Source organism: Staurois parvus, unplaced genomic scaffold, assembly GCF_062004578.1.
Source record: "Staurois parvus isolate SC_StPar_1 unplaced genomic scaffold, SC_StPar_1.0 ptg002753l, whole genome shotgun sequence".
NCBI classification, from domain to species: Eukaryota; Metazoa; Chordata; class Amphibia; order Anura; family Ranidae; genus Staurois; species Staurois parvus.
The window spans coordinates 872607-944695 of NW_028320549.1; the positions used below are offsets into that span (position 1 = coordinate 872607).

Below are 72089 nucleotides of genomic sequence, written 5' to 3' on the forward strand. Positions count from 1 at the left end.
CCAACTCATGACATCACTGGTTGTCAGGACGCTAGTGGCTAGAAGGTTGTAATCATGCACAACGAAAACCTGTGGCTTTGGGTAACTAAAAGCCTGGCTTGATCCATTCATAGTTTGTTTACAATTTTTAGGCATTTTCCCAATGCACCCCTGGAGAAACTTAAAGGCATCCTGGTTGAAAAAGGCAGATCTAAGGGGTGTATTTATTAAAACTGCATTTAAAATTTGTTCATGTGCAAAGGGGGAAAATTGAAAGTTCTCAAGGTACATTTTCTACAGCTCAAATGTGTGAATGGGTAAAATACTGTATTATGGCCACTAGATGGAGCTGATAAACATACTTATTTCCTATTATACTCAGCACCATCTAATGGCCATAATGTGGTATTTTCTCCATTCAGGCACTAGATCTGTAGGGAATATAGCCTGAGAACATTCAATTTTTCCCCATTTACATTTAACTATTAGTAGTATAAGACTACTTTTTATACTTAAAAATATATCCCAAAAATTGGGGGTCGTCTTATACACGGTGTATAAAATGTGAACCTTGAGTTTGTTTGGGTCAAGCTGGCTGGATGTGCAGTAATGAGCCAAGCTGGCTCAAAACAAATGTCCCTATGACAGATTAATCTGTCAGCCCGCTGGATGTGCGGTATATACAGTATACTGCGCTGAGCCAAGCGGTTTCAAAACGTACCGGTACGTCCCTACTGTAATCAGCCCGCTGGATGCGTGTATATACAGTAGCTGCGGCTACACACAGTATACACTGGGCCAATCACGGCGAGTGATGTATTCTACTAATGAATACAAAGACCGCTCGGATTGGCTGAGTCAGAGAGGTGGGCGGATGATGTCACAACCTCAGCCAATCCGAGCAGGCTTTGTATTCATTAGTAGAATACATCGCTCGCCGTGATTGGCCCAGCATATACTGTATGCTACCGTACATACACACATCCAGCGGTCTGGTTACCGTAGGGACGTACCGGTTTGTTTTGAAACAGCTTGGCTCAGTATACTGTATATACCGCACATCCAGCGGGCTGACATATTAATCTGTCATAGGGACATTTGTTTTGAGCCAGCTTGGCTCAGCGTGGTATACTGTATGTACATTACTGCACATCCAGTGGGCTGTATATATACTGTATGCTGTATGTAGCCGAAGCTACCGTATTACCGCACATCCAGCGGTAACTATCTGATTTGGAATTTGATCCATATGATGACTGTCTTACAAATGTATCACAAGATGTCATTCATGAACTTATGATGTCAGAGGATGAACATGAGGATTTTGAAGGATTTTGAAGGATTTTAAGTACCGGTAAGTCATAACCATTTTAATTAAAAAATCTGATGTTTTTAAATGGTGTTGCCTCAGAAGGGGGGTAGTCTTATACGGTGAGTATAGCCCAAAACCTATGTTTTAACTGGAAAATTAGGGGGTCGTCTTATACACCCAGTTGCCTTATACGCCGGAAAATACGGGTATATGTAAATTATTTATGAGTAAGAGCTATGCATTTCTTATAAATACACCCCCAAGTGTCTAAGATGACAAGAATAAGGTCCAATATAAATAGTGAACAGGAGGGGAGGAGGGGGGTGTCCATTACTTTTTGTTACTGCCAAGAGTTCCATTTTAAATGCACTTATCACAACATGTATTTCCCATGCTGAATTGATAAAGCTAAGAATAGTTCTAATAGAGATCACTTACTATTTCTGAAAAAGATCGTCTTCAGACCTACTTTATGGGTTACAACTAAGGCTTTTTTCAACCTATTGTATTTTTGCTGTAAATTTTTTGTAGTCGTTTCAATAAAGAGAAAGATTTTAGCGCAGTGGCGGTCCTGCAGATCTTTTTTTCCTATTCGTCCTCAGACCTAGCCTGAAGAATGATCCCCAATCAGACCTAGGCTGTGCTAATACAGAATTAATCGGCTCAGCCTAGGAAAAAAAAATTTTTTTTTAAATAGTATAAAACTGTCATTGTACTTCAGAAAAAAAAAATCACAATATGTAATAAACACGAGACAAAATCATTCTATCCAACAAGATAAAACTTTTATTGCTAAAAAAACATGTTGGTGTGCCATTTTACACCACAAAAGTCAAATTTCATCCAACTTAACTGACGGTTCTATATAGGTTCTATTAGAGCCTTTTTACACCTTTGTGTGCATTGAGGTGCGTTGTGTATAGGCATTGATGAAGGCTTTCAATGCCCCTCAAGGCACGAGAGAACACGCTCTTTTTGGCAAGGCACATCAGTGAGTTGTAGTGCAGAATAGCGCGGTATAGCGCAGATCTATTTGGTTCTACAGTATATGAACAGAATGATTGGCAGCACACTGCAGTAAACTCATACCGTGTGTTAAAGCTTTAAGATGAAAGTTCAGTCATGATCTAACAAAGGCTAAACCTACTCCCACCCCATCTAAAACTATTCCATCTAACCCTGTAAAGAAAAGATCTGTATACTAATCTAGTCTGAAGTTGCTCTGGTCCCATGGTCAGCTGTCAGCGGCGGCAGCAGTGTAGAGGAGGGATAGCGGACAACGGATACCCCATAGTAAGTCTATGGGTGATGTCATCTCCCAGGCATTTTCGGCCATTGACGATGATCTCTCCTTTACACTGAAGCCACCGCTGGAGAGATCACATGACCGGACCAGAGCTGCTTCAGAAGAGGTAAGTATACAGATCTTTTTTTTTTTCAGGGTTAGAGAGAATAGGCTTAGAATGGGGGTGGGAGTGGGTTTAGCCTTAGTTAGATTTTGACCGAATTTCCACTTTAAAGCATGCTACCATAGTACCATAGGGAAAAAGTGCAAAACTACACCAAATCATCAATAAGTACAAACATAACGCTGAACATTAAACCTGAAAGAGAAAAATACAAACAAAACATAACGAGTAATCACTAGATGTGATAAAATCTGGGGCCCAGGCAAGCAGCCCTCCCTGCCTAAATATCTACTTTGCCAAAATGTTATTCACACATCCTGGCTAGTGGGAAGACGCCGCTCCCTTTGCAGGGCTGCAGTGTTCTAAGTCATCTGCATGCTGTTTGGACTACAACTTCATGGCTTAGATCCTCCCTGTTCTTCCTTCATCCTGTAGGCCTGTTTCATGCCGCCTTTAGCTTGTATAAGAGAAACGTGAACAGAAAGCCTTGACAAAGCTTTCAGCAAGCTTTATTGAAGCCTTTAAAGGACCATTCGGCTCCAGTTTGTAAATATTGAACATAGATCCTAATGGGAGTGCTGATTGCCACTTTAGGAAAGCAGCTAGCAGGCTTCAGCGGGGTTTCAACAAGGCTTGTTTAAAGTGGCCATCAGTAGTCCCAATAGGATGTGTGTTCAACATTTACAAACTGCCAGCCGAGTGGTCCTTTAAAAGCTTCACCAAAGCTTGCTGAAAGCTCTGCAAATGCTTTGTCAAAGCTTGCTGTTCACACTGCTCTTATACAAGCTGAAGCCCGTGTGTAACAGGCCTACTGGATGAAGGATGCTGACACACCTCCCTGCAGCACCCAGTGCCTGAAACATGGTACAGTGACAGCACCATGCGATGCAGTTGAGCCTGATTAGCTCACAGTAAAAAATCAGCTATGTGAAGACACCACTGCTAATAGTATGAACTATTACAGGGATATTACAGGACTGGTGGGCAGGGGAAAAAGTGGGCAAATTGGTCTCCCATACAGAAAATGAGTGACATTGAGCCCTGTAAATGCTGCATTCAAAGATAGATTGATCAATGGCATCAGCTGGAAAAAGACTATTTGTTAAATGTCAGAACTGACATTTCTAACATTGACTTGAGATTTCTTCCCGGAGTTCAACTTTAAACTATTTTTGGTTTGGATTTGAATACTTCACTTCTTAATACTGCTAAACGAACTTCTATTGCTAAAAAACAGATGCAACACATGATGTCCAGAACATTAGAAATCTGACTCTTTGTTTGATGTCTCGCTTATCTCCATCACAGTCAAGCGACTCTGGTCATCTGCTGAGCTTGAAGCTACAATACAAATACATCCGGGTTATAAAGGGTGAATTACACCTTCATATTCTACTCCATGTAACATTAGCATTTCTCCCAAATATTAAAAAAGTATTTGTGAGGTCAAAATCTACAAAAAACTATTCAGTACATATCTACAATAAATTTTTCCATATTCTTTTCATAAACTCTGCAAGTACGGTTGATCCTGCCAGAAATGCATTCAGCTGCTAACTTCCTGTAGACAACACTGCCACTGCTGCACTGAAAGTAGACCTACAGTTACAGTGAGGAACAGAAGTATTTGAACACCCTGCGATTTTGCAAGTTCCCCCACATAGAAATCATGGAGGGGTCTGAAATTCACATTGTAGGTGTATTCCCACTCTGAGAGACAGAATTTAAAAAAAAAATTCAGGAAATCACATTGTATGATTTTTAAAGAATTTATTTGTCTTGCACTGCTGAACATAAGTATTTGAACACCTGAGAAAATCAGTGTTAATATTTGGTACAGAAGCCTTTGTTTGCAATTACAGAGGTCAAACGTTTCCTGTAGTTCTTGACCAGGTTTGCACACACTGCAACAGGGATTTTGGCCCCCTCCTCCACACAGATCTCCTCTAGATCTGTCAGGTTTTGGGGCTGTGGCTGAGCAACACGGAGTTTCCGCTCCCTCCAAAGATGTTCTATTGGATTTATGTCTGGAGACTGGCTAGGCCACTCCAGAACCTTGATATGCTTCTTACGGAGCCACTCCTTGGTTATCCTGGCTGTGTGCTTCGGGTCGTTGTCATGTTGGAAGACCAAGCCATGACCCATCTTCAATGCTCTGACTGAGGGAAGGAGGTTGTTGCTCAAAATCTCACAATAAATGGCCCCTTTCATCCTCTCCTTTATACAGTGCAGTCGTCCTGTCCCCTTCGCAGAAAACCACCCCCAAAGCATGATGTTACCACCCCCATGCTTCACAGTAGGGATGGTGTTCTTGGGATGCAACTCATCCTTCTTTTTCTCCAAACACGATGAGTAAAGTTTAGACCAAAATGTTCCACTTTGGTCTCATCTGACCACATGACTTTCTCCCATGCCTCCTCTGGATCATCCAGATGGTCATTGGCAAACTTCAGACGGGCCTGGACATGTGATGACTTGAGCAGGGGAACCTTCCGTGCAATGCATGATTTGAAACCATGACGGCGTAGTGTTCTACCGACAGTGACCTTTGAAACTGTGGTCCCAGCTCTCTTCATGTCATTGACCAGCTCCTCCCTTGTAGTTCTGGGCTGATTCCTCACCTTTCTTACCATCAGTGATACCCCACGAGGTGAGATCTTGCATGGAGCCCCAGTCCGAGGGAGACTGACAGTCGTCTTTAGCCTCTTCCATTTTCTAACAATTGCTCCAACAGTTGATCTATTTTCACCAAGCTGCTTGGCAATTGCCCCGTAGCCCTTTCCAGCCTTGTGGAGGTCCACAATTTTGTCTCTGGTGTCTTTTGACAGCTCTCTGGTCTTGCCCATCGTCTAAAGAAACCTGTCCACCCCACAGTCAGTCAAAGAACTCACACAGGTGCTACTAAGTTAGATTAATGAGTGGAGTAGAGGTGGACTTTTTAAAGGCACAGTAACAGGTCTTTGAGAGCCAGAATTCTTGCTGTTTCTAAGGTGTTGAAATACTTATGTTCAGCAGTGCAAGACAAATAAATTCTTTAAAAATCATACAATGTGATTTCCTGATTTTTTTTTTAATTCTGTCTCTCAGAGTGGGAATGCACCTACAATGTGAATTTTAGACCCCTCCATGATTTCTAAGTGGGAGAACTTGCAAAATTGCAGGGTGTTCAGATACTTATGTTCCTCATTGTAGGTCCATATATACAGTATTTGGACACAGGCACAATTTTAGTTTTTTTTTTCAGGTATTTACCAAAACACATTCAAGCTATAGTTATATAATGGATATGAGTTGAGCATGCATGCATTTCACAAGGCAAGGCAGAAAGACCCACAAAACAAAGAACTGAAGACAGCTGTAGTTAGAGCCTGGCAAAGCATCAGAAAGGAGGAAACCCAGTCTTTGGTAATGTCCATGGGTTCCAGACTTCAGGCAGTCATTGCCAGTAAAGGATTCTCAACAAAATATTAAATCATACTATTTATGATAATATTCAATTGTCCAATTACTTTTGGTCCCTTGAAAAAGGGGGGATGGTTACTCTTAAGAGCTGTAATTCCTAAACTCTTCCTCCAATTTGGATGTCTATCTATCTATCTATCTATCCATTGAGTCATATTCGACCCTTGGCGATTACATGGATCGTCACTCGTAAGCGACTTTTTCCATGAATTCTCTTAGCAATTATTTTACAGGGTAGGTTGCCAGGTCTTTCCCCAACCCCTACCATGCAGGAAATCCTGCGTGGCCAGGGATGAAACTAGGACAATTTAGACAGAAGCCAATTAACCTACCAGCATGTTTTTGGAGTGTGGGAGGAAACCAGAGTACTCGGAGGAAACCCACGCGAACACAGGGAGAACATGCAAACTCCATGCAGGAGGCGCCATGGTTGGAAATTGAACCCATGACCCAATTACTGCAAGGCAGAAGTGCTAACCACTAAGCCACTGTGCCGCCCCCCAATTTGGATGTTCATACCCTGAAATTAAACCTAAGAGTGTGCACTTTCAGCCCATATCCATTATATAACTACAGCTTGAATATGTTTTGGTCAATACCTGAAAAAATTTTAATTGTGCCTGTGTCCAAATATTTATGGACCTAACTGTATAGGCAAAACTTTTTTCTTCATTTTGGATGGAGTAAGGGAGGGTTATAACTTATGTCAGTTTTTTTTTTTGCATCTGTGTCCCATTGGGGAGATTTCCCTTCACTTCCTGCCCCATAGCCAAACAGGGAGTGAGAGGAAATCCATGCAAATTAAGAGGCCCCCCAAGTCACTAGGACTAGTGCCTACATTGTGAGATTTTTCCTCAATTACTTTTCTGGGGACAACCCAAAATTTGGAATTTTCTTTTACTTTCACTCTCAGTGATAACAGTAAACAGGACAAACAGAGAGGGTGAGTCTCCAGAACGAGGGCACAGACAGCAATAAAAACTGACAGTTGTTATAATCCATCTCCCCTCTGTTCAAAAATTAAAAGTTTTGCCTTTATTATACTAAAAATTTCCTCTCAATAAAGCAGTTTTACAAAAAAAATTGCTTGTCAGCCTTAGCAGCCCCTTTCACAAGGTAGGTTCAATCAGGTATTCCGCTCCATTTTTCAGGCGGTAGTAAAGAAAAAATGAAAAGAGCGCGCAAACCTTGCACATTACCTCAGGAAAAAATGTTTTAATGTATTTATTAATAAGTTATATTCACAAAAGTAGCAGTAAAAAAGGCATATAACATCCAAAACCAACACAGGGTTAAATGACACGTGCGAGTTCCATCCAGAAGGAAGATAAACTCTTGGTCATACTGACGTGTTTCGAAGGGGGAATCCCTTCTTCCTCAGAGCTTTAAAATCTGCAACAGAGGACCTAAAATGGTTTGCAGGAATAATCAGTTTTCAATGCTCAAATGACAACTGACAGAAAAAAACTGAGTGAAACACTGAAATACTGACACATAGTGGCTAAATGTCTTCTATGAATTAAGACTCATAGAAAACACTTAACAGAGAGGCTGTCAGTTGTCATTTGAACATTGAAAACTGATTATTCCTGCAAACCATTTTAGGTCTTCTGTTGCAGATTTTAAAGCTCTGAGGAAGAAGGGATCCCCCTTCGAAACGCGTCAGTATGACCAAGAGTTTATCTTCCTTCTGGATGGAACTCGCACGTGTCGTTTAACCCTGTGTTGGTTTTGGATGTTATATGCCTTTTTTACTGCTACTTTTTGTGAGTATAACTTATTAATAAATACAGAAAATTTTTTTTACTGAGGTAATGCGCAAGATTTGTGCACTCTTTTCGTTTTTTCTTTACTACAGTCATTATCGAGCTTCCCCAGCTTCATGTTAGAGCTGCACAACCTTTGATCAGTGTTGGATGAACATCAAATTTCTTAATTGGCTCTCCTCTGATCTGAGTCCCTGAGTGCAGGAGGTGTTGGATGTGTGTTGACTGGTCATTTTTCAGGTGGACCTGATCAGAAGATCCATTCACCCCTATGGACAGACATAGGTCCGTTTACACCTGCCTACCTCCGGGTCACCAAAACTCCTGCATGCAAGACTTTCAAGAAGTGCACCAAAACTGCGGGACATAATAGAACTCTATGGGAAAGAGCAGCAAACCTGCCCCAAACCCATGGGAACATTGTGCTACACTGCAGTGCGGTCAAACCATGCCACATTAGTGTGTAAGGGGCCTAAAACAGCCCATAGATGACTCGATTTTCTTTCCTTCTATCACAGGTGGAAGGAAAGAAAGATGCTTGATTCCCCCATCAACACAGTGATGGAGGAATGCCTCCTGAAGTGCTATTGTGTTGTGCTGGCAGGTTGAAGATGCCGCTGGGAGCCTTCCCGGATGGCAGAACACAATGATTACTGTTAGTGGCTATAACCGCTGGCAGTAATCGAATGTAAAAATTCTGACAGACTGGTTGTACCCAAGTCGATCAATTGATCAACCTGGGTATAATCAGCCTACCCATACATAGATCAAATCTTAGCCGGTCCCTGCTGAACCATCCAAATTTTGATCCATGCATGGCCGGCATTAGAGTGTAGTGAGTGCACAGAAACTATAATGGGAGGAGTCGAGAATCCCTGGGCTACAGCAGTGTTTCTCAATTTTCAGTCAAGGTACCCTTTAAAATTATGGACAGTCCCGAGGCACCCCATTCTAAAATAGGTTGCCTCAAGACTATCCATAATTTTAAAAGTGCGCCCCATTCTAAAATGTGAAAAACTATTCTAATAGTTTTATATAACACTGCAACATCCACACATGTAGGATACCCAACATTAGAGGTGATTTATTCTTCCAAAGCAAATACACTTTTGCACAGTGGTACTGACTGGTATTCCAACGTTTCTCTTCTCCCAGTTTTTATCCATCACTGAGCTGATGTGACCCCGGCACTGAAGGAGAGCGGCAGAGGAGGGTCAAGCTAGGATGCTGTGTAGGCAGCGGACAACCTCCTTATCAACTGATGATATCATCGGTTGTCAGGATGCTGGCGACTAGAAGGTCGTAATGGTGCACAATGAAAACCTGTGGCTTTGTGTTACTAAAAGGCAGGCTTGTTTCTCCCCCTGGCATGTATACAAATTTTGGGCAATTTTTAGACATTTTGCCAAGGCCCCCTGGAAGAAACATCAAGGCACCCTGGTTGAGAAAAGCTGGGCTACAGAATAACAGGATTAGTATTCCCAAAAGACCAGAGTGCCTACAAATAGATGATACTATGCTGAATGGTGGTGCATTGTACAAAAGAATGGCCGGACAACAAACCAAAACCCTTGATAAGTAGGCTGCATTCTTTACAGAGCTTTCAAGTTTGACTGAGTGTACCTTTAAAGTATAACTAAAGGCAAAACTGTTTTTTTAGTGTCTGACAGAGTGGAGAGGAATTAGAACTCCTGTTAATTTTTATTGCTGCCTGTGCCCCCATTAAAGAGATTCACCCTCTCCAATTGTCCTGTTTACCATTATCATAAAAGTGAAAATGAAAGAAAATCCCAAATTTTGGGTTGTTCCCAGAAAAGTAATAGAGGGGAAATCTTCTTAAGGGGACACTAGCTCTGGTGTCCTGGGGGTCACCAAGGAATTCCCTTAATTTGCAGGGATTTCCTCTCACCTCCTCCTTGGAAGTGAAGAAAAATCTCCACAACAGGACACAGATGGCTAAAAAAAAAACAAATCTGACAGGGGTTATAGCCCTCCCTTGCTCTATCCAAAACGGAAAAAAAAAAGCTTTGCCTATAATTCTACTTTAAAGTATTCATTCTCATCCAGGATTCCATGGAACCCTAGGACTCCTCCAGAGGTTACTAGGTGTTTCCTGAAAGTCACACATCACATCAAAACCCTGTGAGGAGGTGTATGGCATCCTCAGCCCGCGCTCCAACCAAGCCATGTCCACCAACGCATTTCACTTTGCCAGTGTGGAATGAAATGCGTTGGGGGTGTGGCCTGGTTGGAGCCCGGGACGAGGATGCCATACACCTCCTCACAGGGTTTTGATGTGATGTGTGACTTTTAGGATTTCCTTTCCCTACTGGATGTTTTGAGCTGGGGCAAGCTCTGTCCTTGTTGGCACTCCTAGTGGTTTGTCATGCAAGAGGAGCTGGTGAAGCCTTGAATGGCACCTGTCATTTTTGTTGTAGGGGGTTCCTGAGCTAATGCTGACCTCCTGTCTGATGGTGTCTGCATAGTTACAGGGACAATGCCTCTAGGAAGAGCCAGCAGCATGACACCAATGATCTATTAGCTGTTTATACAGGGGGGCAATCTGACCACCACTGTGAGGGGGCATTTTTCTTACTGACCAACAATGTAAGAGGAATGTTTTCCACTTTCCCCCCAATTAATTTTATCGGTGGTCCCCTGAAACTTGAACATTTTTTCAGTTAGTTCAAGACTTTATGATTTGTGCAGGTATGAAGTGGAGGCATATAGTAGTACCTGCATATATCCGCACACCAGCCTCCTAAACCTTCCTATCACAGCTAGATCCCAGATGTGCTATCAGGAAAAGCTCCAACACATCCAGGTAGTGTCAGAGCTGGGGGGGGATTATCTTTCCTACAACCACAGGTTGCAAAAAAGAAAATCACCCGATTCCCCCATCAACACAGTCAGTGTTGATGGTGGAATCTCTCCTGCGGACTTATTGTGCTCTCCCAACAGAACACAATGATTATTGCTAGTGGCTATAACCGCTGGCATTAATCACATGCTAGAAATTTGACATGCTGGTTGTACCAGGGTCGAGCAATGGATAGACTTGGGTACAATCAGCCTGCCCATGCCTGGATTGAATCTCGGTCGGTCCCTGCTGAACTGGCCACGATTCGATCCATCTTTGGCTGGCTTAAACCCACACAATTTCTACTGGCCCATCGCTTAGGCTGGCCATACATTATACAATTTTCTTGTGCAATTTTATTTTTGATTTACCAAAACCATATACTATGAGGCCAAACGTAAACACTTTCAATTTGTATGCAATCAGGCAGGTCCTTGCACTACATATGTAGTTGAAGGTAAATCTAAAGCAAATTGAATAAGAAAATTGTATAATGTTTGGCCAGCTTTAGAAGGAGCCGTACTAGTCAACAGGAATGGAGGTAAGTTGGGTATGCTTCATAAAGTGCAGGTAGAGATTACCTACATTTCAAAGCTGCAGCATACTCCTTGTCAGAGTCCCTTAAATCCAATAACTACTGTAGTCTCACAGGTTCCTGTTCTCATTTCCAGCACTCACCAGGCATGTTCCTGCTGGGCTCTGCCCTCATAGGCACATGAGGAGGCATGTAATAGATTCCAGACACTAATGGAGCGAATGAAGGGTAGAAACCTTGACCACGGAAATCTCCTGCTGCTCCTTCATCTTGTTCCATCCTCCATGCAGTCTAAAAAAACAGAAAACACAAATATAGTTACATACCCTAGTAACTGGGGGTCCTCCCCCCACCCAAGAGTCTTGACTTTCAAGATGGAAGTCAAGATTTGTCAGCCTGGTGGTTCCTGAGAAGCTCGGAAGTTTACAGCAAATACAGGCAGTGAGGATATAGGCACCTTCTTTCCCCCCACTGGGTTATTTTATCACCATTTACACCAAGTACATGCTTATCCTTGTTTTTTTAATTTTTTTTAGCATTCTTGCACGCATATACAGTACATGTGTTTTCTGACTTTACGCACCCATTTGTGCATGAGCATGACAGTTCCTGGGTGGGGGAGAGGAGAAATAGAATAAAGGAGAACGGCTGTTCCGGTGCATTTACAGATGCCTCCACTGAAGTCTAGGAGGCCAAAAACTAATGACACAGCTCCTAAAAAAACCCTCATGTACCTTTTCTAGCTAGAAGTGTTGAGCTTTCATCAACTGAGCATAGAGATGCAAACAGCCTGTATTGAAAAGAATAAGATCCCTATTGCTGAGCAATGTCACGCTTCGGCAGAAAAACACAAGCAAAAACGCTCAGATGTAACTGGGGGCTAAAGGCTACATTAAGCACTTCTAGGCATTTAAAGCGGAGTTCCACTCAACCTATCAAAAAATAAAAGTCAGCAGCTACAAAAACTGTAGCTGCTGACTTTTAAAAAACAGCCACTTACCTGTCCTTAGGTCCCACGGTGTGTGTCCCGCAGCCGGTTTCACCGGCCGTCCTGTATTCCAGGAGGCCGGCATCTTCAGTGTGGGCGCCTGGCTGTGACAGCTTGCGGCTTCACAGCCGGGTACCCACTGCGCATGCGCGAGTAGCGCTGTGCTTCATGAATGGTCCTGTAGTTTTCTGGGACCTGTCACATGTCCCAAAAGACTACAGGGAGGGAGAGAGGACACTTTCCGTATCCGATCGCCTAGGCGATCGGACCGGAGGTAGGAGCGGGTACCTGTCAAATTCGGGTACCCGCTCCCCCCGCCTCCCAAAGGTGCCAACCCTTAATGGGGAGCGGGGCAGCAGTCCTTAAAGCGGAACTTCCCCTTTTGTGTGGAGCTCCGCTTTAAAGAGAAACAGTCATAAATAGGCATCTGTAATAATCTAAATCTCAACTTGTAAACTGTTATAATATTTATTTTAATGTAGTAGGACAGAACGTGAGTGCTGGGACCGTAAACCAGTATACGGGGACCACAAAGGCTTTGGCCTAGGGTGTCATGGAAATCAGAGCAATGTCTAGCACACTTAAATTTGCTCCGATTTTGCCGCTCTGCCCACATTGCTGTTTAACTAATGATCTGCTAAACTAGCACCTCCCCTTATTATCTAACTTCAGTCTGGGCATTAGTTGTGGCAGTGCCTATTACTCACACTCAAAGAAATGCCTATGCTCAAAGAAATGCGCATGCGCGCAATAGAACTGTGCATAGAATTAGGACCCTGCGCAAATCTACACGAGCACGTGCGCATACATGTACGCATGCACGTGAGCATTAGCGTGTTCTGGTGCCCAGTGACCTATTTGCAGCCCTATTGAACTTAGGATCATTGCTGAGTAGTCGTCAGCTCCCTTTGCTTGTGACCTGATCCTCTGTACTCCTGTATTCTGACCCGGCTTGCTGAATCCTGCTCCTTTCTGAACTCCTGTTGCTGACTTTGGCTTGTGATCTGACCTTGCTTTGTCCCTGCTGTTCCGGTACCCTCTCTGCTCATCTGACGCTGACCTTGGTCTGGATCTGACTCTGCTCCTGCCTTCCGTTTTGGCACTCCTGCTGTCCAGTCCTGTCCTGTCGGATCAAGCATCTGAGATCCTGTACCTGCCTGCTGCCAGCTGATCTTCCTCAGCTCCGCATCTCCTATCAAGCTTCCTAAACCAGGTCCCCTGTAGGCACTCGTGCCACTCTGAGCCCTGTTACCATTCCCAGGGGAAAACAGGACAAGAGGTGTACGGGCAGCCCTCTTGTCAGCTTGGCCTTGGTCAGGTACATGACACCCACATAGAACATAACTAGAGCTTCTTATGATCCCGGACCAGCCCCCACATACAATTACATCATTCATTGCATACGGTGTTACTGGGGCAAGGAGAACAGTGTGCAAGGTGGTGAGCAGAAACCTAGCAGAGCAAAAGTATGGGTTCACTTAGTTATCACGTGACTTGTGCACCCCACTTATATACTTCTTACTCAAAAGAATACATAGGGGGAGATTTACTAAAACTGGAGAGTGAAAATCTGATGCAGTTCTACACAGAAACCGATCAGCTACTAACTTCAGCTTGTTCAATTAAGCTTTGGCAATAAAACCTGGAAGCTGATTGATTTCTGTGCAGAGCTGCACCAGATTCTGCACTCTCCAGTTTTAGTAAATAACCCTCATTATGTTTAGTTACAAAGAAGGTGGTACGCAAAACCAGCAAACCATTCAAGAAATAGCAAAAGCAGCACAAGTGTACATATTGGATCTATAGATACTGTACTCACTGGGAAGTATGGCCGGATAGAAGTCACAGGCATGGCAGGGGGAGGTGAGGTTGCACTTCCAAATGTTGGTGGTGAAAAGCCCATGGGGAAGGCAGAGTAGTGGTACAAAGGTGGGCAGCCTAGGTACATCCTTGTGGGCTCTCGCTCATAGTTACCCAGGCTTGGCATGCATTCAGTGGCACGTATGGTAGAAGATGTGGCTACAAAATAAAACAACATTTTGGAAACATTTCCTATTTAATAAATAAGATGATGTTTAAAAGGTCACTCCACTTTCGTGGGGAACAAAAAAGCAAATAAAAAAATAACATATACAATTGCTAAACCAGTTATAATGTAATTCAGGGATCGACAAATCCCAGGCACCAGGTCCTGGCACCTGGGTTCACACACTGCATCCAATAGACTTTAATACAAAATCGCCTCCAATAGACTTCAATGAAAAATCGACTCCCTTAGATTTCAATGCAAAATCGACTCCCACAGACTTCAAAGCAAAAACGCCTCCCTTTGACTTTAATACAAAAATGCCTCCCGCAGACTTCAATGCAAAATCGCCTCCCATTGACTTCAATGCAAAAACGCCTCCCTTTGACTTTAATGCAAAAATGCCTCCTATAGACTTCAATGCAAAATTGCCTCCCTTAGACTTCAATGCAAAAAACGCCTCCCTTTGACTTTAATGCAAAAATGCCTCCCATAGACTTCAATGCAAAATCACCTCCCATTGACTTCAATGCAAAAACTCCTCCCTTTGACTTTAATGCAAAAATGCCTCCTATAGACTTCAATGCAAAATGGCCTCCCTTAGACTTCAATGCAAAAACGCCTCCCTTTGACTTTAATGCAAAAATACCTCCCATAGACTTCAATGCAAAATCGCCTTCCATTGACTTTGATGCAAAAACGTCTCCCATTGACTTTAATGCAAAAATGCCTCCTATAGACTTCAGTGCAAAATTGCCTTTCACAGACTTCAATACAAAAACGTCTCCAATTTACTTTAATGCAAAAACACCTCCCATAGACTTCAATACGGAAACTCCTGTCAATAGCAATCCTATTTGAACACTTATCTACGCATGCTACTCTATCACTTGTGAGCCTGGAATGCACGGATAGACACTCGCACAGGACCCTTTTCGTAGTGGCACTCAAAATACAATGCTTGTGGATCGCATCCGTGTGAACCACCTCAATAGGAACACATTATCTAGCCTGTCATGCAAATCTGTGAGTTTGAAAACGCAACTAGAATCACATATATGTGAACCAGTGCGGCTCCATTCACACATGGGTGGTTTGGGATCACGGCAGAATTGCTACGATGGCAAAGAGCAGGTTCAGGTGCCATTATTTTCAATGGCTCCTAAAAAACGGTGCGGTTTTGCTGTGATTGTCATGCGGCAAATCGAATTGTGTGAAGCTTTTCGCCCAACAGTTGCCTTGCCCCGGCACTGACAACCCACGCTACGCTAGGAAAAAAACTGGCTCCTAACTTTTGTAGCTGACTCCTAGGTTTAAAACAAATTTGTACCCTGTTGTAATTAAATATTAATAAAAATAACCTCTCTTTTTCATTCTGCAGCTCTGTAATTTTCAGTAAAATGCAATTAGGCAACCTGGAGGCCTTGTGTACACAGTGTACAGAACACCCCTCAGAAATGTCATTTGCTGCTTGTGTGATTGGCTTACTGATTTTTCCAGAAGTCTGCACTGAGATACAAGTCAGATTTTAGGCATCCTCTGCAACAAAAATGTCATTTTTGTTGGGATACCTCCAAAGGGAAATCCCATCTAAAGGGATGCAGACCCTGCCACTTTCCTCATTAGAACCCTGTCAGTGCAGCAGCTGATTGATAATTATAAAATCACTCCCATTCACATTCACTGAATATGGAAACAGACAAACAGGTATTTGTTCATAAAAACAAAAAGTTGGAATCTACAACAAAATGTGTTAAAATCCTTGCAAAGTACATAGATCACCCAGAGAAGAGTGTTTTTTCCCCAACAAAAGTGGAGTATAACCACTTCAGCCCCTGGCCAATTCTGACACTTCTTCAGTGTAAACATTAGCTAGAAAATTACTTAGAACCCCAAATATTATATATGTTTTTCAGCAGAGGCCCAAGAGAATAAAATGGTGGATGTTGAAATATTTATGCCAGTGTTTTTTCAAACGTAAATTGTTTGGAAAAAATACACTTTAACCACTTGCCCTCCTGAGGATTTACCCCCCTTCCTGCCCAAGCTATTTTTGCGTTATGGCGCTGCATTACTTTAACTAACAATTGCGCGGTCATGCAACGCTGCACCCATATTAAATTTATGTCATTTTTTTCCCACAAATTGAGCTTTCTGTTGGTGGTATTTGATCGTCTGTGCGTTTTTTATCGTTTGCGCTATTAAAAAAAAAAAAAAAACTATTTTGAGAAAAAAACAATATTTTTGACTTTTAGCTATTATGTTCAGTAAAAAAAATTTTAAAAATCAAATTTCATCATAAATTTAGGCCAAAATGTATTCTGCTACATGTCTTTGCTAAAATAATTCCAAATACGTGTAAATGAAATGGTTAACATGGAAGCTTTAGTGTTTACAAATGGCGGTATAGATACTGGAATTCTTGGAATCCTTTTTTTTTACTTTATTTTTACTAGTAATGGTGGCGATCAGTGACTTATAGCGGGACTGCAGGACTGTGACACCAATACAGTGATCAGTGCTAAAGAAAAAGCACTGACACTGTACTAATGGCCCTGGGCAGGAAGGGGTTGACATGAAGGGCAATCAAAGGGTTAACTGTGTGCTGTTTTACTTGTCTGTGTGTCTGTGCTTCACTGTAATCACACTGCTGTGGATGGCTGCGCTGTGTACAGCCATCCAAAAGCAGTGTGCACGTGCTGACAGGGAGGAGAACTGTATTGTTTACATCCAGTTCTCCTCCTCGTCGGAGATGCTCGGCAATACTCAACGCCGGCAAGTAAGCACCAGCCGGGACCCGGTGATTGATAGCCTTGGCTGGCGGCACGTGCCCCCTACCTGGAAATGCAAAATCTCACACACACACACACACACACATATATATATATATATATATATATACAGCGGGGATCGAAAATTTGGGCACCCCAGCTAAAAAATTGTATTAATGTGCATAAAGAAGCCAAGGAAAGATGGAAAAATCTCCAAAAGGCATCAAATTACAGATTAGACATTCTTATAATATGTCAACAAAAGTTAGATTTTATTTCCATCATTTACACTTTCAAAATAACAGAAAACAAAAAAAATGGCGTCTGCAAAAGTTTGGGCACCCTGCAGAGTTAATATCTTGTACTGCCCCCTTTGGCAAGTATCACAGCTTGTAAACACTTTTTGTAGCCAGCCAAGAGTCTTTCAATTCTTGTTTGAGGTATCTTTGCCCATTCTTCCTTACAAAAGTCTTCCAGTTCTTTGAGATTTCTGGCCTGTCTGTCACGCACTGCTCTTTTAAGGTCTATCCATGGATTTTCAATTATGTTGAGGTCAGGAGATTGTGAAGGCCATGGCAAAACCTTCAGTTTACACCTCTTGATGTATTCCCCCGTGGATTTCAAGGTGTGTTTAGGATTATTATCCATTTATAGAAGCCATCCTCTCTTTAACTTCAGCTTTTTCACAGATGGCATCAAGTTACCATCCAAAATTTGCTGAAATTTTATTGAATCCATTTTTCCTTCTACTCGTGAGATGTTCCCTGTGCCACTGGTTGCAACACAACCCCAAAGCATGATTGATCCAACCCCATGCTTAACAGTTGGACAGAGGTTCTTTTCATTAAATTCTGTGCCCCTCCTTCTTCAAACGTACCTTTGCTCATTCCGGCCAAAAAGTTCAATTTTAACCTCATCGGTCCACAGAACTTGTTTCCAAAATGCATCAGGCTTGTCTATATGTTCATTTGCAAAGTTCAAACGATGATTTTTGTGGTGAGGACGTAGGAGAGGTTTTCTTCTGATGACTCTTCCATGAAGACCATATTTGTACAAGTATCTCTTTATAGTGGAATAGTGTACCACAACTCCAGTGTCTGCCAGATCTTTCTGGAGGGATCGTGCAGTCAAACGTGGGTTTTGAATTGTTTTTCTCACAATCCTGCGAGCTGTTCTGTCTGATATTTTTCTTGGTCTTCCAGATGTTGCTTTAACTTCCACTGTTCCTGATGACTGCCATTTCTTAATTACATTCCGAACAAAGGATATTGACATCTGAAAACGCTTTGCTATCTTCTTATAGCCTTCTCCAGCTTTGTGAGCGTCAACTATTTTCAGTTTCAGTTTTCTAGACAACTGCTTAGAAGAACCCATGGTGCTGATTGTTGGGGCAAGGTCAGATGAGTCTGGGCATTTAAAACCTTTGAGATTGACATCACCTGGTCTTCCCAGACGATGATTGAGAACAATCCATGACACTGGCAGGTCTCAGCTTGGCAAAGGGGGCAGTGCATGCTATAAATTCTGCAGGGTGCCCAAACTTTTGCAGACGCCATTTTTTTGTTTTCTGTTATTTTGAAAGTGTAAATGATGGAAATAAAATCTAACTTTTGTTGACATATTATAAGAATGTCTAATCTGTAATTTGATGCCTTTTGGAGATTTTTCCATCTTTCCTTGGCTTCTTTATGCACATTAATACAATTTTTTAGCTGGGGTGCCCAAATTTTCGATCCCCACTGTATATATATGTGTGTGTGTGATTTTGCGCACCCGTGCCACCCTCTAGCAGTGTATCTGCTATAGGGTGGTCAATAAGCGGTTAATGAATTTTAATGCAGAAAAACCACAATATAATACGCAATTGTTTGGCAAAATATAAATGATGATGTTATGCTGAGTAAATAGATACCTAACATGTCACACTTTAAAATTGTGCACGTTTGTGAAACGGTGACAAACTATGGTACTTAATAATCTCCAAAAAATAAAAACTCCCGTGATTAAATACAACCAGAAGAAAGCTCTGTCTGCACCAAAATAAAAATTTTACATTTTTGTCCTTTTTTTTTAGTGTTGCATGACCGCGCAATTGTCAGTCAAAGTGTGACAGTGCTGAAAGTTGAAAATTGGTCTGTGCAGGAAGGGGGTGCTGAAGTACTTACCGGTACCGAATTGGTTAAAAAACACTTATATATGCATTTTTTATGGCCATGTGAAGCCTAAAGAAGAACGTACAATCAGATTGTAAGGTGTGTTGTTAACATATGAGTTGTCTAATGTAATGTGTGACCTGGCTTTATGTTTTTAAGGTCTCATACGCATGGGCAGGTGGGGGAAGGTGGTAAAAACAAGTGGTTGATCTGTGTGTTTACTGCTCCCTGACCTTTAACACTGCTGGCAGACATGTCTGTATACACCGCCTCGGTCACATCATGGAAAATTTAGATGCTGCTTTTGGCAGGTGCAACTGTCCTCAGACACGTCCCTTGAAGTGAATAGGATGGATGTCATGTTGTGTCTGCGTCCCAATTGACTGCTATGGAACTGTCTGCACAGGGGTGTACAAAACATGCCCTGTACATGGCCATGTGAGTATACACGGCCCTCACATGAAGCATGGATGCATACACACCCCATGTGAACGAAGCCTAAAGCTGGTCATAGATGACTTCATTTTTTTCATTTAACCAGCAGGCTGACCAAAAAGACTAACAGATTCCTCCATCCACTGCCAGGACATGTCTGACACAGGACTCAGCACTGTCAGAATACACTGAGCAAGAAAAGTTTTACAACTTTCTCATTTGCCAATCGACTTCTGCTAAACAGGAACGGCCATGAAATAATCGAAATTTGGCTGTTCTCTGCTGAACCGATTTTCGATCCATTTATGGCCACCTTAACCACTTGCCTACCAGGCACTTATACCCCCTTCCTTACCAGGCCAATTTTCAGCTTTCAGCGCTGCCGCACTTTGATTGACAATTGCGCGGTCATGCAACATTGTACCCATATGAAATTCTGATCATTTTTTCCTCACAAATAGAGCTTTCTTTTGGTGGTATTTACTCCCTGCTGGGCGCTTTACTTTTTGCGCTATAAATAAAAAAGTGCAAAAAATTTGAAAAAAAAAAAAGTTTCTTTGTTTCTATTATAAAATTTTTCAAACAGGCATTTTTTCTCCTTCACTGATGTGCGTTGATGAGGCAGCACTGATGGGCACTGATAGGTAGCACTGATGGGCACTGATAGGGGGCACTAAAGGGCACTGATAGGCAGTACTAATGAGGTGTCACGGATAGGCGGCACTGATAGACAGCACTAATGAGGTGTCACGGATAGGCGGCACTAATATGCAGCACTGATAGGCGGCACTGATAGGTGACACTGATGATGGGTACTGATAGACGGCACTGACTGGCATCACTGCTGGGCACTGACTGGCGGCACTGACTGGCACAACCCCTGGGCACTGACTGGTGGCACTGACTGGCAGCACTGCTGGGCTGCACTGGTGGGTGGCACTGGTGGGCAGCACTGGTGGGTGGGCACAGGTGGGTGGCACTGGTGGGCACAGGTGGGTGGGCACAGGTGGGTGGCACTGCTGGGCACATGTAGGTGGCACTTCTGGGCACAGGTAGGTGGCACTGCAGAGTGGCACAGGTGGGTGCACTGCTGGGCACGGGTGGGCGGAGCTAGTGGGCGCACTGCTGGGCGGAACTTGCGGGTGGCACTGCTGGGCACTGATCATCAGGGCACTGATCATCAGTGCCCTGATGATCGGTGCCGATCCCCACTCTGACAACTGCCGGTTCTCGGCAGTACTTTCCTCACGATCTGACAGTGTGAGGAAAGTGCAGCCGAGAACCGGCACTTGCATTTCCCTCTGATCAGCGTGTCATTGGACACCGCTGATCAGGTGGTAAAAGGCCGCTGTGATTAGCCTTTTACCACATCACGTGATCAGCTGTGTCCGTAGGACACAGCGATCACGGAGATCGCTGGGTGCGCGCCCCAGAGCGCGTTCTGGGAGGACGTCATATGACGTCCACCCAGAACTGGCCGGCCGCGGTGAAGCCGTCATTCGGCTATGCGCGGTCGGCAAGAGGTTAAAGTGTTTGTAAAGGCAGAACGTTTTTTACCGTAATGTATTCTATGCTTTAATATAGGAAAACCTTCTGCATGCAGCTGCTGCCCCCTCCATACTTACCTGAGCCTGATCTCAATCCAGTGATGTGCACGTGAACAGCGACTCTCTCTCTCTCTCTCTCTCTGCTCTCCCTCCTTATTGGCTCAGAGACAATCACAGCCAGTGAGAAGGGAGTGAGGAGTGGGGCCAAGCTGCACTCTGTGCATCAATGGACACACAAAGCCAGCTGGGGAGTGAGCACGCATGAGTGCCGCCATAGCAAGCGGTTTGTTATGGGGGGGCACATGGCAGATGGGTGGAGCCAGGAGTGCTGATGGGGGACCTGAGAAGAGCAGGATCAGGCCTGCTCTGTGCAAAACCATTACACAGAGCAGGTAAGTATGATATGCTTGTTATCTTAAAGCGGAGTTCCACTCACCAGTCAAAAAATAAAAGCCAGCAGCTACAAAAATTGCAGCTGCTGACTTAACCACTCGCCTACAGAGCACTTATACCCCCTTCCTGCCCAGGCCAATTTCCAGCTTTCAGCGCTGTTACACTTTGAATGACAATTGCGCGGTCATGCAACACTGTACCCATATGAAATTTTTATCATTTTTTTGTGACAGACAGAGCTTTATTTTGGTGGTATTTAATCACCTCTGGGTTTTTTATTTTTTCTTAAACAAACCAAAAACCACTGAAAATTTTGAAAAAAAAAGTTTTTTCTTAGTTTTTGTTATACAATTTTGTAAATAAGTGATTTTTCTCCTTCACTGATGTGCGCTAATGAGGCTGCACTGATGGGCACTGATAGGTGGCACTGATGAGGAGGCACTGGTAGGTGGCACTGATGGGCATTGACAGGCATCACTGATGGGCACTGAAAGGCAGCACTGACATATGGCACTGATAAGGGGTACTGATATACGGCACTGATGCGCACTGATAGGCGGCACTGATTGGCAGCACTGATAGGTGGCACTGATTGGCATTGATAGGTGGCACTGACTGGCACTGATGGGTGACACTGAAAGGCAGCTCAGATGGGCACTGATATGTGGAATTGTTGTGCACCGATAGGCACTGAAATGTGGCACTGATGGGCATTGGCACTAATGAGCACTGACAGCTGGCACTGATGAGCACTGACAGGTGGTACTGCTGGGGCTACACTGATCATCAGTGCAAATGTCCCCTCCCCGGAATGCCGATTACTGGCTCTCCTCTCCTCTGTCAGCATGACAGCTCGAGAGGAGAGAAATGCAGGGAACCGGCATTTCCCTGTTTACATGTGATCAGCTATGATTGAACACAGCTGATCACATGACTGAGCCGATATCTTCAGCTCTTTCCGTGGATCGGTGATCCGCTGTGTCCGAGGGATACAGCACAGAGCCAATCGCCGCGCTCCGGGAGCCGCACTTGTGTGGTTAGAATGGCAGGACATCATATGACGTCCTCCCAGAACGAGAGAACCACCTTGCGTCCATCATATTACTATATGGCGGGTGGGAGGTGGTTAAAAGCAAAAGACAATTTTCAAACGATATTCGTCCATTCACCGAATGTTCAAAGAATTTTCGTACGACTTTTCTTATGAATATTCTCATCAGAAAATCTACACGTGTATGGCCAGCTTTAGGCTGGCCATACACTATACAATTTTCTTACAATTTCTGCCCAATTTCCTTTACATTTACCTTCAACGATGTAATGCAAGGGCCCGCCTAATTGGATACAATTGAAGGTGTTGTTTAGGTTTGACCTCATATTATGGTTTTTGGTAAATCTACATCAAAATTCTCAAGAAAATTGTATAGTGTGTGGCCAGCCTTAGGAATAAGAGGTGTGGAGGCCTCGTCTACACTGCTGTGTTCCTAAGCCTGGGCTCAGACATATACGGTGTGGGAAACCGCATGTGATTCACATAGGAATCGCACTGCATTCCTCTGCAATCTACATGCGACTCTTTGCAGTGTGATTTGATCCCATTCATTTTGTATGGCTCACATTGCACTGCACATGCATGAAGAAGGTGCAGACACTTTTTTTTTGGCACTAGAATCAGAATGAATGGGTGTTGACACCCATGTGATCTGAATCTGGCAATCGCACTGTGTTTTGTGACCTGTTTTTGGGGTATGAAGATGGACGCCGCTCAGACCAAGCCCCAGGAGTCAAAGAAGAACAATGTGTAGGGAGTGGCCACAGCTGTCACTCTGGCCACGCCCTCTGATGTGTTTCGCTCCGCCCTTAGGGGGCTTGGTCACAGAGACTCTCTGCCGGCAGGGTGATTACTATTTGCTGTCAGCCTCAAGCGGCGCCAAAAGCACACTCAGCCCGGGCTCACATATATGCGGTGTGGTACATCACATGTGATTCACACAGGAACCGTTCTCCAGTGTAAATCACATGCTATTTCTGTGCGGTGCGATTGGAACCATACATTTTGTATGGCTCTGTTCGCACCGCACCCGCACCAAAAACGTGCAGGACCCTTTTTTGGGTCCGCATTAGAATCGGATCGCATGGGTATTCACACCTATTTAATCCGATTCTGCACATCGCACCGTGTTTTGTGGACTGCTCTCAGGGTGTTGTTAACTTAACCATTTGCCGTCCGCCCAATGGCCGAATGGCGGGCGGCAAATGTCATCAGCGTTCCGGGTGGACACCATATGGCTTCCTCCCGCACATGCGCAGATTGCGCTCCTGCAGAGCGGCGCAGCGGCACGATCTGTCACCGGCCATGTACCTCGGACACGGCCGATGACAGATCTGAGTATCGGCCCTGTTGCAGGTACCATGTGACCTGCTGTGACCAATCACAGCAGGTCACAAGACAGTTGTATACAATGGATGGCTTCAATCATGCCATCCATTGTATACTAGTGTCTAGCTGTGAATGGTCACAGCAGGTCACATGCACATGTCATGTGATTAGCTGTGGCCAAATCACAGCTAAGCACAAAAAAAAAACCCCTGAATGAATCGATGTCATTCAGGTAAATGCTTGTGTAATTGTGTAAAAAAAAAAAAAAATACTTCCCCAAAGTAGTACAATGTTACTATAGTAACATTGTACTACTTTGGTCATAGTGAAATATGAAAAACAAATCTTAAAAAAAATTTAATAAAAAAAAAAATAATAAAAAATAAAAATAAAAATATATATTTTTTTCATACTGTCACCAGTCAGTGTCCCTGATCACCGCCATGCCAGTTATATGATGACGCTGTACTGCACTGGTGACAGTATGTAAAAAAAAATAGTGAAAGTAATTTTTTTTAATTTTTTAATTTTCCGAAAAATTATGACAAAAAAATACAACTTCAAAAAACTCGCCATTCCTCTTATGAAGTACGTCGGACTGTCTACTCTGCAAAAAGGTCATTTGGGGGATATCTGTACTGTTCTGACATTCTTGGACCTCAAGAAATTAGATTGGCCGTCAGTACTTCAGGATTGATCAATATTCAGATCTATACCATAGTTTGTGAACTCTATAACTTTCCTACAAACTAAATAATACATCCTAATTTGGGTTATTTTCACCAAAGACATGTAGCAGAATACATCTCGGCCTAAATTTATGAAGAACAATTATTTATTTGCAAACTTTTATAACCGAAACAAAGAAAACCTTTTTTTTTTTTCAAAATTTTTGGTCTTTTTTTTGTTAATTTAGCAAAAAATAAAAATCCCAGCGATGATTAAATACCACCAAAAGAAAGCTCTAGTTGTGTGAAGAAAATGATAAAATTTTAGTTTGGGTACAATGTTGTATGACCGCGCAATTGTCATTCAAAGTGTGAGAGCGCTGAAACCTGAAAACTGGGCTGGGCAGGAAGGGGGTAAAAGTGCCCGGTATGGAATTGGTAACATACACACCCGCAGCGGTTCGTATGAACGGGGTGCGATTCTGATGCGGGGCGGAATTGGCACTGAAAACGCTGCACATTCCGCACCACATCAGTGTGAACCCGGGCTTATGGTTCTCACTGTTTTTGGGGTGTCATTAATGTAACACTGACACCTGCAGCAGATTGCATGAAGACGGTGCGATTTGGATGCGGCGCAGGAAACGCGGAGGATTTGCTGTGTGTTCCGCACTACGCACACTGCAACACATACAAATGCGTTCCATCTCAGCGACTCGGTGCGATGTTTTCTGCGTTTTAGGGCTTGGTCACACTTTGTGAAGCCGGCAATCAGCGCAGAGATACAACACACAACAAAAGAAATCCTATATGTGTATTGATTTCTGCTAAATCATCCCCCAGGGCTCCCCCCCCCACCTCTGCAGTCCCCCACCCCCCAACTCCGCAGTCCCCCCCACCTCTGCAGTGTCCCCCCCCCCACCTCCGCAGTCATAAAGTACACATAAAGATGCAGCAATCCATCAAATAATCTGAATCCATCATTGTAATATTGTTCACACTTGCTTTGGTCTCTGAAGAGCGATCTGAACTTCAGAGAGCATTTGACAGGTGGTGAGGAGGTGTATTGATTCAATGGCTCTGCACCATCTGCTCTACCCCCTTGATGCCTGCACTAGATTGCGGCACAACCGCAATCGCATGGCGCATTCAAGTGGGCTGCACTCGGCGGGTGCTAATGTAGAACTCCTGCCAGGACAAGCATCAGGGCCCAGCCACTTCCTCTGCAGCTAAACAGGGAGTGGTTGGGGGTGGTAAAAATGTGCCTCAACAGGTGGCGGGAGCAGCTTTCCATATACAAGGTAGGTTCCTCCATCTGTGTTGTATGGTGAGTGGAGGGATCTGTAAAAGCCGACCGACCGAACACCACACATACAGGGAACATGAAGCACATAGAAACTGGGGCAGCTGTGTGTAGCAGCCAATCAGATTCTAGCTTCAGGTTGTTTGCTTAAGGTTGAAAACGAAAGATAGAAGCTGATTGGTCGGAATTCACAGGTGATCCAGTCTTAGTAAATGACAACCATTGAGTTATGGAAACAAATGTACATCGTCCTATAGATTGTCCTGTATATTGTCCTACAGATCATCCTCTATGTCGTCCTATATATCGTCTTATAGATCGTCCTGTGTGTTGTCCTACAGATCGTCCTATACTCAGTGTAGGCGGACCGGTACACGGATCGGTGGTGATCGGAGTGCGGGGATGGGTGTCGGGACTTGCCCGGTGTACGGATTACCATGTGCGGGGGGGCTGCTCGGTGTGCCGGGTGCGGCTCCTCCGGCCTCCTCGGGGGTGTTGTCCTGGCTGTCGGTGGCTCTGCGGAGCTGCTTGTAGGCGGCCATGGCCCTCTGTCTGTCGGTGAGGAGGGAGCACTTGGGGCAGGAGCACAGCTTCCACTCGCAGTGTCTGGAGTGACCCCGAACCGGGACCAGAACCCCGTGATTGCGGCACCGAGCACACTTCGGGGTCCGGCCGAGGGCGGAGGACGTGTCATCGGACATGATGGATGGAGGAGCCACAGATGTCCCCGTGTGTGACCCACCCACCTACCAACATCACCCTACTATACCTCCCCTCCCCCACCCAATACACACACCCAGAAAACAACTCACCCCATTATACTGACACCTCTTCTATATACTGACACCCCCCAATACACCCCTATATATTGACAACCCCTGTATACTGACCCCCCCAATACACCCCTATATATTGATAACCCCTGTATACTGACACCCCCAATACACCCCTATATATTGACAACCCCTGTATACTGACACCCCCCAATACACCCCTATATATTGACAACCCCTGTATACTGACACCCCCCAATACAACCCTATATATTGACAACCCCTGTATACTGACACCCCCCCAATACACCCCTATATATTGACCACCCCTGTATACTGACCCCCCCAATACACCCCTATATATTGACAACCCCTGTATACTGACCCCCCAATACACCCCTATATATTGACAACCCCTGTATACTGACCCCCCCAATACACCCCTATATATTGACAACTCCTGTATACTGACACCCCCCCCAAATACTAACAACTCCCATATACTGACACCCCCAATATATTTACACTCCCCAATATAGTGACCCCCTATATACTAACACCCCCTAGTATACTCTCCCATGACCCCTTGTAATAACTTACACCCCCAATATACTGACACCCCCATTATATACTGACACTGTCCATTTACTGACTATATACTGACACCCCCAATATACCTGCAACCCCCATATACTGGCACCCTCTATATACTAACATCCTTATTTATACTGACACTACCCATATACTGACACCCCCCCCATATACTGACACCCCCCCCATATACTGACACCCCCCTATATACTGACAACACCCCCCTATATTCTAACACTGCCCATATACTGACACCCCCCCATACACTGACAACACCCCCTATATACTGACACCCGCCTATATACTAACACTGCTTATATACTGACAACACCCCCTATATTCAAACACTGCCCATATACTGACACCCCCTATATACTGACACTGCCCATATACTGACACCCCCTATATATTGACACTGCCCATATACTGACACCCCCGTATATAATGACAACCAGGGGTGGACTGACCATTTGGTAAATCGGGCACTGCCCGAGGGCCCGAGGTCAGTAGGGGGCCCCATGAGATGCCCCTGGTACCTTTTTCATAGGCTTTTTTGAGTTTGGGCAAGGACACAGGGGCCCCATGATCCCCTATTGCCCGGGGGCCCCATGAGTTGTCAGTCCGCCCCTGCTGACAACACCCCCTATATTCTAACACTGCCCATATACTGACAACACCCCCTATATACTGTGATCCCCTAAAGCAACTGACTCTCCCATATGCTGAAATCCTTTGTAATAGCTGACACCCCCCATTACACTGACACCCCCCCCCCCCCCATTACACTGACACCCCTCCTATATATTGAGACTAGGACCGGCCATAGAGGGATTACTTTGACGTGGTTGGCCAGCTTGGACATGTATTGCAATATGTGTGAACCAAACATCCCTACTTATTGCAGAGTCTGCTGGGAGGGTATGTAGCAGTGTGCAGAGAGCCCTTCAGAATTTCTGGTGTTAATATGGCGTTACACCCCTTTAGCACCTGATGGATAAATCTGATGGGGCAGCACAGTGGCTAAACGGTTAGCCCTTCCACCTGGCAGCACTAGGGTTGTTGGTTCAAATCCCAACCACGGCACCACCTGCCTGGAGTTTGTATGTTCTCCCTGTGCCTGTGTGGGTTTCTTCTGGGTACTCCAGTTTCCTCCCACACTCCAAAGATATGCTGGTAGGTCTGGATCCTGTCTAAATTGTCCCTAGTATCTGTATGTATGAATGTAAGTTAGGGACCTTAGATTGTACACCCCTTGAGGGTTAGGGACTGATGTGAATGTACAATATATATGTAAAGCACTGTGTAAATTGATGGTGCTATATAACAGTGTTTTTCAACCTTTTTTGTGCAAAGGCACACTTTTTTCATGAAAAAAATCATGAGGCACACCACCATTAGAAAATGTTAAAAAAATTTACCTACAGTATAGTATAGTAATTCATCCCCCATATAGTAATTCATCCCCCATAGTAATTCATCCCCCATATAGTAATACATCCCCCATATAGTAATTAATCCCCCATATAGTAATTCATCCCCCATATAGTAATTCATCCCCCATAGTAATTCATCCCCCATATTAAGTCCCCAAGCCCCCCCTGTGTCAATTCACCTACGTTTGCTCCACGCGTTCCTCTCGCCGTTTCGGTGTAGCATGAAAATCTGTCTCCTATGAGGATCTGTCCCCCTCGACGTATCTGCGCATGTGCCAGTTTCAGGCATTAGCAGCCGATCGGCGATCTCCGGCACATGCGCAGATACGTCGAGGGGGACAGATCATCCTGACAGTATCACGCTCCGCGGGCCGGATTAAATGGTCCACCGGGCCGTATACGGCCCGCGGGCCGAAGTTTACCCATTGCTGTTCTAATGATTGGTCTATTTGTGAGCCGAGGCCACATGTTACGGATGAAATTGCAATTTTTCCCACGGCACACCAGACAATATCTCACGGCACACTAGTGTGCCGCGGCACAGTGGTTGAAAAACGCTGCTATATAAGTACCCGTAATAAATAAATGCATGGACTGGCTATTGTGATTTGAGCCCAAATATATCTTGTTTGTTCCATTGTAACAACCGACACCCCCTCCCCCATACATTGCACCTGTACAGACTTTACCAAACTCCCCAAGTGTATAGAAATGAGAGCAGCCTTAGGGCCTGTGTACACCGTCACTACAAAAGCTATACAAATGCTTCTTTGCTGGCAGTCACAAGCAGGGGCGGACTGACCATTTGGAAACTCGGGCACTGCCCGGGGTCGGTAGGGGGCCCCATGAGATGCCCCTGGTACCTTTTTCATAGGCTTTTTTGAGTTTGGGCAAGGACACGGGCCCCATGATCCCCTATTGCCCGGGGGCCCCATGAGTTGTCAGTCCGCCCCTGGTCACATGCGTTTCTGCACTGTGTTATTTAATGCCCATTTATGTGAATTTATGTGTTTTCCTGTGTGATAGAATGAAGATGTATTTTAGTGCACATGCATGCAAACTCAGTGTTCTGATGTGAACATGACGCATGGAAAACTATTGTTTTTTAGGTGTCATTGCAGTTACCTGCGTTCATCCAGTGAGGAACTGCACAGTGTGAATGGGGCTGATTCACACCATAGAAACACAGGATGCTTTCCGGTTGCATTTCAGAATGTGCGTTTTGGTTGCATTCTGGTGCGTTTTGCTGTAGTCCAGAGCAGTTCCTTACAGCATGTTGTACTTTTGTTGACTTTGCTGCAATGTTGTGCCATTGGAATCCATGTAACCTGCATCCTTGCGTTTTTATGCAAAAAAGAATGCACTGAGCTGCATGTGGTGTGAAGCAGCCCTTGGGCCGGCCTTACACTTGTAGAATTTTGCTTGAAAATTGTCATTTTTAAAACAATAGTTCTAAGAGTTAAAGAGGAGGAGTCAGCAATCATTTTTTCACCCCAGCGAGCGGCAAAAATTGAAGGACAAGGATTGAAAATTAAATGTCATTATTAATGTAACCCTTTACTGTACTGAGAGTGCGCCCCCTGCGTGCTGTCAGCACAATAACGAGCGGCTACCGGAAAGCTCTCCGTGTACTATACCTGCGATCAGGAGCTTTCCAATCGTCTGATCGCTATGACTGCCAATCACAGCAGTCGCATTATCCTCCTCCCAGAATTTAAATCCTCTTAGGCTAGGTTCACACCTATGCAGTTTGTGTTTGAGCCGTTTCTGCATTGCGGTTTGCGTTTTTACACCTGCGTTTTTTGCCGTGCTTTTGCTGCGTTGTTTTTTTTTTTTCTTGTTGCTAGGCAGATTTAAAATGCAGCAAAAAAAGCACTACATGCTTTTCTGCAGAATTTCCATTGAAGTTTATAAAACTTAAAACACAACTTTTCGCGTTCAAAAAAGTCCCTGACCCTTTCCAAAAAATGCACCGGGTGAGAACGCGGAGATGTGAACCTGTCCCATAGGAAATCGTGTTACATGGACTGCTGTGTGTTTCTGCAAAATGCTTAGCTGGGAACCTAGGCTTAAAGGGCGGAATTTATTTACTGAAAATATTTTAGTTCTATACAGAAAGTGGGTATTAAAAATGATCTGGCCTACTGCCTGGGAACCATGTGTCTGTGTTCTCTTTGCTCTGCTTACATTGTATTTCAATAAAAAATACTGTACTGGAAAAATGATCTGACCTAAATCCATTAGAGGTGCTCCTAAACCTAAAACCCTCAGCCTAGGTTCACATCTGTGCAGATTGCAGACCGCGATATCACAGTTTGTTTTTGAACATGGGGCAGCAGTGGCTAAGTGGTTAGCACTTCCACCTGGCAGTTCTAGGGTTGCTGGTTTGAATCCCAACCACGGCACCACCTGCCTGGAGTTTGCATGTTCTCCCTGTGCCTGTGTGGGTTTCCTCCAGGTACTCTGATTTCCTCCCACACTCCAAAGACATGCTGGTAGGTGAATTGTATCCTGTCTAAATTGTCCCTAGTATGTGTATGTAAGTTAGGGACCTTAGATTGTACACCCCTTGAGGGTTAGGGACTGATGTGAATGTACAATATATATATATATGTAAAGTGCTGTGTAAATTGACAGCTCTATGTAAGTAACTGAAACAAACAAACATGTTTTGGATGAGTTTTGCGGGGGGTTTTTTGCTAACAGGAAAGTGTTGACTTTGATGCTACTTGTGTGCCAGAGAGTGTAAAGTCACATGAAAGTCGCACTGCATGAACAGAACTGCTATACTTTCCTATTAGCAAAGAGAAAAAAAAAATCACATCAATGTTGTATCCATCCAAAGTCACATCAAATTAGCATCAAAGTCAATGCTTTCCTGTTGGTAAAAAAAAACAACCCAAAATGCATCAAAAACGCAACACTTGCATTTTAGGTGCGGTTTAATTGAAGTCTATTGCACAATAAATGCAATCTGCTGCAGGAAATAAAGTCCAAGACCCTTTAAAAAAAAAACACCAGTTCCAAATGCACAGATGTGAACTAGATCAATAGGAAATCATGTTTATTATTTATTTATTACAGGTACTTATATATCGTTGTCCATTTATGCAGCACTTTACATATATATTGTACATTCACATCAGTCCCTAACCCTCAAGGGGCGTACAATCTAAGGTCCCTAACTTACATTCATACATACACATACTAGGGACAATTTAGTCAGGAGCCAATTCACCACAATAGCATGTCTTTGGAGGGTGGGAGAAAACCAGAGTACCTGGAGGAAACCCACACAGGCACAGGAAGAACATGCAAACTCAAGGCAGGTGGTGCCGTGGTTGGGATTCAAACCAACAACCCTAGTACTGGCAGGCAGAAGTGCTAACCATTTAGCCACTGTGCTGCCTCATGTTAAATAGACTGTAGTGCGTTTCTGCAAACTGGAAAAGGCACTAAAATCCACACCAGTATGAACCTAGGGTCCAACATCTCCAAACATTAGTTGGTACCTATGACTCAGGTTGTGACAATCACAAAACAAGCAATATGGAAGGTGCAGCTTTCCAACACTTTACATGTGACAGACTTCAAATCTAGGCAGCACTGGGCACTGGCTAATCCTAGGTTCACACCTATGCAGTTTGCCTTTGAGCCGTTTCTGCATTGTGTTTTGTGTTTTTGCACCTGCATTTTAGCCACGTTTTGCGTTTTTTCATTTTATTTTTCTTGTTGCTAGGCAGGTTTATAATGCAAAATGCATCAAAAACACAATACAAGTTTTTTTGCAGCGTTACCTTTGAAGTCTATAGAAATAAAAATGCAACTTTTCAAAAAAGTCCCTGACCCTTTCCAAAAAACGCACCAGGTGAAAACACACATGTCCCATAGGAAGTCATGTTAAATGGACTGTACTGTGTTTCTACAAAACGCTGCAGAAAATGCTTAGGTGTGAACCTGGGGTAAAGTGGAACTAAACTCTCCATCAATATGAACTACAGCAGGGGAGGACTGACAACTCATGGGGCCCCCAGGCAATAGGGGATCATGGGGCCCCTGTGTCCTTGCCCACACCCAAAAAAGCCAATGAAAGGTACCAGGGGCATCTCATGGAGCTCCCTACTGACCCCAGGCCCTCGGGCAGTGCCCGAGTGCTCGAATGGTCAGTCCGCCCCTGAACTATAGTATTTTGAATCCTTATGCTGCTAGCATTAGGAAATAAAATAGGAAGGTATATTGAGAAAAAGTCGGAAGTGACGAAACGCGTCAAAGTCGTGACGTCAGATGCAAAACCGGAAGGAGCAGTGTGGCCATTTTGGAGATGGTCCCAGCATAGGATGGACTCAGCATACTGAAATTGTAAGCAGATAATAAATTTGTGATTTTTATACATATACTCCACTGAGTTTGCTCTTCTCTGCCTTGTGAGGAACGGGGATCCCACTGCCCATTGCTGTATGATGAATGGGGGATCCCACTGCATATTCCCATAAGAGGAAAGTCATCTGGTATATGGGGATTTATGAAACGCCTGTGCAAGCTGAAAGAGGGTAATAGTATGTTATCCTAACGCAGAGTGGTGGCACTTATCTGGTTTGATACACTTTTTCACTGATCACGTATTGTGAATTTGTTGTATTTCACTTATTGGAGTGATTATTTCACAAGATCACTAGTGGAGTTGTGTGTATTTCACTTCACGTGTTGATTTTTAATATTATTTATATTATGGTTTACATCACCAGCGTTTCTGCATGATACCACTTAATATTAATTGTGAAAGATAATGCACTATATTTAGTTTATTTCTTTTGAGGTATCTTGGATTGGAGTGAAGAATCGGATATATTTAAAAAAAAATTTTTCAACAGTTGGAAGATTGGATAGTGTGGACGATTTTGAATTTTGGACTTTATTATGGACATTTTGGATATATTGGGAATGAGGGGTATAATTTGATTTTTAGGGAAGGCTATAGAAAAGGTTTATGTTATTTGCACTTTCAAGGGTGAAAGATTTACTTTTCTTTGGGGATTTACAGAGATTGTGATTTGATGGGAGCGGGTACCTGTCAATTTTGGGTACCTGCTCCCCCCCCCTCCGCTCCCCAAAGGTGCCAATCCTTAATGGGGAGTGGAAGACCAATCTTTAAAGCGGAACTTCTCCTTTTGGGTGGAACTCCGCTTTAACAGTGTCCTGGATCATCAGAGTGCAACCAATCAAGCAAGATGGTCCATTGGCTGTCATAAGAATTGACAGGTGTTTTCTGGTCGGTAAGGGGGGGGGGGTCAACAGAAATAACCAATCATCCGGTGTAAGGTGTTGGTGCTGGGATGTCACTGTGTTCATGACTATGCCCCAGACAGTTTTCTATAAGTATTATTATCTTTGAATACCTACAGTTTACAGTCTGCTAACTTACTTTTTTTTATCCATCATTGAATTACCTTCAGAATGAGTATAAATATGACAGGTTTCGGATGTCCCCTAGGAGAGGAATTGGGCAATTTCTGTTCCCTGGTAACGATGTTTGGGCTCAAAACACTATAAATGAACTGAGGGAGGTAAACATGTCCTGATTCTTGCTGTACTGGGATAATTTCAGAAGTTATGAAATACACTAGGATTATGGATTCTACTGAAGGAAGGGAGACAGCTATGTGTATTTCTATTTCAGCAAAAGTATTTATGATTGTTGTGCCTGGGATCAGACCAAGTATCTGGTTAAACTCCGGTTACTAAAGTGGGCAAATCAGACAGATTTATGGTGCACTGACAGGTGTATTAGGTTGGATTCCGCTAGCCCTATTGGCAGACTGATAAGAGGTGTCTGGTGTACAACTAAGAGGCTGAGGATTGTATAAACTGAAGGAGAAGGGATCTGGAAAGGTCACTGTGGCTGGGTCTCTTCTTCTGACAAAATGTCTTGGATGAGTAATTTATGATTGAAAGCTACAACAACAGCCTACAGATCAGATGGGGAGAATGGCTTTCCTGGTGTAATCAGTAGAGGTTGACTTTGCCTGCCAGTCCATTGCACTCTATGGGGTTGATTTACTAAAGGGAAATAAACTGTGCACTTTGCAAGTACAGTTGCTCCAGAGCTTAGTAAATGAGGGGCAGCTCTTCTGACTTCCATCATCCAATCATATGCAAGCAAAAATACTGTTTTTTTTTTCATATGCTTGCATATGATTGGGTATGCTTTGTGAAATGAACCTTTACCACATTTACTCAGCTTTAGAGCAATTGCGCTTGGAAAGTGCACAGTGTATTTGTCTTTAGTACATCAACCCCTATGTATCAGGAGCAGTGTTAGAGCTCCTGACAATAAGTGTGGAAGCAAGAACAGCTCAGTTTACATCCTGGCACAGATCCTGTGTGCCAGGAGGACTGAATTCCTGTGCTGAAGACAGCCACGGCCCAGGACTAGAAAGTAGCCAGGTAGAAGATGCTGGCGCTGGCGAGGGATGTCAGACCATTGAGAAAGAGCTGAGTACTGGGGACTTTAGTTCTGCCTTAACCCCCCTGGCGGTATTCCCAAGTGTAGCTCGGGGTTAACTTTCAGTACCAAAAGCGGTAACCCTGAGTCGGGGGCGGACTGACAACTCATGGGGCCCCCGGGCAATAGGGGATCATGGGGCCCCTATGTCATTGCCCATACCAAAAAAAGCTTATGAAAAAGCTAATGAAAGGTACCAGGGGCATCTCATGGGGCCCCCAACTGACCACGGGCCCTGGGGCAGTGCCCGAGTGCTCGAATGGTCAGTCCGCCCCTGCCTGAGCCACACTCGGGATTACCCTGCAGCGTTGCTCAGGGATTCCCTCCAGCACTTACCTTGTCCTGTGCGATGTCCCCCCTGTAGCATCCCCGGCCATGTCCTCCATGCCGACTTCCGGGTTCCGTTCCCTGCGAACGTCGGGATGTACAGGACGTACAGGGGACGGAACCGGCGGGAAATTAAAAAATTTAAAAAGTGACATTCACTAAATACACTAAAATCACATAGTAAAACATTTCTGTATCAAAGCATTTCACATACATTTTGTCCCGAGTGCTTTGTCCTGTGCCCTGCCTGCATTTTTACCGTTCTTTCTGCCTGGAAACTGAGAAACATCCAAGGCGTCCAAAAAGCGTCCCTTTACGTCAAAATTGGTTTTAGACCAGCTAGAGAACAGTGATAGTAAATCAGAACCGCTTTCAGAATTGAGTGATAATGATTTGTGAGGAAATACGTCATCAGACACTGAAAACGATTCTGCAACTTTGCTCAGTGATGTGCGAACTTGGCGCTATATTTCAAATTTCAGTGTTTTTGGTTTGATTATATTATTGAATTACATTTATTATTATATTATTATTTTGTATGATATTTATTATATTATAATTTATGATTTCGTGTTTCAAATTTTATCCTACCCGGGATGTTTACTAGACTCTTGTTCGGACAGATTTCACTGAGTTATTCCTGTACAGGCCTACAATAAAAAACAACATATTTTCATGCAAAAAAATGTACCACTTTGACCACAGAAATACTGACATAATCAGACCACTAGCGAGGTTAAGGACTGTAGGTGTTCAGCTATGTATGCCCTGAACATGGAGTTTTATTTCGAAAGGGCCAATCTGCCCATGTTTTTGAACCCTTCCATTTCCCCACCTGTGAAGCCTTACTTGCTTTATCTGGGTATGACTCTTGAAGCGTCATAGATGAGAGGTGTTCTCAAGCTGCTGTTATCAACTGGCTGAACTCATTCTGATAACATGTGCCAATAATCCCCATTCACATCTTGTGATGTGGGATTGCAGGCAGAATCGCTGTGATTCTGCCCATGATCCCAAATCGCATGGCAATTGCAGCATAACACTCTGCGTGCATTTGGGTGCCATTATCCTTTAAGGGTACCCCAAATGCAATGCGATTCTGCTGAGATTGTTACGCAACAGGATCGTGCGGCAATCATGGTAAAACGCGCATTAAAAAATTGCACAAAGCTTGTTGCCCAAAAAGGAGCAGGGGCTTCGTTTTTTGGGCAATTAACATACATAGGGCAGACTATTGAAGTGACATGCAGAATTGTGTGAAAATTACACAATGTCAGAGTCCCGTAGCGGGAACACTCATTCCTGCTATGTGATAATGTGAAAGGGCCTTATAGTTGTAGCACTCTCCTAGTTTAGCTAGAGGGAGGTTGACCCTGATGGCTAGTGAGGAGCTGATTAGCAGCTCAGGTGAGATAGTCAGAGGGGTCAAATTCTGGTCAGGACTGAGAGACTCTGAAGGCCAGCCCCTCTGGAATTTCCCCCTGCTCTGAGGCTTTTGGAGAAGGGCCTTGGAGGCAGTGGGTGGATCCGACGAGTGGTTGGCTGCACTTTTGAGAGACCCCAGCCAATCCCCAACAGGAGGCTTGGCAAGGGGTTGGACTCTCTTAAAAGTGTATGAGCATGCTCAGTAGCAGAAGTGTGGTGGTGGGAGAGGAGTGAGAAGCAGGAAGATGTGCGGCTGGAGGAGTGGGATGGGCCCTGCCTGCGAGCCTGGAGCTGGAGACTCACTGGCCCCCTGAGAGAGGACCATCTGTATGGCAGGGAAGGAGCAGCCCAGCTAATAGGCCTGGTAGCAGCAGCCATCCTGCAAGCAGTAGAGGAGAGGATCTGAGTGAGTACACCTGCACCCCTTGGGGAAGGAGCACTCTGGTGGAAAAACAGAATAGCCCTCTGCTAGTGACTGTTCACCTTAATTAACCACTTCCAGTCCGGTCACTTTCCCCCCCTTCCTGTCCAGGCCAATTTTCAGCTTTCAGTGCTATCACACTTTGAATGACAATTGCGTGGTCATGCAACACTGTACCCATATGAATTTTTTACCATTTTTTTTAGACAGATAAAGCTTTATTTTGGTGGTATTTATTCACCTCTGGGATTTTTATTTTTTTTGCTATGTAAATGAAAAATTCCAAACATTTTGAAAAAAAGTGTTTTTCTTATAAAATTTTGCAAATAAATAATCTTTCATCATAAATCTTGGCTGAAATGTATTCCGTTATCTTTTTAGTAAAAAAAAATAAGCCAAATTAGTTTATACCCGAAAATTATAATTTTTAAACATTTTTTTTTACATTTTTATTATTTTTTTTTTTTATATTATTATTTATGGGTTTTTTTTTGGTTTTTTTTTTTTACATACTGTCACCCTAGCAGTACAGTGTCACCATGGTGACACTGTACTACTTGTGGGGGGTGATGAAGATTTTTTTTTTTTTTACAGTGATTGCTTTTACACCCATATAGGATGTAAAAGCAATCATTTCTCTTTTTCTCTGTCTGCATTCTTGCAGCCATTGAGAAATATTGAGTGATCTGTGATTGGTCACAGCTTGTCACATGGTACAAGGCTGTTGTGAATAGCCTTGTACCATGTGACCTCTGTGATCATTCACAGATTTCCCACGTAGTAAGCAATGATGTCACAAGTGACATCTTGCTTGCTACTTTGCATGTGATCACTGATTGGCCTATCAGTGATCACATGATTGGGACCTCGTACAGAGGTCCCGTCTGACGATCGGTGTTTCACTGTGTCTGGAGGACACAGCGAAACACAGCGGGCACTGGATCGCAATGCTGCGCACTCCCAGGGAGCGCGCACAGCTAGAAATGGCGGGTGCCGTTTATGAACGGCAACCCGCCCCTGGAGTGCCACCGTCCTGCCGTTTATAAACAGCAGGCAGACGGCAAGTGGTTAAAGAAACGTGAGCCAGATCCCCTGCTCAGGAAGAAAGTCTCCAGATTTCTGGGTGAAGAGGAGTTCATCTGGGGTCTGGGTAGTACAACTGGAGCTGCTGGCTAGCACTCCAACAGAGACTCTGTCAGAGAAGAGAAGCTGTGAATAGTTCAGGAAGTTGTCCTCAGATTTCGGTTCCCTTGGGCATCCTATACACCCCTTACCCCATCCAAGTTTAATCCTCTCAGTAAAATAGCAAAACCTATGCTCAAAGCCTGATTTCTGTCTATGGATGAGAGCTTGTATGAAAAATGCTAACTGACTGGCTGTGCAGGACTATACTGTAGGGGGACCCAAATTCATCAGTAATCCCTAAGGGGGTAGTGCTACATAGTATTGACAGGGGAGTCCTGTTGTTGCACTTCACTTCCGCAAGCTCTGCAAAAAATTATTGACATATTTTTGTAGTCTATGCTGTAAAATACACCTAGTGTAACAATAAGCAAAGCCACGAGATGGCAGCAAAGCATCTACAATGCATTTTTTTTTTACATACAAAAGTATTTAAAGTGTCAGTAAACCCACAATATAAAAAACTATCAATAAATGCTGTATTGCACGCTGTTCATACTCACTCATTCACTTTGGGATTCATTTTTTTTTGTATTTTACAAAAAAACCTGGTTGATCCTGCTGTTCTCTGTCTCCCCCTTCTGTCCAAGTCCACAGTGCAGTAAGGAATTTTTTAGAACAGTGCTGGCAGGTACTGCACATGCTCAGTTTTCAGCGAGTTTTCATTCTCAGCATTCCTTCCCTTTCCCATCTCAGCAGCCTATGTGGCTATAGTCACACTTGGGGGCGTATACACAGTGGTAAATGACAGCCCACTCCCGCCCTTCTTCTTCAAGCCCACTAACCAGCTAAACACAATGGGGGGGGGGGGGTATTGGAATTTTACATCTTGATTGATGGAGGCTTCACCTCCTTGTTATTCACAGGCTGGAGGGGCGTGATACAGACTGTGACTGGAAGATATCCGCCCACACAGCTGTGTATCGATTAGGAAAAAATGTACTTATTTTTTTTTTTTAAATCCAAATAATGACAGTGCCGTCATACACATACAGTAAGAGAAGGGATAATGTAAATTAAACAGTGTGCGTTTAGTATCACTTTAAAACCAAACTCTGGGCAAATAAAGAAATCATCCCTTGCCAAGGGGCTGCACCTGCACTGCAAAGGTTAATAGCTTGCTTTGTTTAGGGGAGAGTAGAGACAGATTTACTTACCTGATCCTCCGCTCCCCCATGATCCGCATATGATCGGCATATTGTCCCTCGGTGTCCTCATGTGCAGTGGAGGGCTATGGACCCTGCTCTGGTCTTGATGATGTCTGGATCCTAGATTGGTGGGGATGCAGATACTGCGGAAATTGGTCTAGTTAGAGGGGAGGAGCAAAGGATTGGGTTGGTAAATCTCCTTTTATTGTCCTCCTAGACATAAACGAGCAAGGGATCAGTTTTTATTTGCCCAAAGTTGGACTTTTAGCTTTCATTCCGCCATATTCCTCAACAGCCACAAAGCAGGGAATCTACTTTGTGTGCAGCAAATGCCTTTGCAAAGCCAGATATTATCTTGTAAGTAGCGGTAGCAGTAATGCTGTGCTGTACATAACTTGTGGGAGGGATGCAGCAAGCAATGTCACTATAGGCTGATAGTAAAATAGATTCGGTGGGATGGAGTTGAGCTAAGCCACTCTATCCTTGCAAAGCTGGATTTTTGGCTCCTGGGCCAGGAACTGGCTAAACATCCTATCCCCTGGGTAGCTCATCCTTTATTCAGTAGAGCCGCAAATCCTGATGAGGTAGTATCCTATATCCTATATATAGCTGGGAATGTTTTCAATAAATCGTGTACAAAAATCAATTTAGATGCCCTATGAGACCTACCAGTAATTCTGGACCTGGGAAGTTTTACTACATTAAACCCAGAAGATCCATCAGCTACTAATGAATCACCCCTAGAAGAGCAAACACATTGCTGAATATCGTACTTGCAATACATCTTCATCAGAAACATAGATTAGATAAACCAATCATCAACATAATAGAGCCAGTTAAAAACACAATAAAACATCCAAAAGATACATCAAATCTTATGAACTGTCATCTGAGATTTTATTTACAGAAAGCAATAAATGTGTGAGCAACCATACATAATCCAATCACGACGCAAAACACAATAATGACAATACTAGTCAGCTGGATGTTATTTCAGCTCACCCCATGAGTGTTTACTAATGCATTTAATATGTTGCCTGAGGCTTTATTGTTCCAGCAGAATTAATAATTTCTCAGTGCAACCAATCAAAATGTACGCTTCCCTCCAATATATAAACAATATATAATCATAATGCATTATATATATATATATATATATATATATATACACAGTATATATAAAATTAATATATGTATAAAAAATTGGCGCAGGTAACTCCTGTTGTGTTGCAAATCTTATCTGTTGGAGATCTCATTAACGATGGCCTCCCATAATTCCATCCATATAAAACATCTGAAAACAAGTGAGAACGAGATCTCCAAGTTGCAAAAAATTCTCTCTTTACTTCAAGTAAAGAGAGAATCTTTGCAACTTGGAGATTTTGTTCTCACTTGTTTTTGGATGTTTTATATGGATGGAATTATGGGAGGCCATCGTTAATGAGATCTCCAACAGATAAGATTTGCAACACAACAGGAGTTACCTGCGCCAATTTTTTATACATATATTAATATATATTAATTTTATATATACTGTGTATATGTGTATATGTGTGTGTGTGTGTGTATATATATATATATATATATATATATATAATGCATTATGATTATATATTGGAGGGAAGCGTACATTTTGATTGGTTGCACTGAGAAATTATTAATTCTGCTGGAACAATAAAGCCTCAGGCAACATATTAAATATATATATATATATATACAGTTGCAAGAAAAAGTATGTGAACCCCTTGGGATTACGTGAAGTTTTGCATGAATTGGGCATAAAATGTGCTCTGAACGTCATCTAAGTCACAACAATAGAAGAACACAGTCTGCTGAACATAATACTACACAAACATTAGATGTTGCCATGGTTTAATTGCACATAACATGTAAACATTCACAGTGCAGGGAGGAAAAAGTATGTGAGGCCCTAGCTTAATGACTTCTCCCAGAGCTAATTGGAGCCAGGAGTGAGCCAACCTTGACTCCAATCAGTGTGATGATATTGGATGTGTTGCTGACAGCTGTCCTGCCCTTAAAAAACACACACCTGTTTTGGGTTTACTGGTTTCAAGAAACACTGTCTGATGTGAACCATGCCTCGCAGAAAAGAGCTCTCAGAAGACCTACGATCAAGAATTGTTGACTTGCATGAAGCTGGAAAGGGTTACAAAAGTATCTCCAAAAGCCTTGATGTTCATGTGTCCACGGTAAGACAGACTGTCTACAAATGGAGAAAGTTTAGCACTGTTGCTACTCTCCCTAGGCGTGGTCATCCTGTAAAAATGACTGCAAGAGCACAGCGCAGAATGCTGCATGAGGTAAAGAAGAATCCCAGAGTGTCAGCTAAAGACCTACAGAAATCTCTGGCACATGCTAACATTTTTGTTGACACATCTACAATAAGGAAAACATTAAACAAGAATGGAGTACATGGGAGGACACCACGGAGGAAGCCATTGCTGTCCAAAAAGAATATTGCAGCACGTTTGAAGTTTGCAAAAGAGCACCTGGATGTTCCACAGCACTACTGGCAAAATATACTGTGGACAGATGAAACCAAGATTGAGTTGTTTGGGAAGAACACACAACACTATGTGTGGAGAAGAAAAGGCACAGCACACCAACATCAAAACCTCATCCCCACTTTAAAACATGGCGGAGGGAGCATCATGGTTTGGGGCTGCTTTGCTGCCTCAGGGCCTGGACGGATTGTTGTCATTGATGGGAAAATGAATTCCAGAGTTTATCAAGACATTTTGCAGGAAAACGTACGACCATCTCTCCGCCAACTGAAGCTCCGCAGAGCATGGGTGATGCAACAGGACAATGACCCAAAGCATATAAGTAATTCAACAAAACAATGGCTGCAACAGCACAGAATACACCTTCTGGAGTGGCCCAGTCAGAGTCCTGACCTCAACCCGATTGAAATGCTGTGGCATGACCTTAAGAGAGCGATTCACACCAGACATCCCAAGAATATTGCTACACTGAAACAGTTTTGTGAAGAGGAGTGGTCCAAAATTACTCCAGATCGTTGTCCAGGTCTGGTCTGCAACTACAGGAAACGTTTGGTTAAGGTTATTGCTGCCAAAGGAGGGTCAACCAGTTATTAAGTCCAAAAGTTCACATACTTTTTCCTCCCTGCACTGTGAATGTTTACATGTTATGTGCAATTAAACCATGGCAACATCTAACGTTTGTGTCAGGAATGGACTAGCCAGCAATGGTGGGACTCACCTGCCTTTTGATCTGCAGGTGCCAGCGGGTGCTCCCAGCAATCAGAGACCCAACTTTGCAGCCAGCTAACACCTGGAACTGATTATGCTGGGGTATTTAAGGGATGGCCAGACTTGCAGACTCTGCCTTGGTGTTGTGTTTCTCTTGGGCCCTGTATCCTGTTCCTGCTCTCTGTTCCTGTCTGATTCTCTGCTACCTGTTCTGATCCCTGGCTTGTCTGACCATCCCTCTGCCTGACCCTCTGTACTACGCTGCCTGCTACCTGTTCTGATCCCTGGCTTGTGACCCTGACCATCCCTCTGCCTGACCCTCTGTACTACGCTGCTAGCTACCTGCTGAACCTGGCCTGTGACCCCGACCAATCTCCGCTTGCTCCCCCTGTACCTACCTGCCCAATTGATATCGACCCGGCCTGCCTGACGACGCTTGCTTGTATGTACTGTTATCTGTGGGTGGTTGGTTTGGTTTGTTTGCACTGTATTATGTTTAGTATTGCACTGCGTTTATGTTTGTATTGTTAGTGTTAATAAATTATATTGTTTATCACATATCTGAAGTCTGCGTTTCCCTGCGTCAGTCACACACCTCTGGTCACACCTGGGAGCCCTGACATTACACCAAGGCCAATCCTGACCAGAAGTGGCTGCACAGGGAAGCCATCTTGGCTTGTTGCTGGGAAGGATGGATCTTGATGAGGTTGTGTATTTATATCTGCTAGTGTTTGATGACAAGGAGTATGCTTATCAAACTCTGAAGGAGTATCCCAGGGATCAACTACTAGAATGTATACGGCTCGCTCATGTTCTAGTAGATCAGGGCACAGAGTTCTCTGAGGTGCAGCCTTTGATTGAGGTTTGTGCTGAGTTGGTTTCATCTGGTTCCCCCGAATGCAGGGATGAATTTTTGCCACCATTTAGTGCAGACCAGGTAGAGTCCCTGGTATGGTTATTAGAGGATGATGTGGGTTACTTTCTGGAGCGTTATTCCACATGTTCACCACAGACACTAAGAGATTGTATAAACGCAGTGCAGTCATTGACCAGACAGGCTTTGTGTAAGCTCAGCTTTGTTCAACCCATACTGCAGACATGGACAGACTTGTTGCACCCAGCCTCAGTCAGCTTACAAAAACCCAGTGCTGCTTCTAACTCTACTCCTGTATTCCCACCAGCTCCTCCAGTTACAGCCCAGTATACTTGGCTATCTACCGCATGTCAGTACCCTGTTCCCACTCGCTGCACCTATCCTGCCTTTAACCCTGTAAAAAAGCCCTCTGTAGCAACTGCTCCCTCTCCTGTTCCATCCTCCAGTTTTTCTCTGTCTCCAGCTGCTCCATTCGTTTGCAGACCTGCGTTTACTTGCAGTGCTCCAGTAGTTAAAACCAGAAAAAAGCGAAAATTCTTTCCAACCAATACCATCCTGCCAGTATCCAAACCGGTGAACCTGCCTTCCGTGACTCAGCCTGAAGCCTCTACTCGGCCTGAAGCCTCTACTCGGCCTGAAGCCTCTCTTCGGCCTGAAGCCTCTCTTCGGCCTGATGCCTCTCTTCGGCCTGATGCCTCTCTTCGGCCTGATGCCTCTCTTCGGCCTGAAGCCTCTACTCGGCCTGAAGCCTCTACTCGGCCTGAAGCCTCTACTCGGCCTGATGCCTGCATTCAGCCTGATGCCGCTACTCAGCATGATGAACTGATCCAGCCCGACGATCCTATTAGGCCAGTTGACTCGATGCCCGCTGTTGATCCAGATGATCCGGTACCTGATCCAGTGCCCGCTGTCGTGCCAATTGACTCAGAGCCCGCTGTCATACCTGGTGACCCGGTGCCCACTGCCTTGCCAGATGACACGGTGCCCGCTGGCAAGCCAAATGACCTGATGCCTGGTGACCCCGTTGCCCGCTGTCATACCTGGTGACCCGATGCCCGCTGTCGAGCCAGACAATCCGATACCTGATGACCCGGTGCCCACTGTCGTGCCTGTTGACTCGGAGCCCACTGTCTTGCCAGACGACTCGGTGCCCGCAGTCTTGCCAGACGACTCGGTGCCCGCAGTCTTGCCAGACGACTCGGTGCCTGCAGTCTTGCCAGACGACTCGGTGCCCGCAGTCTTGCCAGACGACTCGGTGCCCGCTGTTCCGCCAGTTGACTCGATGCCCGCAGTCTTGCCAGACGACTCGGTGCCCGCAGTCTTGCCAGACGACTCGGTGCCCGCAGTCTTGCCAGACGACTCGGTGCCCGCAGTCTTGCCAGACGACTCGGTGCCCGCAGTCTTGCCAGACGACTCGGTGCCCGCTGTTCCGCCAGTTGACTCGATGCCCGCAGTCTTGCCAGACGACTCGGTGCCCGCAGTCTTGGCAGACGACTCGGTGCCCGCAGTCCCGCCAGTTGACTCGATGCCCGCAGTCTTGCCAGACGACTCGGTGCCCGCAGTCTTGCCAGACGACTCGGTGCCCGCAGTCTTGCCAGACGACTCGGTGCCCGCAGTCTTGCCAGACGACTCGGTGCCCGCAGTCTTGCCAGACGACTCGGTGCCCGCTGTTCCGCCAGTTGACTCGATGCCCGCAGTCTTGCCAGACGACTCGGTGCCCGCAGTCTTGGCAGACGACTCGGTGCCCGCAGTCCCGCCAGTTGACTCGATGCCCGCTGTTCCGCCAGTTGACTCGGTGCCCGCAGTCTTGGCAGACGACTCGGTGCCCGCAGTCTTGGCAGACGACTCGGTGCCCGCAGTCTTGGCAGACGACTCGGTGCCCGCAGTCTTGGCAGACGACTCGGTGCCCGCAGTCTTGGCAGACGACTCGGTGCCCGCAGTCTTGGCAGACGACTCGGTGCCCACTGTCGTGCCTGGTGACTCGGTGCCCGCCGCTTCGTCTGGGGGCCCGAGACCTGTCGCTCCACCTGGGGGTCCGGCGCCCGCCGCTCCGCCTGAGGGCCCGAGACCTGTCGCTCCATCTGGGGGTCCGGCGCCCGCCGCTCCGCCTGAGGGCCCGAGACCTGTTGCTCCACTTGGGGGTTCGGCGCCCGCCGCTCCGCCTGGGGGCCCGAGACCTGTCGCTCCATCTGGGGGTCCGGCGCCCGCCGCTCCGCCTGAGGGCCCGAGACCTGTCGCTCCGCCTGGGGGCCCGAGACCTGTCACTCCATCTGGGGGTCTGGCGCCCGCCGCTCCGCCTGAGGGCCCGAGACCTGTCGCTCCGCCTGGGAGCCCGATGCCTGTCGCCCCTCCTGGGGGCCCGATGCCTGTCGCCCCTCCTGGGGGCCCGATGCCTGTCGCCCCGCCTGGGGGCCCGATGCCTGTCGCCCCGCCTGGGGGCCCGGTGCCTGTCGCCCCGCCTGGGGGCCCGGTGCCTGTCGCCCCGCCTGGGGGCCCGGTGCCTGTCGTCCCGCCTGGGGGCCCGGTGCCTGTCGCCCCGCCCGGGGGCCCGGTGCCTGTCGCCCCTCCCGGGGGCCCGATGCCTGTCGCCCCGCCCGGGGGCCCGGTGCCTGTCGCCCCGCCCGGGGGCCCGGTGCCTGTCGCCCCGCCGGGGGGCCCGGTGCCTGTCGCCCCGCCCGGGGGCCCGGTGCCTGTCGCCCCGCCGGGGGGCCCGGTGCCTGTCGCCCCGCCGGGGGGCCCGGTGCCTGTCGCCCCGCCGGGGGGCCCGGTGCCTGTCGCCCCGCCCGGGGGCCCGGTGCCTGCCGCCCCGCCCGGGCGCCCGGTGCCTGTTGCCCCGCCCGGGGGCCCGGTGCCTGTCGCCCCGCCCGGGGGCCCGGTGCCTGCCGCCCCGCCCGGGGGCCCGCTGCCTGCCGCCCCGCCCGGGGGCCCGGTGCCTGCCGCCCCGCCCGGGGCCCCGGTGCCTGCTGCTCCGCCCGGTGGCCTGCTGCCTGCTGCTTCGCCTGGTAATCCGATGTGCCTCTGCCCGGAGTCCTGCCCGATGTGCCTCTGCCCGGAGTCCTGCCCGATGTGCCTCTGCCCGGAGTCCTGCCCGATGTGCCTCTGCCCGGAGTCCTGCCCGATGTGCCTCTGCCCGGAGTCCTGCCTGATGTGCCTCTGCCCGGAGTCCAGCCCGATGTGCCTCTGCCCGGAGTCCAGCCCGATGTGCCTCTGCCTGGAGTCCAGCCCGATGTGCCTCTGCCCGGAGTCCAGCCCGATGTGCCTCTGCCCGGAGTCCAGCCCGATGTGCCTCTGCCCGGAGTCCAGCCCGATGTGCCTCTGCCCGGAGTCCAGCCCGATGTGCCTCTGCCCGGAGTCCTGCCCGATGTGCCTCTGCCCGGAGTCCTGCCCGATGTGCCTCTGCCCGGAGTCCTGCCCGATGTGCCTCTGCCCGGTGTGCCGCTGCCCGGTGTGCCGCTGCCCGGAGTGCCGCTGCCCGGAGTCCTGCCCGGTGTGCCAGTCTTTGATATCCCGCCAGTTACCAGACCCGGGCGGTGGAACATTTTGCCCAGCTAGGACTGTTTGGAGCGTCCTGAGGCCGCTCCTTGAGGGGGGGGTACTGTCAGGAATGGACTAGCCAGCAATGGTGGGACTCACCTGCCTTTTGATCTGCAGTACCAGGGCTGGCCAGCGGGTGCTCCCAGCAATCAGAGACCCAACTTTGCAGCCAGCTAACACCTGGAACTGATTATGCTGGGGTATTTAAGGGATGGCCAGACTTGCAGACTCTGCCTTGGTGTTGTGTTTCTCTTGGGCCCTGTATCCTGTTCCTGCTCTCTGTTCCTGTCTGATTCTCTGCTACCTGTTCTGATCCCTGGCTTGTCTGACCATCCCTCTGCCTGACCCTCTGTACTACGCTGCCTGCTACCTGTTCTGATCCCTGGCTTGTGACCCTGACCATCCCTCTGCCTGACCCTCTGTACTACGCTGCTAGCTACCTGCTGAACCTCGCCTGTGACCCCGACCAATCTCCGCTTGCTCCCCCTGTACCTACCTGCCCAATTGATATTGACCCGGCCTGCCTGACGACGCTTGCTTGTATGTACTGTTATCTGTGGGTGGTTGGTTTGGTTTGTTTGCACTGTATTATGTTTAGTATTGCACTGCGTTTATGTTTGTATTGTTAGTGTTAATAAATTATATTGTTTATCACATATCTGAAGTCTGCGTTTCCCTGCGTCAGTCACACACCTCTGGTCACACCTGGGAGCCCTGACAGTTTGTGTAGTATTATGTTCAGCAGACTGTGTTCTTCTATTGTTGTGACTTAGATGATGTTCAGAGCACATTTTATGCCCCATTCATGCAAAACTCCACGTAATCCCAAGGGGTTCACATACTTTTTCTTGCAACTGTATATATATATATATATACAGTTGTGTTCAAAATAATAGCAGTGTGTTGAAAAAAGTGAATAAAGCTCAAAATCCTTCTAAAAGCTTTTATTTCCATACACACAAATGCATTGGGAACACTACACATTCTATTCCAGATCTGTGTTGTTCCTCTAAAAAATTGAAGAAAAGTGAATATTAGACTGTTCAAAAAATAGCAGTGTTTGTATTCTTCTTTACGAACTCAAACATTCACTATATAAACTGAAAAATGTTTGAAGATTTTGCTTTCCTTTGAATCACTTAATGAATATTTGGTTGTATAAGCACTGTTTCTGAGAACTGCTGTACATCTGTGTTGCATGGAGTCACCCAACTTCTGGCTCCTGTGAACAGGTATTCCAGCCCAGGATAATTGGACTACATTCCACAGTTCTTCTCTATTTCTTGGTTTTGCCTCAGAAACTGCATTTTTGATGTCACCCCACAAGTTTTCTATTGGATTAAGATCCGGGGATTGGGCTGGCCACTCCATAACGTCAATCTTGTTGTTCTGGAACCAAGATGTTGCACGTTTACTGGTGTGTTTGGGGTCGTTGTCTTGTTGGAACACCCATTTCAAGGGCATTTCCTCTTCAGCATAAGGCAGCATGACCTCTTCAAGTATTCTGATGTATTCAAACTGATCCATGATCCCTGGTATGCGATAAATAGGCCCAACACTGTAGTGTGAGAAACATCCCCATATCATGATGCTTGCACCACCATGCTTCACTGTCTTCACAGTGTACTGTGGCTTGAATTCAGTGTTTGGGGGTCGTCTGACAAACTGTCTCCGGCCACTAGACCCAAAAATATCAATCTTACTTTCATCAGTCCACAAAATGTTGCGCCATTTCTCTTTAGGCCAGTCAATGTGCTCTTTGGCAAATTATAACCTTTTCAGCACGTCTTTTTTTCAACAGTGGGACTTTGCGGGGGCTTCTTGCAGATAGCTTGGCTTCACATAGGCGTCTTCTAATTGTAACAGTACTCACAGGGAACTTTACACCTTCTTTGATCTTCCCGGAGCTGATTGTTGGCTGAGTCCTTGCCATTTTGGCTATTCTGCTATCCATTCGAATGGTAGTTTTTCATTTTCTTCCACGTCTTTCAGGTTTTGGTTGCCATTTTAAAGCATTTGTGATCATTTTAGCTGAGCAGCCTATCATTTTCTGGGGATGAGGTTTTGATGTTGGTGTGCTGTGCCTTTTTTTCTCCACACATAGTGTTGTGTGTTCTTCCCAAACAACTCAATCTTGGTTTCATCTGTCCACAGTATATTTTGCCAGTAGTGCTGTGGAACATCCAGATGCTCTTTTGCAAACTTCAAACGTGCTGCAATATTCTTTTTGGACAGCAATGGCTTCCTCCGTGGTGTCCTCCCATGTACTCCATTCTTGTTTAATGTTTTCCTTATTGTAGATGTGTCAACAAAAATGTTAGCATGTGCCAGAGATTTCTGTAAGTCTTTAGCTGACACTCTGGGATTCTTCTTTACCTCATGCAGCATTCTGCGCTGTGCTCTTGCAGTCATTTTTACAGGACGGCCACGCCTAGGGAGAGTAGCAACAGTGCTAAACTTTCTCCATTTGTAGACAGTCTGTCTTACCGTGGACACATGAACATCAAGGCTTTTGGAGATACTTTTGTAACCCTTTCCAGCTTCATGCAAGTCAACAATTCTTGATCGTAGGTCTTCTGAGAGCTCTTTTCTGCGAGGCATGGTTCACATCAGACAGTGCTTCTTGAAACCAGTAAACCTAAAACAGGTGTGTTTTTTTAAGGGTAGGACAGCTGTCAGCAACACATCCAATATCATCACACTGATTGGAGTCAAGGTTGGCTCACTCCTGGCTCCAATTAGCTCTGGGAGAAGTCATTAAGCTAGGGCCTCACATATTTTTTCCTCCCTGCACTGTGAATGTTTACATGTTATGTGCAATTAAACCATGGCAACATCTAATGTTTGTGTAGTATTATGTTCAGCAGACTGTGTTATTCTATTGTTGTGACTTAGATGACGTTCAGCGCACATTTTATGCCCAATTCATGGAAAACTCCACGTAATCCCAAGGGGTTCATATACTTTTTCTTGCAACTGTAGCTAGAAGCTGCACTTCTTAAATGACCCCCCTCTGCCCAGCAGCATACTAGTTCCAGGCCAATGAAGTTCATCCTATGCAGCCTCAGTGAGGGTAATGGGCTAACTGGGTTGGATGGTGTGCTGAAGCTAAAGTCGCAAATATTGTTCATTATTGTAACCTGAACATATTCAGTAGGTTTCTCCTGAACCATAGGTACACACTACCCACTGGGGTTTTGCATAAAAATGTTTAAGTGAAAAAAAAAAGAATAAATCAGTAGAATGAAATAGTGTGAATAAATTGTTATATACTGTATATGACATCAACAGACAAGGTGCTCTGTTGTGGTTTCACAGTAATTGACCAATATAGTTAGAAATGGTCTCTTCGACCAGAGTCATCCTACAGAGGCATTTACTTAGTGTAACATGCAGTTATACTTTTTTGCCACAAGATGATGCTGTTTCCCAGGTTTGATGGGGGATACAGCAGGTATAAGGGAGAAGAGTCTGCGCTTGGAGAAGTAGAAAGCGGTTTTTGAATAGTATTTTGTTTAAATTTAGGCAAAAAGATCACATATCAATTTAACTTTATAATTCCTAAAATTTTGGGTAACTTATCTTTTCCAATGAAAAATACATTTTGGAAGCAATTTTTCCTTTAAGCCTACAATATGCTCTGGGCTTTCTGCTATGTACATATTCTCCTCTATTGTTTATAATTAAATAGCACCCTCACACAGGCAGCCGGAGGCAATAAAAACCGGTTAGTTTAGGGTATGAATAGAAAACACCTAATTAAACAAAAAAATAATAAATCTGTGAATAAAAGAGCAGCTAAAACCTCACCCTCAAACAAGGTAAAAAGTGACAAAAATAGAAAAAAGGTAGCACTCTAACCACATAATAAATAATAACAAAACAAAATCATTAAAACATGAAAAGAAAATATATATCAATTGAAAGAAAACAAAAAAAGTGAAAAAAAAGTGTCTCAAAATCCAAACAAATAGAATCTTAATATACAAATAAAATATCATAAACTATTTTATCAAACAAAGTGTCCAATTTCATCATGAAAAAAATATATTCTAAAAAATCAATACCAAACATAAAGATATGTCCAATAATAGTGTCCTTAAGTGTAAAAAAAAATACGTGAAAATAACTTGCTTCAATCAAATCCCAATGTGCAACTTATCCCAAGTGTTATCTTAAACTTCAGTGCTCCAAACTGTTAATTCTTGAAATAAAACCAAAAACGCTGTGAAAAATCCACAACCAGATGAATTAAAGAAACTCACCAGAGCAACATGCTGGTCAAATTATAAACCAGCACACACGCTTTCACTCTGGGAGCAACAGGGGCGCCCCTAGGAAGGTGCATGGGGGTGCGCGCTGCACCATGTGACACCTACCGCACGGGGTGACACTGGACCCGGAGAGCATAATGGATCGGATTCATTATGCTCAATCCGCAGATCCGATCCATCCTGCGGGGATCGTCGGCATGCAACCTATACAGGGTGACACTGGACCCGTTCCACAAAAAGGTAAGTTGTAAAGCAAGCCGATGATCCCCGCAGGATGGATCGGATCTGCGGATTGAGCATAATGGATCGGAGTCCGATCCATTATGTTCAATCGGCAGATCAGATCCATTCTGTGGGGATCGTCGGAGGGGGTGTCACCAAGTGTTATTGCACCAGGTGACTCCAACACTAGGGACTCCCCTGAGGAGCAACGATCTGCAGATTGATGACCAGCAATTGGAAGGCGATTCAATGAACATAAATATCTTCTTGACATCAAACAAAATTCTGTTGTGTCAAAGCCGAAACTAGTTTGAACAGCGTATACTGCAAAAATTCCAAAAAGCCCGCTTCGGTGTCAGCAGATGCCGACAGCTCTTTGGGGCGTGGTGATGTCACTCCAAGGCTCCACCCAATAATAAAAACCGGTGCGGCATGACAGGCAGCACCGCCTGTTAAACCTGTCTATTGAGTTCAATGGAGCCGTGCTGCAACCTCATGCAATGCACAATTGCGGCATTACAGGGTCAAATCAGGGGGTATGTAGGTGATATGACACTGGGGAACAGGGCACATTACTAAAACTGGAAGAGAAATGTTATTTTTTAAATCTTAACTCTCTAAATGCTGATCTTTTAAACACACCATCAGCACTATTGACAGCAGGCATTCTATAGGGCTGTATAAACTAGTTGTAAAATACGGTGATTTGTCACTTCAGACTTATGTACTAAGGTGTTCAGCAAATACCTACATTACATTCACTGCGTTATAAGTAGGGTGACTACTAGTAAGCATTAGTCCCCACTATGGATCAGCAGCTGACCAATCAGATGCCGTCTAACTGTCATCGCTGCAAGGAAAGGAAAGAAATCGGTGAGGATTTCAAATCCCCGTCGCTTTCTCTCCTCTCCTACCATTGACCCTCGCATGGGATACCTGAAGGGTGACAAGCCTGGGTTCACACAGCAGCAGTAGGGAAGCCGCATGCAATTTAGACAGGAATCGCATTCCTGTTCAAATTGCATGTTATTCAATTTGAATCTATTACCGCAAAGTATCGATACTCGGTCCCGGCGAGTACTTGACCGAAAGTACTGGTACTCGTACTCGCTGATCAAAAAACGGTATCAGTGCATCCCTAGTTATAACCTTCCCTTACTCTATCCAAAATAAAAAAAAAAGTTTTGCCTTTAGCTCCACTTTTTTTGTAAAGAAATATTTATTGAAGTTTTATCAGTACAAAATATATCTGCATAGAAATGATGGTAGCATATACAGACTGTATTAAATCTGGAAGACATAAACAATCAGCGAAGATCAAAGCACTATATAAACTGGTAAAAGTTCACATGTATCCATATTGATAACTAAAATGCAACATTTGGGGGGGTATAGGGGGGAGGGGGTGGGTGGGGGATGAGGTAGGGAAGGGTGGGGTGGAGGTAGGGGAGGAGGGTAGAAATGAAGAGACGTTAAAACCAGGAAAAAGGGAAGAAGAAAAGAGAATGAGAGAGGTAGGCAAGAAAAAGAAACCAGAACCTAAGAACGCTAGTACATAGTATTGTCTAGAAAAATCATCAGCACTGAATTCCCGAGGGGGAGGGCAAGACATACACAGAACAAAATTGCATAGAACCCTGGTGTTGCATACCGTGCGAGCGGCTAGCTAGTTCTACTTTAAGGAATATATTTCAATGAAAGACTTTGTGCCTGAAGTTTGGCTTTAAAGTCCACCATTCATAGGCACTGTGACCTACATGAGACTCGCTTGCAATAATCAGGCAATTTTGGGGTTCCTCTGCAAGTGATAACAAGCTCCCATGGGTAAAGGAAGAACTAATTATTGCTGGCCAGGACTTTCCAATGAAGAGAAAACTTTGTGGGAGTTCAAAGACCTTTTGCTTGTCTCAGTAGAAATAGAAATTAATTGCTTGAGTGTCTTAAGGGTCTGTTTCTATATTTTTTCACATAACTTTCACTCAGAATTCACACATTTTTCCCATTGGATCTAAATAGACAAAAGTATAAATCTTAGATGAAAGTTGTATGAATCTTGTGTGGAAACTTTTAGAAATAGAATTAGTGTTAATGATCCCAATGTCAAGTTAAAAACTAGAAGTGTCTTTAGTTGGGTTGCCACTTTAACCACTTCCCGACCGCCCTATAGCAAAAATACTACGACCACGGCTGTCAATCACAGGGTCCCGGCCAGTGATTACTCGCCGGCACCCAGTGATTTCCAAGGATCTCCGACAGAGAGAACTGCTTTGTTTACTATCAGTTCTCCTCCCTGTCAGCTCGAGCACACTGTTTTGGATGGCTATGCTTCGGGGAGAAGCCATATCACAACAATCAGCTTTCATAATAATTTGTTGTCATATGGCTTCTCCTTGAACCCCATAACTGCCATTTTTGCCGGACAGCATGGCCTGCTAAAAGAAGGGAGGACATAACAGGTCTACTGTCAGGACTAAGGCTAGGTACACACCTATGCAGGTTGCGCTTGATCTGCTTCTGCACTGCGTTTTGCATTTTTTCACTTGTTTTTGACGCATTTTTATATTTCAATGTTTTTTATTAATTTGTTAAACAGTATAAAACAGAGGCAACAAAACACGCCCACGCAGGGGCTATCAATTGCACATATACATTTTTGACGCATTTTTTTTATACATTTTGCGCTTCTTTGTTACATTTTTTTATTTTTCTTGTTGCTAGGCAGATTTAAAAATGCAAAAACACATAAAAAATGCGGCAAAACCAGCGAAAACACAATACATGCTTTTCTGCAGCAGAGTGTCTATAGAAACACAAATGCAACTTTTTGCGTTCAAAAAAGTCCCGGACCCTTTCCAAAAAACACATCGGGTGAAAACACACAGGTGTGAACATGTCCCATAGGAAGTGATGTTAAATGGATTATACTATATTTCTGCAAAACGCTGCAGAAAACACTTAGGTGTGAACCTAGGGTAACAGCTACTAAAACTGTGTTACAGGGCAGACTCAGAACCAAAAAATGATGTATTGATTCTATTGACGGACTGCAGCAAATATATGTCACTTTTAATTTCACATGAACTGTATGTCAGTTTGTTTACCAGTAAGTAATCCCATGCCATGAAGAAAAATCTAGGACAAAAGCAGATCTGTGATTGTCATCTTTCTGTCCTATGGAAGATGCAGTTCAGTGTATGTAGAGAAGAGAATGAGAACTGCAAAGGTGCCGATGTTTCACATACAGTCAGGTCCATAAATATTGGGACATCGACACAATTCTAACATTTTTGGCTCTAAACACCACCACAATGGATTTGAAATGAAACAAACAAGATGTGCTTTAACTGCAGACTGTCAGCTTTAATGTGAGGGTATTTACATCCAAATCAGGTGAACGGTGTAGGAATTACAACAGTTTGCATATGTGCCTCCCACTTGTTAAGGGACCAAAAGTAATGCGACAGAATAATAATCATAAATCAAACTTTCACTTTTTAATACTTGATTGCAAATCCTTTGCAGTCAATTACAGCCTGAAGTCTGGAACGCATAGACATCACCAGACGCTGGGTTTCATCCCTGGTGATGCTCTGCCAGGCCTCTACTGCAACTGTCTTCAGTTCCTGCTTGTTCTTGGGGCATTTTCCCTTCAGTTTTGTCTTCAGCAAGTGAAATGCATGCTCAATCGGATTCAGGTCAGGTGATTGACTTGGCCATTGCATAACATTCCACTTCTTTCCCTTAAAAAACTCTTTGGTTGCTTTTGCAGTATGCTTTGGGTCATTGTCCATCTGCACTGTGAAGCGACGTCCAATGAGTTCTGAAGCATTTGGCTGAATATGAGCAGATAATATTGCCCGAAACACTTCAGAATTCATCCTGCTGCTTTTGTCAGCAGTCACATCATCAATAAATACAAGAGAAGCAGTTCCATTGGCAGCCATACATGCCCACGCCATGACACTACCACCACCATGCTTCACTGATGAGGTGGTATGCTTAGGATCATGAGCAGTTCCTTTCCTTCTCCATACTCTTCTCTTCCCATCACTCTGGTACAAGTTGATCTTGGTCTCATCTGTCCATAGGATGTTGTTCCAGAACTGTGAAGGCTTTTTTAGATGTCGTTTGGCAAACTCTAATCTGGCCTTCCTGTTTTTGAGGCTCACCAATGGTTTCCATCTTGTGGTGAACCCTCTGTATTCACTCTGGTGAAGTCTTCTCTTGATTGTTGACTTTGACACACATACACCTACCTCCTGGAGAGTGTTCTTGATCTGGCCAACAAGGGTGTTTTCTTGACCAGGGAAAGAATTCTTCGGTCATCCACCACAGTTGTTTTCCGTGGTCTTCCGGGTCTTTTGGTGTTGCTGAGCTCACCGGTGCGTTCCTTCTTTTTAAGAATGTTCCAAACAGTTGTTTTGGCCACGCCTAATGTTTTTTCTATCTCTCTGATGGGTTTGTTTTGTTTTTTCAGCCTAATGATGGCTTGCTTCACTGATAGTGACAGCTCTTTGGATCTCATCTTGAGAGTTGACAGCAACAGATTCCAAATGCAAATAGCACACTTGAAATGAACTCTGGACCTTTTATCTGCTCATTGTAATTAGGATAATGAGGGAATAACACACACCTGGCCATGGAACAGCTGAGAAGCCAATTGTCCCATTATGTTTGGTCCCTTAACAAGTGGGAGGCACATATGCAAACTGTTGTAATTCCTACACAGTTCACCTGATTTGGATGTAAATACCCTCAAATTAAAGCTGACAGTCTGCAGTTAAAGCGCATCTTGTTTGTTTCATTTCAAATCAATTGTGGTGGTGTATAGAGCCAAAAATATTAGAATTGTGTCGATGTCCCAATATTTATGGACCTGACTGTAGCTGTCCAGGGAGCATCACATGTAATTTATACATTTACTATTTTGTTAAGTCCTTTTTTAATGTCTCCTTCCTCCCCTCTTTCCTATCTTTCTTCGTGCCTTCCTTATTTCCTCCCATAAGTGGAAATATCTAATTATCAGCTTTTTATGGTTCCTTGTCAGCTACAAGAAGGCAGCAGAGCCAGTTTGTGGAAAGGAATGGTAATCACTGCAGTTTAAAGACTCCTACAAGCTTCAGATATTCTCAGTTTTTCTGTCCTTTCTTCCTTTCCTTCCAAACTCTTCCTACCTACCTTTTTATAATACAAGATATATATAGTGCCAACAGTTTGCACCACACTTTACAATATAATGGGAGACAGTGCAGCTACAATATAATTCAAGAGGATTAGAAGGGCCCTGTTTCTTAAAAGGAAGGGGCAAGTGGTACAAAAGGTAAAACGTGTGGATGAGTTGATGGAAAAGTAAAATTTCAGTTTTTAGGTGGTGGTGGTGGGATAGGCTTTCCTTAAAAGATAAGTTTTCAGCAAATGTCTAAAGATGGACAGAGTGGGAGATAGCCAGTCAGATTGGGGAAGGGATCTCCAGAGGATGTTAAGCTGGCTGTAGAAGATGTTAAACATGCAGGGACTGAATTTCGATCCCTATGTGGCCGTTCACGCACAACAGACGTCAATTTAACAATGTACGTCTGTTGAATGGAAATGTTGGAAAACTTTTCCGGAAACTTTGCTGCAGCCGCTGATCAGGGTATTCTGACAGTGGAAGAGTCTAGCTGTCAGAATGCAAAGTGGGGAGAATTCCTCCATCTTGCTTGTTTGGATGGGAGAATCCATTTGTTTTTTTCCAATCAGCCTACTGGCCGGTCGAAAGAGAACAAGAATCTGTCTTTGGCCAGCCTTAGCAGCTCTGGTAAAGTCCTGAAGCTGAGTGTGGGAGGAGGTGATGACTGAACTAAAGAGCAGGAGGTCTTGGGAGTAGCTAACAGGACAGTTTGGGTGAAATTTTAAGACAAGGTCAGTGATGAAGTTCATGGCAGAGCTGTGGATGGCTTTGTATATTGTTAGTATTTTTAATTATTTTGTTGGGCGAGTGGAAGCCAGTGGAGGTATTGGCAGAGAGGGATGGTGAACACAGAAATTGGATGAGTATATGGCAGTATCATTTATGATAGACTGAAGAGAGACTGTGTAGAGGTAAGCCAATGAGGAGGGAGCTGGAATAGTGGAGATCAGAGTCTTGGTGGTGTCATTGGTTAAGAAGGGGCTGATTTTGGATGTGTTACAGAGGCAAATGTGGCACGATGTAGACAGCTGATGGATGTGGGACTGTAAGGACAGGTCAGAGTCCAGGATTACACCTAGCAACATGACATGAAGGGAAGGACTTTGAGATGTGCTATTGTTCCTAATGGAAATGTTGGGGGAGGGGGAATGGGGGGGGGGTATTATGAGCTCAGTTTTGGAAAGTGATGTGACATCTATACTGTTTGTTAGTAAAGGTATAAGGTAGGAGATAGAATTGGGTGTCAGCAGCAAAGAAACATTTTCGGAAGTCATGGGAGGTTATCAACTGGTCAAGGAAGGAGGTGTAGATTGATGAGAAAAGAAGAGGTCCTGAGGGCAGAGTCTTAGAGGACCTCTACAGAAAGAGGTAGTGTTAAGGAGGAGATAGAGTTGTAGGTGACAATGACTGTGCCCTTAGAAGGTTGTTTTCAGTAGGGTAGCAGTCCAGTTGATTGTGAACTAGGTGTTCTAGGAGTTTGGAGATAAGCAAAAACAAGAAATGGGTCTAAGGTGTTCAGAATGGTAGATATTTTAAGTATGGGGGTGACCCGGGAATGTTTTAGAGAGAAGGGGAAACTGGCAGAAGAGAAGAAGAGATTGAAGATGTGAGTTGGAGAGAGTAGAATAGGACAAGGGTGGCTAGAGTAGTTGTGATTGAACGGGATCTAGGAGGCAAGTGGTTTGGTGGGCGTCTTTCCTTCCCTCATGCCTACATTTTAAAGCTTCTTTATTTCACCTTTGCTTTATTGGTCCTTTCTTGCTTCTTCTGGTCTTTCCTCTGTCCTTCTTACATTCTTTCTTCTTTATAACCACAGGTGGCTAGGAACTTTGAGTGGTTTTAGGTGAAGTTACTGGCCTCAGGTGATACACAGAGATTAAACAAATCATTCTACATTAGTTGTACCTATTTATCTACAGTGTTTTCTCTACATTCATTCAAAGTGCAGAATTTATAAAGATTGTCTGAAGGTTCAGAAAAAAGGGAGAGGAGAGCTGAAATTACACTCTGCAGGGCTCAGTGAGGAGAGTTGATTTGAGGGAAGGAACACACTCCCCTTCGCACAGCTCACAGGAACAGAGCTGAGGCTGTCAATCTGCTGAAGGTCCCTCACCTGTCACCATTTTTCTCTCAGTGTGAGGAAAACTTGTTAGAAGTAATTCATGCTGATAGTAGAGGAATGAAGCAGCAGACAGAAATTACACTTAGTGCTCTTAATGGAGACAAGTACACACTGTAGAGGGATATGCTTTGTTCATATTTCATGTCTGAGGTTTACAACCACTATTCCATTTCTGTGTTGGGATCCTGGGTTCTAGTTCCACAAGGAGCATTTTTTATATACCCTACCTGTGTTTTTTAGGGTTTCCTCAAAAAAAATGTAGCACTACCTCCTTAGGGGCCGCTAGAGTTGAATGGGTCCCCCTATGCTCTGCACGGCCAGGCAACAAACATTTCTCGCACTCTGCACACTGGAGTCAACAAACAGTCCTTGAGCTTGACTTTGTTATTTTATTAAGGGGTTAAACTTGGATAGGGTCTAGGGGTATATGGGATGCCTGGGGAACTGTATAACTTGAGGACAACTCTTTAACAACAAAAATGCAGATTAGGAACAGTCTCTCTTTAAGAAGCATTAAACCCCTTCAGTGTACCTCCTCAGACCCTGGATGATTCCTCTTCTTCACCCAGCTGCATTGAGGGTATTCCCTGGGCAAGGGGGCCCAGAAGCGGTCCATTGAACAGTCCCAGATGAGAAACTAGTTGGGTCTTGCACCTGACCACCCTCTCCCCTTATTTGGCCCAGGGGGTGTAAGAGTACACAGACTGTCCTCTCCTGTTAGCTTAGTGGGTTGGCGACTGCCTTCAGGCATTACGCTGGGCTTGCTCCTTCCCTACTACACAGACTGTCCTCCCCAGGAGATGTTGAGGCAGTAGAGATTTTCTTCTCTGGTGACCTGCCTGTAGGTAGGCTCCCCCTCCTGGCAACCCCTCCTAGGCTTCTCACTTCACCCTTTCTCAATCCATTTTTCACCTGACACTGCACACTATTCCCCAGGCTCTCTGATATTTGAGGATTGCCTTGGTCAGCATGCCCAGCCTCCTGCCAGGGGATTGACCAAGGTCCCTAACACATGCAGATCTGGACCTCCTTCCCTCCCCTTCCCTGCTCCAGAAAGCTTTCAAGTCTCTGGAAAGGTGGGAGGGCTCCAAAAGCCCTGACCTGTTAGAGCCTCCCAGTCTGTCCTGAGGTGACTTCACTATCTCACTCCCAGGCTGACTCATCCCCAGGCTGCTACTCATCCTCTATCTGAAAAGAAAAAACAAACATCCTATCTAGCTAACCTAGAGGACATTACAAAAAAATGTATTTTATTTTTGTTAAACCAAGAATGTTTGATTGTGCTAAAGCATTAGATCCTGGGTAGGAATTGCTTCAAACAGTACTAACAATGACTAAGTAAGTAATATTCTGTCTAGATTTTTTTCTAAATGATTAAAACAGGCCTCGGGCTGAGAAATGAGTTAAATGCAGGGTGAATTCAGGTGCTTCTGAGTAGCTATTGCCACCTCATTATGAGGAAGAAAACAGCTCAGCTGCAAACAAAAGCAGTGTACACAGGCCGTGAGAACAAAAAAAATATATTAAAAAAATATGTTTTCCAGAATGACCCAGAGGGTTTGCTTTGCAAATATATCACAGTAGCAGCAATGTATTGTTTGTAAGAAGGAACTGCATGCTGTTTGGAATAAATTGCATATATGATACCTCAGGCAGTCAGCAGATTCTGTGTAAATGGAGAATGAGAGTTCTTTATTCCTGGGATTAATCAGTTATCTGAGTACAACTGCTATCTATCAAACTTTAATCCTAGATCTGCTCAGTTCTCTTTTACAGGATTTCTACAATCTGTCAGCATCAGTCAGTGATCTGTCACACAGTCCTTGTTCTATCTGCCACAAACATGACACAGTGCTTCACATAGACAATAATGGCAGTACAATCTATCTATCTATCTATCTATCTATCTATCTATCTATCTATCTATCTATCTATCTATCTATCTATCTATCTATCTCTCTATCTATCTATCTATCTATCTAAAATAAAAATGTTAACAATAAGATATTGTGTATTGAAATACTCATGACCGAGGCCTTTTCCATATATTCAGACTGACCAGCATTTGTCAAAGGCAGATATTTGTTTTATCAGCATACAGGATTATTAAAGTGTAACTAAAGGCAAAACCTTTTTTTTATATTTTGGATAGAATAGAGAGAGATTAGAACATTTGTCAATTTTTATTGCTGTCTGTGCCCCTGTTAAAGCGATTCACCCTCTCTACCTTTCATGTTTACCACTGAAAGTAAAAGAAAATCACAAATTTTTGGTTGACACCAGAACAGTATTAGAGGGTAAATCTTCCAATGTGGACACTAGTTCTGGTGATCCTAATTTCCTAATTGTGGAGGTATTTCCTATTTTGGCTATGGGACAGGAAGTAAAGGGAAATCTCCCCTATGAGACACAGATGGCAAAAATGGCTTTTAGTTCTACGTTAAAGGATCATTGTGATTTTTTTTACCTTTAACACTCTAATAGTAATACCTGTAATATATACTGTATTTATACAAATTTTATTTTTATGGGGTGGGGGACTGAGCCTTTATGGTACAAATGTCCTGAATAAAAAAATCCTACAGGTGCCCAATCCGTAGGCATTTGGAACTTCCTGTGCTGCCCTCTAGGGCCCTGCAGACAGTGGTCTGTTTTGGTGTTTAATCAAGCTGGTAAAAGATATTCTTTAGAATGACGTCTTGTAATTTGGTCTATCTCTTACACAATGTCTTATTTTTTTTAAAGAGTAAAGATTTACTCATTTCATTGACATGAGGCGCAGGAGCGCATACATTAATATTTTAACACATTGTATAGTCAGACCTTCTTGTAAGAAGAACAATGACCAAGAAAAAAAAACATCCATATGAGTGCGTCCATTGCATACTCTAAGTCTCTTAAGAAGTACTATATGTTGTTTGGCAGAAGATTTATTAAGTGGACTTGAGACCACATGGGGATTGAATCTCGTTTGAGATTGTTAAGCAACCTTGGAAGAAGATCCTAGTATGATTGCATGGTGCTGCCTTACAGAAACAGAAGACGAGAGGGAATAGTAGATAAGCAAAAGGAAGGAAAAACAAGAGAGAGAGCCAGCTGTGGTTAGGGGGAAGGCAGGGGTTGGGGCGGAAGGGTGTGGAGGCAAGCCTCCAAACACTTAGGTTGTATCTGGCATTTATGGAATAATGGTTCTGAATCATGAGGAACTCAAGAAAATGATCCATACAGTCCCCGTGGCCACATATGTGGGGTACCTGTCATGGTGTTGGGGTACAAATTCCTTGTGGTGCTGAAGGAGGGTCAGTTCAGTGCACTAAGCTGTCATTGTGAGAGTAGATGTTCATTTCCAATGTCTCAGAAACATATTCCTGGCTGCAACTGGAAAGAAGTGTAGTAGGCCATTCTTGGCTGTAGATATGGAGCCAGGAAACATGGAGTGTAATACAATGGAAGTGGACACAGGCATGTACATACCCATTACCATGTCATAGACATGAAAAATGTGGGACCAGAAGTCATGGATCGGTGGGCATGACCACCATATGCATCTTTAGTTCCTGACAACTTTCTGTAGCATTACATTCACTGAATATTATGTGTGGTCCTTTGGAGATCCTAGGGGCCACACCTGAGGCCCCCTATATCAAGTAAGTTGACCAATACTGGTCTATGCCAATAGTCTAGGTGTGCTTCCAGACCATTCGAAATGAATAGCCTGCCTTAATGCAATGCACCTCAACACAAAAAAATGCATACGTTAACATGAATACATTAATACAATGAATAGTGTGAATGGGCCCAAATACAACAACCTCTTCTTTTCAGTAGTTCAAGCTGTGCTGCAGTCAGGAAGATGTAGTAGATGGGGTGGACAGAAACAAAATTTCTTGGGGTGTCAGTTATTAGACCATGCAGTAACTTTTTACCTATGTGAAGGAACATTGTTATATATATATCGACTTCACTGTGCCCTTGTTTTAAAAAATGCCTGAATGAAACTTCTGCTTGTGTTTTATATGGCGAAGGATACATATGTAACGGACTGTGTTCTTGATTTATGCTGTTTTAGGCCATAATGCAGCTTCCAAGTTACTTTGCCATATACAGAGATTTATTCCGGAATTAAAGAGAATTAATTAAATCCTCAGATAATAAGAAATTTTGTCTTTTGTAACCAGAGAGCGCTAAAACACAGGCTTATTGTGGTACAAACACAGGAGGAATTGTTCACATTAAGCTGCTTGTAGTCTGTCAAAAGGAAATTATTGGGTTGGTTCTGCCCCTTGTGTTCACCACTGGAAGCTTGCTACATCCCAAAGCCTGAGATTCAGCTTCTTACTGTAAGGGTCTCTAAGGCAGCTATTGAAGAATCACAGATCCCAGCATACCCTCCAGGCCAGGAGGAGAACACTGAAGTGGAAAAGTCCTTTCCCGATCTGCATACTTGAAACAGTCATTGCAGAGTGTCACACTTATCCATTTGAATATTTAATTTATATTGCACAGACTAAAACAGGAGGAGAGGGGAAATTGGGAACAATGTTTTAAAGGTATGGTAAAGTGACAATCTGGGGTCTACAGAACAGAGCTGAGAGTTCTGGTAGGGAGATCTTACTGCTGGAATTACACATTTTTTGGAAGCAACCAGTCATCTAGGACAACAGAATCTGTCCATAAATATCTGTATTAAATGTATTTACACTTTTAATGAGGGTGGCTTCTGTAGTGAACTAGGCAGTATTTTCATTTTTCAGGTTGTAGTGATCTCCTGCCCCTTGGTTCTGGCTCCATCTAGAAAAGCAGAACAGCAGTGCAGGAGAGTGTGACCAGGTAAGTAGATACTGAACACCAATATAAACATATAACTGTAGGATATTTAGGATATGGAGCTATATTATACATACTCCCATTCAGGGGCAGACTGACAACTCATGGGGCCCCCGGGAAATAGGGGATCATGGGGCCCCTGTGTCCTTGCCCAAACTCAAAAAAGCCTATGAAAAAGGTACCAGGGGCATCTCATGAGGCCCCCTACTGACCCCGGGCCCTCGGGCAGAGCCCGAGTTTTCAAATGGTCAGTCCGCCCCTGCTCCCATTGACAGCAATGTTAAGGGACATTTTTTACTCCAGCTGACAGCAACTTTATGCACCTTATTTTACTCCCACTGACAGCAACTATATTTGGGGCTTTTTTTACTCCCACTGACCCCAATGATGGGGCTCATTTTATTCCTCCGACACCAATAATGGGGCTTATTTTATTCCTCTGACACCAAAGATGGGGCTTATTTTATTCCTCTGACACCAAAGATGGGGCTTATTTTAACCATCTGATACGAATGATAGAGCTTTTTTTTCTCCCACTGATACCAACAATGGGGGATGAGATAAATAAAAGAGCAGTATGCAAGTGAGCAGTGGGGCCTGTGAGGATCACACTTCCTGGAAAGGGGTTATCCCTATTATATATATGTCTTTTCCTAATTTAATTACAATACATGTGTTTTTTTGACAATTTTCCCCCCTGGGGTTTTCCAGCTATGCACAGGTTTTGGATAGGTATAGCAGAGGGGTCAATTTAGATGTAGATGTGCTCGACTTGTAGATACAAATGTGGCCAGAGATGTTGGATTCCTATTGCCCGAAGCCCGGGACATGTAGTTCAGGGCACCGGGCAGGTAGTTTTTTTTCCTCCTTTAGCCCTGCTGCGGGTAAGCAGCGGGCTTACCTGTCAGGGGAAGCAATCGGCGGCAGCGCTGCCACCGACTGCTTTCACACAGTGATTTCCCGGGCTCCGCTTGCCCATCTGCGGGCACGGCTCACCGTCGGCTAGAGGGGAAGCACCTTGTGCTTGTAACGTCGCTTACGGGTCCCCGATGAGAGATTGCAATACAATCCCCAGGAAAGAATGTAATATGGTGCAATGTGTATCACATTACATTCAGTGGAGCAGAGGGGAGACACGCATGGTCTTTTAGACCGTGGATGTCTCAAAGAGAACCTGTCACTAAAAATCATCACATAGGGGACTTTGTCCCCTATGTGGTGAAAAAAAAAAAGTGAAATTTTAAAAAATAAAAGTTACACCCAAGCACATACCATCCCCCCCAAAAAAAAAATATTGAGGCCCCCACCCCCACATATACGCACTTACAAACGTAAAAGCACACACTGGGGCGCCTACGCATGAAACCGTCAATTGGGATACTCATGTCACGTATCGCTGCGCACACCAGGATGAGAGCGATAATTCTGGCACGAATTTAAGGTTTGACAAGTTGGATATCGATTTACTCGCTGCAACCTCATCTTTTATATTTTACAAAAAATAGGGTAATTTAATGCTTTTTTTATGCCCTAAAATTAACTTACTTGTATATTTTACTAAAATTTTGCGGTAAAATCATGCAACATAAATAATTGGAACTACCAATGTCTTATTCTCTAGGGTCTCTGCTTTCATAAAATATATAATGTGTGGTGGGTTTTATGTAATCTTCAGGCCTAAAATAATTTTTTAAACGTGCAAAAGACGCAAAATGGGCTCTAGCAGCGAAAACGCAAAGATGACTCTGGCAGTGAAAGAGATAAAGTATAAGCCCTGACCCCCCCCCCCCTTTCCTGACAAGCAGCCAATCGGTGCTCATTACACTGCAAGGTATCTCCCCTCCCTGCTAGTCCCCTGGTGTGGTGCTGGAGACAGGCAGGGAGGGAAGGAGGAGATGAAAAGCGCAATGTTAAAAATATTACACGTTTAAGTCGCAATAAAGCCCCTTTTGTTTTTAAAAGCCCCGACATTCCTAAAATCACCTCCAATTTAAATAAGGTTTTGGTTAAAAAAAAAAATTCTCCCTGTAAGTACGTTGAAATGCTGGTTAGTGAGTTAGCTGCTGCCCCAGCTGGGAAGGAAACAATTAACTTGATTTCCCACACTTTAAGGGCTCATGTAAGTTTTTCATCATGAAAAATGCATGCAAAGCATTCTCAAGGTATTCAGATGGACAAAACACTGAACACAGGATGTTCCTACCAAGCTTGTCACACATTGTAATGACCAATTTACACCTCAAATCTCTCCCACCCTTGGAAACAAAAGATTTGTTAATGCCCATTCACACCTCAAATTCCTCATGAAGACCCCCTGCCAGGTGACCTTAATGACTCCCTTCTTACCTTTGGAAACAAAAGAAATGTTAATGAGAAACTCACACCTAAACTAATCTCAACACATACTGTTGTCTCTACTTCTAATCTCTGTATTTCTTTGAAACGGTCTGAAATAGTTAATAGTTTACCACTTTTTAGTGCATTCTGGGCATTTGGGAGGTTCTCCTGTGCTTATCTTTAAAAAATGCACATAAACGCACATAAACACGTTATGCAAACATGACTAAACAGACGTTTTTTAACCTACGTTTTCCAGTAGTCAGTTTCCATCGTTCAGAAGTGTCCCGTGTACATGGGGCCTTAGCTGAGCTCTGCCTTTCTTCCTGTGCTGCTAATAAAAGGGGGGAGGGCTCTGCCCAGACAGACAGTCTTCATGGGAAAGAAGACACAGACAAACCACAGAATGTAATCTCTATCTGCTTACAAAGAATAGAGAAGACTGTTACTCTTGTTTTTTTGGAATAACCACATTTCCCAGTAAAGCTTTTGAAACTTTGTCTTTTGCCTGGTCTGAAGTTACATTACTAAAGAGGTGTAATACAAGCAATTGTTCTGCACAGTCTACAGTGCAGATGTAAGATTTACCAGTGTGGAATACAAACTTGTGGTTTGGAGGTAATGGAGGTTTACCCAGAAGCCTGTCGTAAAGTGTGTACCCATGACAGGTGGGACAGCGTCTTGCTGTGGGAGAGTTGTTGTTGGCACTCTCTCCATGAGCGGTCCATCTCCCATAGCAATGGGAGCAGATCAGCGCTGCAGGGGTCCCAGGCCTGTGCACATGAACGAAGGGGATGAGCTAATGCAGAGCCTTGCTAGGTGCGCAGCATGGCCCCATTCCATTACTGGTAGTAAGGTAGCGGAGATATGCTAGACATGTGGATTGGACATAGGCTTATCATGTCCCTCCTGAATGCAATGAGTTACAGTGAAGATTTACATTGACACGGGGACAAGAGTGGTAACTGGAGGACAGTTTATTGTTTATTGTTCAGGTGTACCCGGTGTATGACCTTCTCTAAAGTGGAGGTCTGTATTAAGGTTGAGTTATCCCTGAAAGCGACCCCTGGTCATTGGTGAGCATGACACAAAGTAAAGGTACCCCATGTGTAAGGCCAGCGATCCTGTCCTAGATACCTAGTGTAGCCCAGAAGAACCCACCCGGGGGTAGACCTCTCATGTGACCTACACTTAGTGCCCAATGAAAAGGGGAACATGGAGGGAATGTCACCCGCCTACCCTACATCCCTAAAGCGTTAAATTATTTCTGCTCCCTAAAGCGTTAAATTATTTCTGCTCAGAGACAGTAATACAGGTTGTCAAACACCAATTGAATGGCAGAGAGCACTTATTTCAGGCTTAGACGCTGTAATAAGAATCAAATGGATTTCCTAGGTTTTATCTTGCCAGTGGAATTGCAATATGTATCTATTGCCTTTCTGCAAATACTGCAGGAAAGATTTATTGTGGAGTATATAGAATTGGACAGTGGGTGGTATCAGCTGTTTTCACATACACCCAAAGAGGTACAAGGGGCCCAAATGGAAAGACTCTTTGTTTCAGTTTGATTTCTACAAATCCTAATCCCCCTTAATCCGCCATTATAATTGTGCATTTTGGGAGGTAATAACATAGAGGGCACAAAAGTTAAACCTCCTTGTTTTAATGAAAAGGGACTTAACACTGGTAAAATGACTTTTCTGTATTGCTGCCTTGGTATAATGCAAATCTGTGCCAAGATTCCTGTGGTAACCAACCTTGCCTTTTATATCATGAAAAGACGCAAAATAAAGAGAGATATTTTTCTGGATGAGGGCATTTTATCTCTCTTGGTAACCTTGTGATAATTGATGCTGAGAAATTTGGCTGTGAGGTAGGTAGTAGGTAAAAGATTGGGTGTTTCGTACGAAATACACACATTATATAATATATACACACTAACATTCATACTTGTAGCACCCACTATGGACATTTGATCAGCCAGATCCGGAACCAGGAGCCTACTGTATCATGAGCATTTGACGTTGGGTTACCTTCACCGTGTAGCTGGTAAACTTACTGCCATGATGAGACCTCCCAGGCCTGTTGTGAATGGCCATATGGCCAAACCTGCAGCAACCTCACAGTGGGTTTACCTAGTTCACCTACAATATATCTATACAGAGACTTAATGCTCACTATGCTTTGACAGGATGGTCTCACACTGCCGGACAGCAGCAGAACATTAAATGCTGTCTGACATATTAAAGTGGTTCTAAAGCAGTGGTTCTCAACCTTCCTAATGCCGTGACCCTTTAATACAGTTCCGCATGTTGTGGTGACCCCCAACCATAAAATTACTTTTGTTGCTACTTCATAACTGTAATTTTGCAGTGAGAGGAGTAGTGCCACATCATTGGTGTCAGTGAGAGGAGTAGTGCCACATCACTGATGTCAGTGGGAGGAATAGTGCCCCATCGTTGGTATCAGTGGGAGGAATAGTGCCACATTGTTAGTGTCAGTGGGAGGAATAGTGCCCCATCATTGGTGTCAGTGGGGGGGGGGGGGAATTGTGCCCCATCATTGGTGTCAGTGGGGGGGAATTGTGCCCCATCATTGGTGTCAGTGGGGGGGATAGTGCCCCATCGTTGGTGTCAGTGGGGGGAGGAATAGTGCCCCATCGTTGGTGTCAGTAGGGGGAGGAATAGTTCCCCATCGTTGGTTTCAGTAGGGGGGGGGAAATAGTGCCCCATCATTGGTGTCAGTGGGAGGAATAGTGCCTCATCATTGGTATTAGTGACATCAATGATGGGGCACTATTCCTCCCATTGACACCAATGATACTTACCTTGCTGACTCCTGCTCCAGCCTGGGCTCGCTCCCTCCCTCTCCCATCTACAGCCAGCTTACCTGGCTGCAGCAGCACCATCTGCACGCTACAGACACTTACCTGTCAGCTGTCTTCCTTTTCCCTCGCTCGATCTTCTTTGATCTTCACGCTGCTGCTTGGCTCCTCCTCCTCGCAGGTGATTGGCCGCCAGTGTGCCTCTCCTGAGCTACAGTTCCGGCGGCCAATCACTGGCGAGGAGGCGGAGCTGTTGAGTGATCCCGGGCATGTGGACAGATGACAGGGGCGGCATGTCATCCCGCGCTCACTTTGCGGTCCAGGGAAATGTGGACGTATCTACATGTGGGCGGACCTGCCTGGAGACTGATAGAGGAGCAGTGTCTCGGTTCCTAAGACCATCGGAAATATGTGTTTTCCGATGGTCTTAGGAGACCCCTGTGAAAGGGTTGTTCGACCCCCAAAGGGGTCGCGACCCACAGGTTGAGAACCGCTGTTCTAAAGGCTCAAGGTTTTTTACCTTCATGCATTCTATGCATCAAGGTAAAAAACCTTCTGTGTGCAACATCAGCCCCCCCCCCCCCGAAATACTCACCTAGGTCCCCTCTCGATCCAGTGGTGTGCACTAGAGTCTTAGCTATCCTGGGACTCCCTATTCTCCCTGGCTGAGTCAGAAACGGGAGCCATTGGCTCCCACTGCTGTCAATCACAGCCAGTGAGCCAATGAGAAAAGAGAGGGGGTGGGGCCACGCCACTGCTCCGTGTGTGAATGGACACATGGAGCAGCAGATGCCCCATAGCAAGCTGCTTGCTTTGGGGGCACCCGACAAGAGGGAGGGGCCAGGAGAGCCTGCGGGGGACCCGAGAAGAGGAGGATCCGGGCTGCTTGGTGAAAAACCACTGCACACAGCAGGTAAGTATAGATATGTTTGTTATTTTTCTTAAAATAAATAAGGCTTTAGAATCACTTTAAGAGCCACAGAAAAAGATACCAGTACCTTGCTGTTCAAAGACCCAACAAGGGTATATGGATTGTTCATGCCATACACTGCATCATACTCATCCAGGCTCTCCCATTAATGAAATATCTAGGCAGGAAACTTGCTTTTCTGCTTTCCTTACTAAATGTAAAATGGCCTTACATGAACAAAATAATGGTAAAAAAATCAAAATGTTAACATTTCTTCCATAAGAGTCAAATTATCCTGCAATGAGGTGCCTGGCCACCAGTGATCTAAGTCTGCGTCCCTAGCCATAAACTGAATACAGAACATTTCTCCTAAATGACTAGGTTAGGAACAGAACTGGGGCCTGTTTACACGTGGTTCTCTTACTACCACCTTTTGAAATTCTCCATGGTTCTGCTTTTACCATATACCACCCCACCAGCAACTGCACCCTCAGTATACATACTCTGCAAGGGGAACAGAGGGCTTGCCAACAATTTCTAAAGAGACAGGGCGGAACCCCACCCCAAAAGAGATACCAACCCCCTCTTACATATATATCCAACATACACAACCCTATTCACCAAGCAGTGGGTGAAACTGGTGAAGATAGACCGCAGAGGGTCTTATTCAGAATAATGGTATGAGCCACTTGTCTAGAAAATTGTCACTAAATTTCAAAGAAAACCAAATACAATATTCAAAGAAAATTAAGATGTAATAAAGTTTGTCTTTATTGTTTAAAACGGGTATCCAACCTGCAGCGTGCGGGTCGCATGCAGTCCAAGAGTGCTATGCACTCGGCCCAACACAAAATTGTAAACTTGAGACTATAAATGTTCATATCTGGAGGGATGATGTTTTTGGCTTAGCACCTGTGGCAGTGGCCGGCACAGACAAGCCGGGTCCAAGAAGCTCTGGAGGGATGCCGAGGATGCTGTGTTTGCAATAGCACCAGGAAAGGAGACTGTCACCAGCACACCGAAGATCACCAATATGGGTCCAAAAGTTTTAATGAACGATTACATAGTTACAGCAAGGCAGCATTTCGGAATCTCGCAGGACCCGTTCATCATGCATGTCTGATGAAGGGGTCCTGAGACTCCGAAACGTTGCCTTGCTGTAACTATGTGATCGTTCATTAAAACGTTTGGACCCATACTGGTGATCCTCGGTGTGCTGGTGACATTTTCCCTTGCTGATTCTGTTCAGTTCCAGCTGACGGTCACTGCAGCACCAACTTATACACACAGCCATTTTTAACGCAGGAACATGTGCATTTGGATTGTACACTTGCAATAGCACCAGCAGCACATGCAGGGAATCCAAGTTAGCGTCAGCCAAGTCAGTGCCTCAAAGCTGGATCTAAGGGGTGTTGGGGTGGGCTGCTCCCCCCCCCCCCAGACTTCAGTTGTGCACCACCCCCAAAGCCCCCCCCCCTCAACCCCCCCCCCCTCTACTTTTGAAAAACACAGTGGGGCAAAAGGGACAGGAGCTTCTTGTGGGCAACAGCTTCATGTGATGAGTTTTGCTGTGATTGCAACAATCATAGCAAAATTGCACCGCATTTGAGGTGCCATTAAGAATGACTGTTTTACCACGATTGCAGTTGAGATTTGGAATTGCAGGCAGAATCGCAGAGATTCTGCCCACAAATCAAATTCTTGAAGTGTGAATGGGGCCTTATTGTTAGTGTTTTTTTATGTGTGGCCCAAGACAATTCCTCTACTTTTAATGTGGCCTCAGAGAGTTAAAAGGTTGGACACCCCTGGTTTAAAATAACAAGGTTGGACAACCCCTGATTATAAGCCAACACATTTTTGGGGTCTCAGAATATCTCCTTCTTCAGGTATCCAAAGTAGAAAGGTTAGCCTAGAATAGGCCAGTCATCACTGCACTGTCCATAAGGAACCCAACTGTGGAAGATAGTATCTAA

General features: G+C 44.6%; 1 protein-coding gene across 1 annotated transcript; it reads right to left on the reverse strand.

The window, feature by feature from the left end:
• Nucleotides 1-3498: 3498 nt before the first annotated feature.
• On the reverse strand, nt 3499-26757 carry DMRTB1 (DMRT like family B with proline rich C-terminal 1). The gene is made up of 4 exons (XM_089666536.1): nt 26424-26757; nt 14131-14330; nt 11467-11614; nt 3499-4041 (listed from the first exon to the last, which is right to left on the reverse strand). Exons 1-4 carry the CDS (start codon nt 26686-26688, stop codon nt 3962-3964), a joined length of 693 nt encoding a protein of 230 aa, XP_089522662.1. The 5' UTR covers nt 26689-26757; the 3' UTR covers nt 3499-3961.
• Between the last annotated feature and the right edge of the window lie 45332 nt (nt 26758-72089).

Bases quoted from the DNA above. Each gene is read 5' to 3' on its own strand.
- DMRTB1 (XM_089666536.1), bottom strand. From the start codon at position 26,688: ATGTCCGATGACACGTCCTCCGCCCTCGGCCGGACCCCGAAGTGTGCT. The intron at 14,331-26,423 runs GTAATCCGTACA...TTTATTTTGTAG, and splicing joins GAGCAGCCCCCCCGCACATG to CCACATCTTCTACCATACGT. The intron at 4,042-11,466 runs GTGAGTGCTGGA...TTTGTATTGTAG, and splicing joins GCCCAGCAGGAACATGCCTG to CTTCAAGCTCAGCAGATGAC.